Source organism: Phoenix dactylifera, chromosome 11 (assembly GCF_051530095.1).
Source record: "Phoenix dactylifera cultivar Ajwa chromosome 11, Ajwa_hap1_PhDact_Kaust_v1.1, whole genome shotgun sequence".
Lineage (NCBI taxonomy): Eukaryota > Viridiplantae > Streptophyta > Magnoliopsida > Arecales > Arecaceae > Phoenix > Phoenix dactylifera.
This window is the reverse complement of record NC_143200.1, coordinates 23,498,526-23,554,997: the sequence shown is the minus strand read 5'-3', so window position 1 is coordinate 23,554,997 and position 56,472 is coordinate 23,498,526. Positions and strand designations below refer to the sequence as shown.

General features: G+C 39.3%; 5 protein-coding genes across 23 annotated transcripts; 1 reads left to right on the top strand and 4 right to left on the bottom strand.

Moving 5' to 3' along the window:
* The first annotated feature begins 4,523 nt into the window (after positions 1–4,523).
* On the top strand, positions 4,524–6,634 carry LOC103710017 (U-box domain-containing protein 39-like). The gene has a single exon (XM_008795588.6). The coding sequence runs from the start codon at positions 4,737–4,739 to the stop codon at positions 6,474–6,476; it is 1,740 nt and encodes a 579-aa protein (XP_008793810.4). The 5' UTR covers positions 4,524–4,736; the 3' UTR covers positions 6,477–6,634.
* Positions 6,635–8,883: 2,249 nt separating this feature from the next.
* LOC103710016 (uncharacterized) lies at positions 8,884–22,477 on the bottom strand. Of its 6 annotated transcripts, none has more exons than XM_008795586.6 (8): positions 22,277–22,477; positions 22,040–22,166; positions 18,174–18,316; positions 14,602–14,672; positions 14,019–14,518; positions 12,988–13,068; positions 9,876–9,938; positions 8,884–9,079 (listed from the first exon to the last, which is right to left on the bottom strand). In XM_008795586.6, exons 2-8 carry the CDS (start codon positions 22,085–22,087, stop codon positions 9,020–9,022), a joined length of 966 nt encoding a protein of 321 aa, XP_008793808.1. In that variant the 5' UTR covers positions 22,088–22,166; positions 22,277–22,477; the 3' UTR covers positions 8,884–9,019. The 6 variants fall into 6 exon arrangements, with proteins under 6 accessions (XP_008793808.1, XP_088563454.1, XP_088563453.1 ...); XM_088707328.2 differs by having other exon boundaries at positions 14,187–14,518; XM_088707327.2 differs by having other exon boundaries at positions 14,641–14,672.
* Positions 22,478–22,706: 229 nt separating this feature from the next.
* LOC148700718 (ferredoxin-thioredoxin reductase catalytic chain, chloroplastic-like) lies at positions 22,707–26,805 on the bottom strand. Its single transcript, XM_088707329.2, has 3 exons — positions 26,165–26,805; positions 23,759–23,808; positions 22,707–23,644 (listed from the first exon to the last, which is right to left on the bottom strand). Exons 1-3 carry the CDS (start codon positions 26,309–26,311, stop codon positions 23,581–23,583), a joined length of 261 nt encoding a protein of 86 aa, XP_088563455.1. The 5' UTR covers positions 26,312–26,805; the 3' UTR covers positions 22,707–23,580.
* Positions 26,806–39,326: 12,521 nt separating this feature from the next.
* CFM2 (CRM family member 2) lies at positions 39,327–47,303 on the bottom strand. Of its 14 annotated transcripts, none has more exons than XR_015971374.2 (14): positions 46,296–47,303; positions 45,215–45,737; positions 44,995–45,125; positions 44,379–44,681; positions 44,115–44,271; positions 43,355–43,647; positions 43,208–43,267; positions 42,964–43,116; positions 41,703–41,831; positions 41,454–41,526; positions 41,110–41,347; positions 40,548–40,678; positions 40,255–40,449; positions 39,327–39,919 (listed from the first exon to the last, which is right to left on the bottom strand). XR_015971374.2 is itself a non-coding variant. In XM_008795580.6 (14 exons), the coding sequence occupies exons 1-13, from the start codon at positions 46,989–46,991 to the stop codon at positions 40,255–40,257; spliced, it is 3,159 nt and encodes a 1,052-aa protein (XP_008793802.3). In that variant the 5' UTR covers positions 46,992–47,294; the 3' UTR covers positions 39,327–39,919. The 14 variants fall into 14 exon arrangements, 7 of the variants coding, with proteins under 7 accessions (XP_008793802.3, XP_008793804.3, XP_008793803.3 ...); XR_005512506.3 differs by having other exon boundaries at positions 41,454–41,632; positions 46,296–47,294; XR_015971372.2 differs by having other exon boundaries at positions 41,483–41,526; positions 46,296–47,294.
* Positions 47,304–50,034: 2,731 nt separating this feature from the next.
* Positions 50,035–51,846, bottom strand: LOC103710063 (protein JINGUBANG). Its single transcript, XM_008795652.4, has one exon. It carries the CDS (start codon positions 51,809–51,811, stop codon positions 50,558–50,560), a length of 1,254 nt encoding a protein of 417 aa, XP_008793874.3. The 5' UTR covers positions 51,812–51,846; the 3' UTR covers positions 50,035–50,557.
* Positions 51,847–56,472: the final 4,626 nt, after the last annotated feature.

Sequence of the window (56,472 nt, the reverse complement as noted above, 5' to 3'; positions counted from 1 at the left end):
TATCAGACTATCCATGCAACCAATCCTCATAACCATGCTTCACTGGTGTGAACTCTGGTGTCATCTCCATCAAGCCACCACCTTCCTCAACAAGCACAAGAAATAGGGATACAAACAAGACTAATGCCAAGCTTAATTTGAGCTCTTCATGAATGACTCCTTTGAATTAATTTTCCTAATTATATCTTAATCTTAGTACTGAAATACAGTTTCTTTATGCAAGTCAGTTGGTCTTTAAAGTATAACTAAATTTTTATTCATAAATGATAATTAAAATAAATAATGTCAAATAGACTTGGCCATCAGAATAGACATTCCTATTCTGATAGCCGTTTCGACATTTCTAGCCCATCCACAGGGATAATGGCAAGCAAAGGGGAAGGGACAAGCAATGAGAACATAATATACCTTTGCATGGACATCACCACCTGGCGTACTAACTAAAGATTATTTCTCCATGCAATCTAAATGATCTCTCTCTCCTAATACAAATCCTTCTCTGACGATGGGAATTCAGCAGATCCTTTTCTACTGATCTTATTACAAGCACAAAAGCGTGTGCCTCATATATTCTCCACTTGACTTTAATTATTCCACTACATCTCTACGGGAAAAGATTTAATTATCCTACCGTAATAAACACATGCAGAAGGTCACACTTTTGAAGATTTATCAGCAGGCGTCATTATTATGGTACAAGAAAAGGAGGAGGATACAAGGAAAGCAAGCATCACAAAAGTCCAGAGCTAAAGCGAAAAGAAATTCAATCAGAGACAAAAGAAAAGGGGAACATCCTGGATAGGAATGTGGAGGCTTTTTACACCAGAAAACATCTCTTTTGCTAGTGGCTGGCTGGCTTCCCAACCCCTTTGGGACCCAACAGCAAAGGAGAAAGCACTTGGAATTGACAGCCTAAGATGGGGGCCCTTGACCCTTTCACACAGCTCAACAAAAGACACCACTCTCCCGCACCTTTAGAGACCATCCACAACACCTCATTTCTCTCTCTCTCTCTCTCTCTCTCTCTCTCTCTCTCTCTCTCTTTCAATTATATAGACATTGGAAAGTCATTAACAAAGGGAGCAAAAGAATCTGACATCTGAACATGAACCTGTGCTCTCCAATAATTAGTCTTTGGTAACTAAAGGGAGAGCTTATATGATACGCTTGAAGTTCAAAGAAATAATATTAGTATGTCGTTAGGCAGAGCTTGAGTTGAACAAGATTTAGTCAACTAGCCTCGACACACAATCTCTATAAAGTTCACACATTTTAACTACAAAAGATGAATTGACCTAATGTTTCGAAATCCGGCTTATAGTTAAGTAAAGGGTCTACTTGATAGCAGTCCACTCATCTGACAAGGTGTTGCAATTTGCAAACACTGACATCCTTCAGCACACATAGCAGTGGTTTAAGTCTAAGCTGTGATAAGTATCGAGTTTCGGCTGCCTTGCCAAGCTGTGATTTGCTTAAGACCATTAGAGGAAAGAAACTAACCCGTTTCTCATGTTTAGAGGAGGCCAAGAGGGCAAGAAAGATATGCCGGCCTGACATAATATCAGTGGATCCGGTCGACGATGATTAGTTATAGGAAGAATTACTTCTTCTGAATAATGGAGAATGTGGAGCAATGAGTGATTGTAGAAAGTTAGTAGGTAACAAAGAAAAGGGAGTTCCTTCATAAATTATTCATCTGCAGCCCTTCATAGGACAGTAAGAGCAAAGGATTGGGTTAGCGAAGCTATTCAAATGAAGTCATAAATAATTTGGTGTCAAGGGGCATTGGGTACCAAATACTTGAGATGATGCTGGTAGTGCGACTCTTTCCATAGTTGGAATTAGAATGCCATCATGGAATTTGATTATTTTGGAGTTTTTAATTCAGCAGATGAAGCTAGACTATGGATAACCTAAGGAGAAGTGACAAACATATGCAGGCCTTTCTTGTTTCCATTGGTCAAATAATTCTTGATGTACCCATGGTAGACAAATACCATGGTTGAACATATGAACTAATGGCATATCTACCCTACAACTGGAAATGACATTTTCTGAAGATACCTAGTTATTGGATAATTGAAAAAGCGAAATCGTAGCATGAATCCCTAACGATGATTAATCGGGTCGGTGCTTTTTGATCAAGATCCAAGTGTAGGTACCAAGGCAAATGGGTGGGGCAGTGAAGACAATGGTGAAAAGATCTATCTGTTCCTGCAAAGTATAATGATGGATCAAGTTTTATTTCATGTGTTTGAAAGTTAAGCATTTAGAATTAATAATTATCACCAAGTAGGAAGCTTCTATTGCCAAGCTGCAAAAATTAAAATCAGACCCACCCATTGGTTTCACCAACGCCACTAAAACAAAAAAAAAAGGAAAAGCTGTGGACTGCATGCATTGTTAAATTAATAGAAGACATGTTGAATGGTTTATTCTATTGTCAACAATGATGCATGTGGTTGCTTCAGATTTCAAAATTACTCATAGATGGATATTATGAATCACAAAGATCATATCATTATGTAAAGGTGAAATGATCGTGTTTGTTTTAGTGCATTAAAAGTTAAGAAGCATTAATTTTCATGATAAATATTCACTGTTTCTTAAAAAATAAAAAGTGGATGTAAATCATTCTCAATCCCTTCTATTCATTAGCTCACATGAGAACATGGAGGCACCAATAATCTCAATTCCTTCTATCTATTTATTTTTCAGCCTTCTAAACTCGTCATCTAGCCCTTCGGCCTCTGTTTCGAACAAGTTGTTTTGATTCATTATAAACAATTTAAGACACTATGAAATACATACTTTACATAAATAAATAATATGGAATGTCATTGAAGAAGTCAAGCTTAAAATAATCTTATCAACCATCCTTACTATGATCCACAAAATTGGATGTGACATAATTCTCCATCATTTGGTACCTATTTAGCATCTCTTATTTCATGCATGAATGCAGGTTGCCTATTCTTTTCATCCTTTTTTTCTCTCTCACCCCACCACCCAAAAAGAAAAAAAAACCATCATTAATAGTACGTTAATACCATCATTTTATTTCTCAAACACATTACTGTAAAGCTAACTTGTGTCATCTACTAGTAGAGATACCAACAATTTAAATTACTTAGGACTAATGGATTCTTTGAGTGCTCAAAATAGTCTCTGGATCTTCATGTCTGCACATTAATCAACAACCATCATCATTATTTTTGTGGTGTTTCTAGCTAGTCAAACAATTCTTGGTAGTCCCATGATAAACAACTTCCATGGTTGAAGAAATGAAATTATATAGCACATCACACTATTTAAGAGCACCCCCTCCCCAAAAAGAAATGTTAAGCTGAGGGCATTTCTATCCTTCCACATTTCTAGTTAGACTTAACTAGGGTTTGATTAATGAAAATTAATGAAAACTAGGAGAAAAACCAATTCATACAAATGGTGAACTTTACAAGGATTTTCATATAAATATGATAACAAATGGATTAATATACAGATATGAAAATTTTCAGGAACTGATCTATAAAAAACTCATGAGTTTATGAAGTGTGTGCAATGTAGTTTTAAATAAAACAAAACTTGCTGAATTGCTATGGTTATGCAATTTTCAGCAGTGACATGGTTGCTTTAGGTGTCGCCATGATTATAAAATAGATCACTCTTTCCAAGTATGTGTAGAAGATATTTGGAATCATATCATGTCATATTGTAAAAGCAAAAGTATCACACTAGGATTAAAATTATTTTTTTTTAAAAAAAAGCCTTGCACAACTACTAGCTACCAAGAATTAAAAGTAAGATGTGAATCATTTTTAGTGCTTCTGCTGATCATTTTTTAGTTTTACAACCTCCACCTTAACTCTTTGGCATTTATTTGAGAAGTTACCTTGAGTTCCGAAGTAACAACATACAATAATAACAAGGGTTATAGATAAGTAAGAAATGCTGGCTTCCACCATGAGCACACCTGCAACCAATCTCTAATCGTTTTTTCACATTTCACAGTATAAAGTGGAAACTTGATTTCCACTATGAGAACATTTGCAAGTATAAATGATTGAACTATAAATCTTAAAATCTACATAGTATTGTAGGCGAGGGCCAAAATCACACACACTTCCTAAATTGGTGGTTCATCTCAAGTCAAGCAATTTGTTCTTATTTCGAAGTCGTTGTCTCGTAGTTGGGTCACCAAAAAAAATCAAGAATGTCTCAATCTTTGTGCAAGTATTTTAAAAAAAGATTGCATCTTTGGTATGAAAAAATAATTCAACTTTCCGTGTGAAACCACGATTGGGGTCATGCGATTACTGCTTGGAGGTTTATGGAAATGGATGACCACAAAAGTCCACATGCTTTCAGATCATTCTATCGCATGCCCGAACCCAATGATCTAAATCAACACCAATCATGATTATATAGAACCGCTCGATTAAATAAGGAATCAATTTTTCTCAAAATATAATAAATAAAGGGAACTAATTGCTGAGGTGCATGACCTGGCCACGTCAGCTTTGATCGTGATCTCGTTTGTTGTCGTCTCCTAATCATCCTTGGAGGTGGAAAAGGTTTGAAGAAATCTTGTCCCTGAGGAACTCCCCTTCAGTTCTATCACACATCTCCTCTTATCTCTCCCCATGGTCCAAGCTCACCTGGCTTCTTTTTGAGGTAAAGAAGAAAGCGGGGAACGGAGAATAAATGCGCGTCGTTTGAAGAGTGTGAGAGAAAGCATGGGAAGCGGGAAGCCTCGGTGGAAACTCTCGTTCCACCGGTCGCCGTTGACGTCGCCGTCGTCGTCCATAACGACGGAGGCGCCCATGGAGTTCGTCTGCCCCATCTCGCGTTCGATCATGGCGGACCCCGTCATCGTCCCCTCTGGCCAGACCTTCGAGCGGAGCTGCATCCAGGTTTGCCGGGACCTCACCTTCACCCCTCCCTCCCTCGCCGCCGCCGTCGACCTCTCCCCCGATGTCCCTTTCCTCCTCATCCCCAACGTCGCCCTCCGCGCTGCCATCATTCGCTGGTGCGACCGCGCCGGGCTCTCCCCGCCCGTCCCCGTCTCCCTTGATGCCGCTCGTGCCCTCGTCCGCCGCCTTATGTCGGAGGCGCCGCCTCCGCCGGCGGTGGGGGCTGTCTCGAATGGTGAGAAAGCTCCGATCTTGGAAGGAGGATCGAAGGAGACTCCGATCTTGGAGGGAGGAACGAAGGAGATGATGACTCCGGATACTCCTCCTCAGTCTGTGCGCTCCTCCAAGACGAATTCTGCTTCGTTCTCCCCGCATTCTTCTTTGTCTTCGTCTTCTTGTAATTCCTCTTCGTCGTATTCCTCTTCTGAGATCATGGTGGTGCGTTCGGAGGAAGCCCTGAAACCGGAGAATCCCCAAGCTCCCAGCTTGCCGGCGTCTAATGTTGCCAAACCTACTGCTGGTGCTGAAGTTGATTGTTTGGAAGAGGAGATTTTGATCAAGCTGATGGACTCCGAGGATTTCGAACAGGAGGCGGCGCTGGCCGCGCTTCGCCGGGCCAGCAGGGAGAGCAGGGAGCGGCGGATCGCGCTGTGTACTCCGAGGCTCCTGACGGCGCTCCGGCAGATGCTGCTCTCCCGGCGCCCCGGCGTCCAGGTCAACGCTGCGGCGGCGCTGGTGAATTTGACCCTGGAGGCTACCAACAAGGTCCGTATCGTCCGGTCCGGGGTGGTGCCGCCGCTGGTGGACGCCCTCAAAGGCGGCCATCCGGAGGCGCGGGACCACGCGGCGGGGGCCATCTTTAGCCTGGCCTTGGAAGACGCGAACCGGGCGGCAATCGGGGTGCTCGGTGCCATCCCCCCGCTGCTCCACCTCTTCTCCCGCTCCTCCGAGAGCCACCGAGCCCGCCGGGACGCCGGGATGGCGCTCTACCACCTCTCTCTAGCTGGGATGAACCGATCCAAGATCGCCAGGACCCCGGGCGCCGTGCGCGCGCTGCTAGCTGTGGCGGCGGAGGACCAGGGGGTTCCGGCGGGGGTTCACGGGCCGCCTCTGGGAAAGCTGGCGCTAATGGTGGTGTGCAACCTGGCGGGGAGCGCGGAAGGGCGGGCGGCGCTGATGGACGCCGGAGCGGTGGCCTGGGTGGTGGGGCTGATGAGGGGGGAGGCAGCGGCAGCGGCGGCGGCGGCGGCGGCGGCGGAGTACTGCGTGGCGGCACTGTACGGGATGAGCCGGGGGAGCCTGAGGTTCCGGGGGCTAGCGCGGGCGGCGGGGGCGGAGAAGGTGCTGATGAGGGTGGCGGAGGCCGGGAGCCCCGGCGAGGTCAGGAGGGAGATGGCGAGGCGGACGCTGAGGGCGATGAGGGGAGAGGAGGGAGAGGAGGAGGAGGGCGTGGTGGTGGTGGCGGACGAGGACGGCAGCGTCGTGTCGGACGGGCTGGTGTCGTTTCGAAGGCGGTACAAGGATTTTGGGAACGGATCGGGCGCCAACTCGGCCGAGTTCTGATGGTATCTTATTTTTGTTCTTATTGAGTGGGGACGTGGGTTGCTTTTACCATCGTGGCTTGGAAGTCAGAGTTGTATATTTTTATTTTGTTTCCTCTGATTGTTTTTATGTTGTGTAGATGGTTCTGTGTGCTTGTTACTTGACATTGGGTTTTTTCAGTACGGTTCTCAGTGTATAGTTTATAATTTTACAAGGAAGTCAAAGTCAAGTTCAGCAATTCTTTTAAGTTGGATTATAACGATGTCAGATGACCAGGTTGGCGCTTTCTTTGGTCAAAACCAAACTTGAACAGAGTGCATTTAACCCAAAAACCTATTAGCAGTTCGGCTTAGGGGCGAGCAATATATATCTAATACTCAATAATAATGGACAAATTTTCTCCAAAAGAAAAGAAAAAACTGATGAAAACTTTAAATGCATATATATATTTCATTTAGATGCAATCAAGCATATTTCCAAGGATGACTCCCACGTGTGTAGTTTTCCATCAACTAACAAAAGCGAGTTCTTGGATCAAATTGGCATTTGCACGTCCGACGGTGCGGTTGTTGGAGTTTTAACTTAGAAAAAAAAATAATTTTAAAAAATAAATATACTAGTTTTATCTCTTAATTTACAGATGGTTTAAAATTTTCAAAAATTTTATCTTTTTTTGCGACTTTTTGAAAAGAATATTATTCTGGTTGCCATATAGATGCGATGTTTCAGAAACATGCTTGTTAGAGAGTGATCAGGTTGAGCCGAGTTGAATAGTTTTTTCTTATTATTTTGATTCCGGAACACTACGCATTCATAGCTAATGAAAGGTAAAATCTATGTTTCCAGCATCAATATCTTTTTATGTGTCATTGACCCGCCTTTCTTTATCAACAACTCCCACAAGTTCATCTTGTGGTCCTACACTTGTAAGCCACACATCTTAACCAACATGCGGCTAGATCATAATTCCTTTGAGAGCCTTTGGCTTCGATTTGGTCATTTACCATTGCACTACAATCTTCTGTGACCATTGGAATATTTCATACACTAAACAAGTTATATCATTGTAGGTTGTTGTACCTAAGGGATGAAATCGCTGCAAATCTGCACATAGAGGCCGAATCAAGTTCTTAGTGCAGTATAATAATAGTAATAATACTGATACTAATAATAATAATAATAATATTAATAATACTAATAATATTAGTAGTAATAGTCGTAGTAGTAATAATAATAATAATAATAATAGTGATGGTAGATAGATGATAGATAAAAAGAGAGGATAGAGGGGGAAGAGATGGGGAAAGCCGGTACAGAAGCATTTCTCGATCCGGGACCGCAATGCGAGCACGGGGACGGCAATCAGCTCGACTCCCTGCCCCATTGCTGGGAAAATGTAACTTCTTTCTTTTCTTTTATTATTATACGATCACGTCTTCCCTTTGGATCGTCTCGAGTTCAGCATCTAAACCTGACAGCAATCACGGTTGTGCATACATTCACAACATTGCATGGGCCCCTGTCCCATGTACAATATGGACCTCCATGCATCACGACCGCATCGTCATTCCTTACATACAGTGATGGCAGATCTAGACCGTCAAGCTCAGGAGGTTCTAGACTCGACCGGGTCCTTTCCTATGATTCTCGAACCATTCCGACAGATTCTAGGAAATAGGAATCTATCACAACCCTCAACCATCCCGACAGCAATTTTTCCCAATATCTCTTGCATTACAATCGATCGAGAGATTCCGAAAGAGGAGTGGAGGAATGGTCGGAATTGCTACATTGCTTGGTTATAAGGTAACATCAGCAAAGAATGAGGGAGCTATGGCATAACAATGTTGTTTTTCTTGACCTATATTTACTTTCCTAGAGGTATTTTTTCATGGAATATGGAACATGCGAGGCACACAGCAAGCAAGAGTAGAACAGCAGAATGGCGACGGCGGCGGGTGCCAAGTCTGCTCCATGTCCGGTAGAGACGAAGGCAGACAGAGAACTCAGCCATACTGGAGTGGCACGACGTCCGAAGGCTGTGCGATGCCTGCAACAAGGACAAACCAAGGTCCGCCCGGTGAGGCGCCGCAAAGAGGTGCTGACATTCTCCAACAATAGCACATTCAAGATACGCAACCAGAAGGTCTGTCCGAAGCGCTTATTCCCTTCCAACAATGGCCGCAGACCAGTCGCCGCGACGGGCTCAGAAATCTCAGTTCTATTGCCAGCAAGGAATGGCCCAAGATTGCAGAGACAAAAAATGCTGCAGCCTGACTCCATCCATCCATCCATGGAAGGCTGTTGACATATTTTCTAGTTTCTTTCCCTAACGGCAGAAGTCACTCATGATTTGTTCTATAACGATGAGAATGTGATGAGTATCCTGTAACATGGCTCTTAATTCCATTGAAATAAAAATGCTAGCTAAATAAATGTCAACCTTGGATTCAAAAGGGTAAGATTGAGAATAAGCATTGTTTTTCAAGATATACAAGATCCAGCAGTTCAATGTGCTTACAAGTTAAAATTTTGCAATATATAAAATTCCAAAATCCATCACTTTATCGATGCCGTTGTTTTGAATGAGCTAAAACAGCAAGGAGGATCTTCTTCCTAGGTCCCTGTAGGTGGAATTGCACCTCGTAAGAATCAAATTGCAGAAGATGAGGTATATCTCCAACTGGCTTAGAAAAAGTATACAAGCCCATTACAAGATTGATACCCAAAACAGGGCATTCAACTAGTCCTTTTTTTTACTTTATCATCGAAAATAAAGCACTCTCTTTAATTAAAAAAAAATGAAGAAAACAAAATTATGGATTGGCAGCTTTGACAGGACATGCACTCAAGATGATGCAAGTAAATGGATACACTCCAATGCGTTGATGCAAACAGAACATGTAGAAAGCATGGAGTTTCTTCTTAGCAGCATTTTCATATGATTGTTACTGAAAGTCACATTTTTAACATTTGAGCAGGCAGCAGTACAATGGTCTGGACATATACAATTCTGACATATGAAATTGAATAGCTTTTTCTTGTTATTTTGATTCACAAACAATCTGTTTTTTCAGCATCAATACATTTTTATATGTGTCATTGACCAGTCTTTCTCTATCAACAACTCCCACAAGTTCATCTTGTGGTCCTACACTCGTACGCCGCACATCTTAACCAATATGCGACTAAATCATAATTTTTTTAAGAGCCTTTGGCTTCAATTTGGACAGAGCTACCATTGCACTACCAGCTTCTGTGACCACTGGAATATTTCATACACTAAACAACAAGCCTTATCACAGTGGGTTTGGATTTCCATGTATTTACTTTCAAGATTAAAATCTAAAAGATGAAACCGTAATTAATACCATATCAAAGATAAAATTTATAGCAACAAATTAGAGGAAACAGAATTACCATTGGTATTCCCAGTTCTTTGAGGTCACTATCTCCCATCTGCCTCAGTGCAGTCATGTCCACCTGTAAATCGATAACCACATCTTAGGTAATTATTACAACAAACTTCTGTAAATGTTATTTCCCAGCTCTACTTGTAATCTGTGGTTATAGAGAAACTTCTTAAAGCCTAAGAATGGGTTGAACTAAATTTTCGTAATCCAAATATTAGTGTGAATACTATGCAAGAAGAGGCTTCAATCAAGACTGACGGTTACTGAATGCCCTAACACTGTTACCTCCACTTAATTTTTGAATTAAAATAAACCCTTAGAGAATACACAAAGTCTTAATGCAGGGTGGATTGAGTGGAAATGTGCATATTAATTGTTACGGCTGCATGCTTGTGAGATAATTGAAAATTTTAAGATGGTGATATTAAGAGTGCACATATGATATAATCGAAGGCATGTTAGCCTTTGCTTTAACATGATGCCAAGTCAGGCATAATTTGACCCAAGGAATCAGAAAGTAATATAATTCCTTATAGTTTTTCAGTTTAACAAGGAACAATCTGAATCAAGGGATATAAAGCATGAAGAAACAATTGTCAGGTCTCAATCATGCACCAAAAAGTTCAAAAACAATCCCTGGCACCACTTGGATTTAAATGTAGACATAAAAAGGAATTAAGTAGCAATGGTGCAGAAAGGAGAACAAGAGCATGAGCTTGGCTAAGAAGCAAAACTCATAGAACTGACTGGAAGTAGAAAGAACCATTAATTATTATAACCAAGCCATGTTTCAGTTACCAGTCGAATAAAATATGCTTCATGTAACACATTGCTTTTTGTCATTACAGAAGCTTCAAATTAGTTGTGGCCCCATCCTACCTTGGCATGATAGATCTAATTCAGCTACTGACTTATTCTAGGATTTTAGCACACACATTATCCATTTATGAATGGTTCTACTGGATCAACAACAGATTGTATAGAAAAAGTAAGTTCTGAACCTTGACAAGTCCTTTTAGATGAAAACAAACTAAATCTCAAAATGAAGGTAGCTGACTAATCCAAGGTCAAATAGAATAAAGGTCATGTTTGGCTCCACTATGGTTCTCCTATGGGCTACCCTGCTGTTGATAAGCCTACAAAGATTTGAACCTGAGCAGCAGTCTGAGCCCAGATCTTCTCAGAACCCAGCAAAAGATCAGGTCCATTTAGGGTTTATGACAGGCCAAGAAACTACAAGATACTTTGAGTTAGAAGAAAGGATTCATAACAATGTCCAGCAGAAAAGGTTTACCTCATATCTCAGTTCAGTTGTTCATGCAGATAACCATTAACCAGGAAACTATCTCTGGTCTTTTTGGCTGGCAACATTGACATATCTGATTACAGTAAATCCTCTCTAAGTTTATGGCTAATAATAATTGTGGAGCTGCATGAAAAAAGGACATTACCCAAGGATTCAAAAGGAAAGGGAAAGAAACCATTCAAATTTTAGTACAATTTTGCTTCATTACGGTGGGCCCTACTGATTCTGCATGCGCCCCATGTAAAACCATGCAACCTTAACCAACATGCCCACATACCATCAACATGAAGTCAGCTTTTTCAGAAAAATGGTCCACCAAAGTTCCAAAATGTTCCAGGACCAACTTTCAACTTGATGTCATCACTTGCTGTACCGCCAAATTCCTAGTTAAGGAAACACTAGATTGGAAAAGCCAGTTGGTGGGAAGGGTTAACTGTCATCAATTTGTTTAAGCTAATGCCATTTGGTAGCAAACTTCCAAAATACCATAGATCGGAAGGATTTAAAAAGAGAGAAGGTAAGGCTTAATCTAGGCAAATTATATATATTTTTTTGAGTCATAGTTTCTAAGGCAAGAACCTAAATAAAACACAATTCATCATTGGGACCCACCCCCAATATTTACATCAAATAAATCAATTTCAGATCAGCATAGGATTCCCAGTTTTGTACTAAGGTTTTATCCATCCATTCAAGATACAGCCTTTGCAGATTCTATATCCAAGTTTAGTAAACTCTGGTAATAATTATATGAGACCAAGGAACAACAATCAAACTCTATTATGCAGCCTACAAGCTTAAGACAAACCAAACCAAATTTTAGGAGTTTATCAATAATATCCACCTTTTTAGGCCTCTACCATCCATATTAGAAGTGCATATTCTATCACCTAGATGATCCATTAAGAAAAGACCGTGGATCTCTCTCCTGCTTCATTGCTTGCTCCTTACTCTGGAATGTCTATCAGAACTGGCACTTCCGCATGTACTTCCTCTGTCATCCTGGCTATGAATCAGAGACTGGGTCTGGTACCAGCACTACCATATGGCTTTGTGCTTGTTCGCTTTGGTTTGGTTGTGGACCTCTCTTTCCCTCTGGATTTCAATCTTGGTAGTTGCGTCTGCCACTTCACCTCTTGTCCACAGTCAGATCAACTACTGATTATGCATGATGGACACCGATATGATGATCCAAACCAAATAACATGAATAGCCACGTTATTTGTATGAGTTTGTGCCAAAAATTGGGACATAGATGGGAGCATCATGATTGTTCATGAATCAGATTGTGTCAACCATAATATTCTTAGTTTGCCTTATAGTTATATAAAGAGACCTATAGAAAATAAGGAAGAAATATATAAAAAAGAAGTAAACTATCTATGAAACATTGATGCACTGATGTTTTTTATTATTTTTCAATTCTAGTGACTTCCACTACATTTGCTGCCACTAGTTTAAATATTATAAACTAAGTCATTTGCACTGTAATAAATAAAGTAGAAGAATGCCTGAGACTTTGTACGAACTATCTGATTTCAAGCATAGCCGCACAAATCAAATCAAGACACTAACACCATGCAAGAAGAAATGCAATAGCAGAACAAACTATGATGAGACTCAGATCATAAGATGTGCTAATGGTCTGGGGGGCAAGTTGAATTTAACTAAAACAACCAGTTAAATTACTTGGAGATATACTACAAGTTCATGGTTGTTGGTCAGCTTAAAGATGCTGTTAACTACGAATTTTTTCAGAAACTTTATGGGGTGATGAACATTGACAAAAGGTTCAAAGGAAAAAAAGAATTACCTCCTCCACCTGAAAGAGGATAGCATATTTCCCCAGACCCAATGAATGCAACAAGCTTGAAACAGTAAGTGGTTCCTCAGACTGCAAAAAGCAAAAAGTAGTAATATTACAAACAAATTTAGGACATGTAGCTTATAAACAACTAAATACATTGCACATAATTCTTATAGGAGAAAAGTAAGCATATCAACTATTTAAAGACATCCATTTCCTTAAAAACTATTTGAAGTACACGAACAGTCCATTAGCATGTTTTCTATACATGTTTGCACCGATGGGAAAAAAACCATGAGTTAGTAGGCATACATAGAAAAGTGCTCAGAAATTATAAATTATCCAATTGAAGGTTCATAATTTCATATGTAATGAATGAAGTTGGAAGAAAAGCAGACTACTTTCTTCTTCAACTTTTGCAAGTCAAGGTTCTAGAAAATCAGAGACTCTGTCTAAAATATTGTAAAGTATTTGTGTTTTTTTAAGAAATACTGTGCGAGTGCTATCTTCCAGGTTCAAACCTGGGACCACTTCCCAACTTATGCACTGAGAGCAGTGCCAATTGGTGGCCCGAAGTCCAATTGGTGGAAAACACACCAATGCTCTCTCTCTATATATATATAGAGAGAGAGACACACACACACACACACACACTTACTTTATGTAAGATATTCTAGAATACAGATTACTAAAAATCTGCTAGTTTTTATAGAAAAAGTTATCCCATCTGTATCAATTTCTCATTTATTTTCTTGAGAGAAGTAAAATTAATTGGAGCAATCCAGAACAAGTTTCATCTCAGCCGATATTTTAATAATATCAGACTCTTACAAATACTAATATGATACATCCAAAATTTCAGCGACTCAACCTTTATCATCTCAGCTGAGTCGCCAGATACATCAGTCAATATGATATCAAAATATCAGCTGAGTCTTCTAATCTCATTTTACAATTGTAAAATAATATTTAAGTCTGTTTATTAGCAATTCTAGTTCAGAAGAAAGAAAAAAATTATAAGAAATTAAAAGACATACTACAGAAGGGCTTTTCGGTACGATGGCCCCCGGTGGAGGAGCTCGAGCAACAGGTTTTGCAGTATCTGCAGGAACTGTAGCTTTGCTCATACAAGGCATGGGTCGTGAAGCATCAGTTACATTTTTTGTCATTAAACTTGAAGGTCTTGAAGCATCAATAGATCTTACTGGTGGAACATAACGCAGCTCATCATAATTCCTTGGAGGGGACATACCCCTTGAAGCACCTGCAAGTCTATCTGGAGATCTATGTCTTAGCCCTTTCAAAGAATAAGAATTTCTCACAGAATCCAGCCGGAGCAAATCATCTGCACTTCTTGTAGGAGGAATTCGCTTTGCTGGGCCAGAGGCCCTTGAATCTGGTACATGTTGATATAAATCATATCTCAATGAATTATGGGTGCTCCGAGAAAGCTTTTCACGAAGGTCAACATCTCTGCCATGAGATAAACTTTTATTCAAAAGTTTCAATCGCAGATCATCTTGGCCAACCCGACGATCTTTATATGATTAAGGTAACAACATAAGAAAAAGAAAACAAGTCAGACAAAAATCTGTTAGACATAACGATTGAAATGGATACTGAATTTAATCGGCTTGCCATCATTCAGATCACCATTACCCAAGCTCAGAATATGATTATTTGTTCGTTGGCTGCAACAAATAAGACTTCCCATTATCAGGAAAATAAAATTTGATATACAATTAGACATGATTAGTATTGCTTAACCACTAAAACATCTAATGAAAGAAAAAAGAGCAAATTATGTATCAGGAAACTGATAGATGAATAGCATACAAGTTTCTGGAAAATCATTGCCAAAAGCTCTAGTTCATGATTCAATTAATGAATATCCAAATGCATGAGGTGCAACCCATATCACTACAGCCAAATGTCAGGATGCATGATACACAGCAAACAACTATTTGATCAATACACAAGTATGGATGAGCCAGATCGTTGGTCATTCATTCTGTAACCTCCTATAAAAGCAAAGTGTTTGCCAATTTTCAGTACCATAAACCAAAAAAAAAACGACAATGCAAACGGATAAAAAGTTCAAGATTGGAATTTCTAGTAATTAAAAAAAAATAAACAAGAAAAGAAGTAAAGAATAAATTTGCAACTAAAGGAGCCAACTGTCAGGAGAGGAACCAAACAGAGTCTAGAGCACAGAGAAATTCTGTTCATGGATGTAAGCATAAAGATTAGAGCACCATACGTATATAGATAAATAGAAACAAATGCAGGCATAGATGTGTGTATATATATATATATATTTATGAAGAATTAGATCCACAAAATATAGATGTGTACATACAGATGCAACTGTGCATTGTCCAATATGATAGTAGAGCTGTCCTTTTCTCCCCATTTACTTAACAAAGCCAAGGCTTGGAATGCATGCACAAGCACATGCATGCATGCGCAAATATGAATATACAAGCATTATAAATATATGTATTTATATAGATGTGTGCTTATGTATGAGTTGGACTAAACATTGAATGTTCAAATCAAGAATTTAAATACTAGTACCAAGACCTGTACCACTTTTGTCCTGGAATGGTATGGTACTAGTATAGTCGGAGCAGACCGGTTTCCCACACCCGCACCTGTAACATTTTCTGTCGAAGGATATGGTTGTGGTGGTACCACACCCACCAACGTATTTAAATCCTTGGTTCAAATTTTGATAAAAGATTAACGATTCAAAAATCAATAATGGACCATTTAAATTGAAGATCCACATTGTTGATCACAATCTACAATTCTAAAAATGTGAGAACCAAAATTCATATGTTCTAAAGGCATATGAACAACGTATCAAGCATGCATGTATATAAATAGACAAACACATGTATATAACATATAAGAAAATTTCTTGTAATTTCTTCTTACAATGACACTGAAATATTAGAAAGGGAGTGAGAAATATCTGAACAAACACAAAGGAAATAAAAAATGAACGGTAAATAACTAAATCCCAATTATCCAACAAATGATTACAATAAAGTTTACCTAATTTTGTGCCCTATCAACTGACCTCCCTAAAAAAACACAATGCATGAGATATTTCCATTCTTGGCTAGAGATTGTCCAAAAGTGTTTTGATAATCCCATTTATTGGACAACACCAAAGTCTTTCACCCAAAATAGTTTCGAACTATTCTTCAGAAACATGAAGAAGATGAATACATATGAACCAAGAAATTATCCTTTCCTACCATATAAATAATGTATAGTAACAGCCAACAAACCTAAAGGTTTGTCTGGTTGGGGTATGTCAAATTACAGAATAATTTGACAATTTCTAAAAATCATTTATCTGAAAAAATAATTGTAGAGGAAAATAATTTTTACCACATTTGGTTGGTAGAAAAATTACTTTAGAAAATGGTATCGGAAAAAGATTACTATGTTTGGTTGAAAGTAATCTTGTATGGGAATATGGCCAAATTACCAACAATGCCTTTGAATAAAAAATTTAGGTTATAACATTCTTTTCTCAGTTTATTTGTTGGCCATTTATGGCCCACTTATATATACACCGTCAATATTAGTTATTTTAGATATTGAAATATATTTACAAAAGTTAATTAATATTTTAAGTTAATTATACATATATTAGAAAATATATTTCTTATTATAAATAAATTTTAGTATGTCATGATATATAAATAAATATACTAATTATTAATAAATCCTAAATTAATGATTAATAATTATTTTTAAGTATTTATTAGTAATTACTATTTATTTAATAAAAAATATGAATATATTAAATTTGTTATCATTTAAGAATATTATTAATCAATATACTGATATAATATATATTAATATAATTACTATTAATCATTAATATAATATTAGTATAATATAAGCGAGGGTATTTTTGTTAAGAAATGATATTTTTTAGATTACCTCCACTCGGTATCCAACATGGGAAAACAAATACCACCTCCCTGGCAGTATTTGTTTTATCTTCTCTCTCAAAAAAATAGACATGGGACTCACCAATTATTTTACCATATCTCTTATCCACTTTTCGTACCAAACATAGTAATCTGACATGGAATTTACTTTCCCATGCCAAATTACCGCACCCAAAAGGGACCCAAGAGTCAAACAAAGGCAGCTTTGGGTACGTCTTCAGGATCACCACATCAATAACATAAAGAAGAATATATTCCTCATGTTTTATATTCCTCTCTCACTTTTTTTTGATACCCTAGTTTAAATATTCTCTTCTTGGTCCTATCTCCTTCATTTTGTAAGGCATACATAACTAACAACTGAAGACATAATTGGGTAGGCAGCTTAGGCATGAGTTTACTCTTCCCAACCTAATTATAAATGGCTTGGGTATTTGTTAAGGATTTTTTAACTCGACCTCAGTTCGACCTGACCTGGACCAACCCACTGTCACCACTAATCACAATAACCAAAGACAAAAAAGGCCATCATGTTTGTCCTCATCACCACTAGTAGATCCAGACACATGCATAACAAGCCTCAAGTCTATTTAACATCTTCCTACACTTCCAGCCTCGTCAACCACCAATCTGCATATGGAAGGTTGTCCTTCAATTGTGAATTGTAATCCAATTAACCTCACCAATGATTCAAATGGAGATTAAAAGGGCATGATCGAAGTCCTTCCATATAAAAAAAATTAGTCACTATGGTTTTGTCTTTGGGTGGATTCGCCTTTAATATGTCTACTACACGTTTGGACACATATCATATCTGATTTCACAGCTCTTGCTCAAACTAGAACTAAAAATATAAAATATTCCTGATAAATAATACGTCCTCATATTTTTGCACTTAATATTCTACAAGGTGCAATCAAATCTTACAATGAGGCACTAAAAAATATGAAGAACTTAACAACTTAGTAACAAGTTCGCAATTAGCAGCTAAACATTTGACAGTTATAAATTACTAAACATGATTGAATGTTGATATTCCTACAATTTTTTTTTTAAAAATGATGATACAAGTAAAAATATCAAGTATTTTCTCCAAAAACCAAATACATTTGTTTCTAAATTAACGAAACTGCATATTCAATGATCTAGTTGAATAGCTGATTGGTGCCAGAATTGAATTTTGAAGCAGCTTGAATAACTGAAAGGAAAAGGGCATACCGTTTATTCTTGTATTGACTGCCATACAAGTCTGAATTGTCCATGTTGCTTCCCAACCTCTCCCTTACTGGCCGCTTACCAGCTGAAGATGGCATGTCATCGGGATGACTAACGTCAGATGTAGGCCTTTCTCTCTTGACAACCTGCAACAAGAAGGCAACTTAAAATACAGTTTTACACAGAACACTCTCAGCTAGTTTAAATGATCATATACAACTTCCTTTTTATACAACATGATAGTAACGAATTCATGTTAAGTAGGTACAAGAACATGGAGCAACATATGGCATAGCTGACTAAATACATGTCTATGCACTATGCAGTTCTATGATAGGCACTCAATTTATTTTATTAAGAAATAACAATTACATAAATTTAAAATTATTATAGCCATAAAACTAACAAAACTCATGGTATCTATATGGGTGTATGTTTTGCAAGCTGTCAATCACATTGTTAAGGATCTTTGAGAAGAATTCAATATATCAAAAAGGAAACAATTATCACAAAGCACTGCCAACATGTAAAGCAATTTCTGTGCATCTTGGTGGTCAGGAAATGTTAACAGCCTCTAACCTCATATCATACAGGCTTCCAAGATAGCCTTCCACACGAATATAAACATTAAGGCAAGCTTAGTATGATATATCATCACCACATGAATTTCAACTTGGATTAGGCTAGCCAAAGAGCTCCTATCAAAGTTGACCTTGCCTAATGGAAACATCTGGAGTTTGCTGTCTGCATTTCCATTTTAGAGGTCCACCCTCATATTTGATTTTCAGTCAGCCCCTTCCCATCACCTATCACTTCTCACCACTAGTTTTACTTAGACAAGAGACAGGAGAATCTAGCATCCACGGATCCCGAAGAATGAGGTGCAGCAATGCCAAAAACCTCATATTATGGAGACACAGCAATAGCACTATTCATAGACGTATACACATAAGCACATGTACATAAATGCAATGCCATTTCCAATGACGGGCGTTAATTTCCTCGCAGGATTGTCTTGGTCATCAAGTTACTATATAATTGTGAAAGTACCACTGGCACCTTGTTCATGAAAGTATCTTGAGTTCTTGACTGCATATGGGACTCATCCAACCCCAAAACCTTGCTTTTCCCCATCTGATCAAGACGACTCTTAAACCTCTCTCACATCCCTAATCCCTACATAAATATTAACCTCAGTCAGACTAGCATCTCCCACTGGTTTCATGATAGACATGCCTGTCAAAACCCTAGGTCACTGTCATAACCCTAATCCCTACATGAAGAAGTCACCAGATGATTTCTCACCCCTCTGCCTCCAAGAAGAAGGGACAGAGACTTGGGGGAACAGTTGATCAACTACCACAACTCAAGGAGGAAGTCTTGGAGGTAGAGAAGAGATAGGCCATGCCCCAATTCTTCTCTCTTTCTCTATTTGTTCTTTCTTTCCTGCGTTCGCGTGTTTGCCCTTTCCCTTGTCAGCAAAAGTGAGATAGAGGAAACACAAGCCTTGAACTGAGAGAACCATGATCATGAATTCAGGGAACCACAAAAAGAACTGTATCCATAAAATGTCCGTGTGTCATGCATGTTGCATCATGCCGTGGCTGCATATGGACTGGCAAAAACCTAAATTTTATCATGTACAGATAATATTGCTCTCTCTCTCTCTGTCACACACACACACATACAGATGGTTCCTATATAAACTGAACCAATAGTCCTATCTAAAGGATTTGAAACTTTTTTTTTCAGTTTGCATTTTATATGATGAACCATTTAAATTGCAAAACCACGCTATCAATCATAATTGATGAAATTCAAAATGCCAAGAAACCAAATACCAAATTATGATTTTTTTTATCAAGCACTAAATGGTTACAGAATATGGAAAAAAATCGATCATAAGATGCAGTTATTTCTTACAACACATGGTTTAGAAGTGTCTAACCATCAACGCCACTCAAAAAATAAAAGAAAATAAAATAACCCACCGCTGACACAAAAGGCGCAGGAAAATTAGAACACTTAAATTTCACTACCTCTATGCTGAAAATATCTACTAAAATCCAACTCATTTTTTTCAAATTCAAGAGACCTTCAAACATTTACCTTTACTTCTGACCTACTTATCCATAACCTCTCCTCGACATTGGTAATAACTAGAACTTCTACAAAGCCTACCATGTAACATCCACTAATGACAAAAACATCTGCTCAAGCAGCCACCTGCTTAACAGTTTTCATTCTGACACTTGACAATATGACTTTGAGTAGTTTTTCTTTTTCAATTTAACCAATTCATGCACCAGGCCAGACCTTTGATTAAGCATGAGTGGTTTGTGACAATGATCCTGGACACTCTAAGTAGCATGTTACATGTTCTACTTAAGAATGCCAACAGAAAAGGTCCATGGAGGAGTTGATGATTCAAGAGAACCATAACTGCCATCAAGGCATAAAGTTCCACTAAACAAGTACCTGCTCAACAGCTCCCATTCTGACCCTTTGACTGTCTGATTTTGTAGATTTCAACATAAGTTCAACTTAGACCAGTAGACACTTTCCAACTTTTCCAGCAAACAAAGAGAAGCTTATAACAAGTTGATAACTAAAGAGATCCTTGAATCACCTCTGAGGGTTGTCTATGCAGGTGCAATCCGACCACCAACATTAGACTTTCCTTAATACACCATTTTTCAGCACAAAGCTTCAGCTGAGCTTGGGAAGACAAATATTGTCTTTGAGCAATGAAGAGAAGTGACCTGAACTTACAAGGATGCCCGAATATTAACAGGTTATGTCCTCAAACAGCTCATGTGGAGACACTTGTATGGACTCCAAGTAGAAATTTATGTTCCTGAGCAACCCATGGAAGCCATGGTATACATTTTTCATGTTATCAGCTATGGTATATCCATTAGAGCTTCTGGATCAAGGTAATTACTATGACTTCCTTACCTAGAGATTTTGTGATGGGCCAGTGGTGAAACCAATTAAGTCACAATAGAACCTTTGAGCAATCACAAGGATAAATTTGCACATTGGCATACTTAATTTGACAATTTTAACTATAGAAGATACAAAGTTCTACTTAAGGCTGAATGCAAGGCTTAAATGTCCACATTGTGAAAAATTAATTATACACAATGAGCATTATATCTTATCATAAATGTAGGAAAGCCATCAAGAAAGTGCATTGAGATGCTTCATTAAATTCCTTCAGCTACTGATAAGGCGTGGAATAAGCATATTGCAAAGTGAACTCATATTTTCTCCTAGTATACACAAAGTGGGAGAAATACTGTTTGGTATCAGCCACGAAATTCTTCTTTGGGGCATTTCAAAAGCCATGATATCTTGCTTCAGTTGAAGCATACATTTGACGCTAGACACCAGCCTTCTATCAGCAATAGAGACAATGACTTCACAACCTGTAAAATGAAGATGCTTGTCTACAATGGAACAGCCAATATCATGGAGCCTTGCTTAGAGTCTACAAAAACTATGACTTTGAGAACGCCTCCCCGCCCCGCCCTTCTCCTTGAGAGAGAGAATTCAATCCCCTCAGCCTTCTAGTTTAATCAGAAAATTTCTTTATGATCTTCAGAACATGGATTCTACTTGCAAGTCATTCCTATTGATACTCAACCTCGAAACAACTGGATCACATCAACCAAATATACCTTCCAGAATCTCAGGTTACAAAACATTCGCTGGAGATTAAATATTTTCTTGTGTTCAAATACCAAGTAATACTAGTCAACTACAAATGACGTAAGACATAAAAAATTATTCAGAATGCCTCCACGAACAGTTGGATTTCAAACCAACTCAAACTACATGGAGAAAGAGAAAGAGAGGTTGATCACCTGACCGCTTCGGCCCAGAGTGATGGTGACCTGGGGCCGTGCCGACATTTTCTTTTCTTTGTTTGCCTCTCTCCCTTCCTCCTGCCCTCAGTAGAATCAAACGGCTTCAAGAAGGGGCACCGAAACCCTAGAAATCGAAAAGAAAGAACAGATCAAGGGTTTCCCCTGAGTTCTGGCGTAAAACCCTAGCGAGAGGATGCGAAGATGAAGGGAAGGAGTTAGGAAGAGGGGATTCACCTCATCACGCGGTAGGGCGGAGAAAAGGCGAGCGCGTAAAGGATCGGCTCCCAGGTAGAGGAGGGAAAGCAAGGTGGTGGCTCTTCTCCGAACGAGGAGGTTCGACGGACCCGTTCAAAAAGAGAGTTTTTTTTCCCGAAATCAGCTTTGCTTACGTCTGTTCTCTTATTTCGCTCCTGGGTGCCTGGATCCGGGACCGGCTTGGCAGCAACAAGGCGAGCGGTATGTTTCCTCAAATGTGATACAAATTTCCGATCAGTCGTTTTGGACCGTTCAAACGGTGGAACATTTTTTGATCGGTGGATATGTTACATGCCTGACATAAAAAAGGTCATCCACTAAGGCAGCAAATCCCGAACAACATGTAAATCGACACCATTTGGCAAAGCTTTTTGAAAACCCAAAAAATATTTTCTCACCTTCTAAAAATACTTTTAAATAATATAATAATATTTATTAAAAATATAAAAATTATTATGACTGTACTTAAAAGCTCAAAAAAAAAATATTCGAAAGAAACTCTATTTTGGAGCTTCTCCCAAAATTATTTTTTAACAAATGTTGAAAAATTATTTTGACTTTAATAAAATTCTAATAGTAAACAAAATGCACATGAACAAATCTCATAATCATATTTGCTATATCATATCGTATCATATTATTATTCTATAAATATAATATAATATTACATTATATTATAATTATATTACAATAATATTGTACTATATATAATAATAATATTTTAATATGTAATAATATATTATTATATTATAGTATAGTATTATATGTCATTATTATACATCAAAGTAGCATGTGAAGATGATACATGTGCAGCCATCTTGTAACAGACAATTGATTCATTAGCGTCTTGCAAAGATAATGATTAAGCAACTAGAGCTGTTTTAAGTTGGATTAAATTAAACTGATGGAGAAAGATATGGCACGTTTCGATCCTTAATTCTGCTATATAATATCCACAGGCCACAACTACTTTGTGACTATGCCTTTCTTGTGCTTTTAAGGACTCCTTTACAATTTGGGCTCATTTACAGTCGCAAACTCCTTGATTCAAGATTTCACTCAAAGCATCAATTGAAGTAGGAAAAACTAAGGATCGTTGTTGTGGTTCAAATTTGGCCTGGAGGAGTCAAGAAAGCTACCAGAGAGTGGAAGAAAAGGACGAGATCCGTCACCCGCATGCCGGCGTACCAAAATTCTCTGGTACGATCAAATTCTCTGGTACGTCAGGCAACCACCTGGGGTGGCTGGATCATGAACTGATGAACACATAGCCGGTAAATTTCTTAAGGTACACATGGGCAGTTCCAAAATCCCTGTCCTACTTCAGCAGCTTTGTCATCATAATGCCTGATATATAAGTCACAAGGAAAGGAATTTCAGAGATATAATTAACTGATTAACTCGAATGACAAGAAGTAAAATAAAATAAGTAAAACAAAAGCTTCAGATATAAATAATTACCTACAAGGACAGAGTGGTGCTCCAAGTGAATTTTTATGATCAGCAAGCCCCTGTTTGAGACAGTATTTCTTAGACCAACAAAATGCTTTCTCAAAACAATTATAATCATTGTATAGCAAAACTTTCACATCTAGGAACAACACTGCAAACTGGCATTCTGGGGAGGGAAAAAAACAGTCTGGGGAGGGAAAGGGAGGGGGGAGGGAACTAGTCTTCCTTGATCCATTGCCATCCAGACACATTCGCATCCTGCAGTTCAATGCACCATGCAAAAGTTATGACAGGAGATTATGCAGTTGACAGAACGCCGCCACATAAAGAATTCCAAAGTATTCTATGCCGCAAATTTCAACCCCCATCCTCCAAGAAAAAAGGAAAGAAGAAAAGAGACGAAGAGAGAAAGGAAAAAATATGACCTTCAGTCAAATACTTGCCAAACAATAAGAGGTTGAAGGAGGAAGGGTTAGGGTTGATGGCTCTGCTAGGGGCCATACCAGGAGAGCCATGTGTTGGGAAGCGGGGTGTACTTTTTCTTTTTTTTCGTTTTTTTTTTTTTTTGCATTTTTGCTTCCTTCTTTTGTCTGAGGTGTGTGTGTGTGTGGCTTTAGGGATGGGATGTGGGGGTGATCTGATGACTGTAACATGAGTATCTGAAGTTGCCTATCAAGAAGAAATTTACAAAAATATTCCAAGAATAATAGTAATACCTAAGTTCCTATACATAGCTTACTTTGAAAATATATAGTAAAATTTACTGCCTCTACTAAAAGGTGTTACAATCCCTCTTTGGCAAATATTATTATTAAACTTGACAAACAGTCATGAAATTGGTATGTAATATTGGAGGCAACTACATACACTTCAGAGAGGGGGAGAAGAGGTAGGTTGAGGTGGATTTGAGGCTAAAGGGCCTGGAATGAGGAAGGGAGGAGGGGCTGGGAGGTGATCAAGGATAGAAGGTAAACAAAAGCAGGAAAAGGGAATGGGGTGAAGAAAAGTTGGGGGAAATTATGGATTTCAGGGAAAGGAAGCCAGGAAAACTGGGCAGGGTTCGTGGTAGGCCCTAGCTGCATGTAAGAAAATGAAAAAGATTTTTTTGGGCAACAGCTAAACAAAACTATTTGTGAAAGATAGCCTATAAATTACTATAAACCATCAATAAATAATAACACTCACTGGCAGTTAAATACTATACACTAGCAGTTCAACACATTCACCGCTAAATACACATTGACAGGATGCACATATGGTTAATAACATCTTGATGAAGGATGGATTTAGATATCAAGCAGACAAAGCTTGCCACTGTCTACAAGAAATTAACAAGCTTCTGGAAGGCATAACTTCCACATATATAGGACTTAGAAAGGCCTCTTTAAAAACTACAATTGATATTTCATGGTTCTCAGCCAAATTCTAATGTTTCATGGTTCAAAAGTAGCCGAAAGTTATAGCTGTAATTGAATGATAATTTCTTCAGGTTTTTGGAGTTTTAGCCAAATTAGAAGTCCTTTATTTAGAAGTCGGGTCTGACTGAAAGATATCTAGAGTTAGATTTACTAAGAGTCAATTCATATAGCCTGAAAAGAGCTGTAAATGTAACTTTCGTAATTTGATTATTATGGATTATTGATTCCTCATGGTGGATTCTATACTTCTCTAAAATCTCTTCTATTACTTCTCCTCTTTTCATCTATCTCAGTGTTTTCATACTCCTCAAGATCTTAAAGGCCTTCTATGTCTCTTTGTGTTGTGTTACATTTTCCCTTAATCACTGGCAATGGTGCATCAGGAAGACTCACCTTAAAGCCCCCCTATCTTGTAGTGTGACTTTCTGAAAAATATGGCAGAAACAAATAAGATTTTATATAGCTTGCCCTTTTTTGAGGGCTTGAGTTTCCTACAAATAGCAAGTGTATCTTCATTATAATCAGAATCAGAACAATCCAAATGAATTTCAAATCATGGAAAGTTCAATTGGATGAACGCCACCAGGAGACAAAAGTGATTGAAGATGGACTTTCTTGCTAGAAGTTGTTTTATAGCAGATCCTTGTATTGGCTACATTATATATCATGTGCCAAATACATGTTCTTTCTTATGCAGAAAACACAAATTACACAAGTTTAAGAATATTCCCTAGTTCAACTAGAATTAACAAGGGATTTTCAATATCTAAAAAACAAATGGGTTTCTCCACAACAAACTAGATGTTAGTTAACATATTATAGTAAACAAACTATACTAAGGCTCTACAACATCCCTGATCTATATTTATAGATCAGACATTTATACAAGCCTTAACTATGTGACCGGCTCATATATATGGGAAAAAAAGGATTTAGTACTACATTCATGTGAGGCTTAGACGTTACTCAAACGTACCAATCCAGAGTTTAAATATACCTTGATGACAACAGAGGTGACTCCTTTATCAACACAGAAATATGTTACAGATTGCCGAGCAAACTTCTCTGAGAACTTCCTCATTATTTCAACAAAATTCTGAGAAGGCTCAATTGCATATATCACAATGTCAGAACTCTGTAGCATCTTTTTATACACCAACTAATCAGCATAAAAAAGACTCATTGGAAAGGTTGATACAAATTTCATTAGCATTATTTTCCAGTTTTGTCTCATGTATTGCACATGAAAACAATATCAAAAATATCATGTTCTTCATTTGTCTATCTATGTGTTCTATCATCGTTATACCAAATCTACATATAAGTTATAAACGTTGGTAATAAGTCAAGCCGAACTCCTTTGATATGCAAATATATTATAAATAAGCTGAACCTGAATTCTTACTTGGCAAAAAAAAAAAACTATCTTTCATTCTAGTATTGCACATCTATCATACATTAAAGAATATATCTAATCAACTCAATAAAAGACATGAACTGCAGATGAAAACCCCTTAGGGTACATTTATAAACATCAATAAGTTTGGTTTAAGAAGTACTAAAATAGGAAACAAATGCAGGGAAGCACGTTATCAAAAACTTCAATTATAAGTTTTAATAATAAACCACATGTTTTTACTAGGCACAAGAATTCAGTAATTAGCACTCCAAGTTATTTGTATTATAGAATTGGATTCTTTTTCCTTATGGGATTTGTAGCTGCATTAACCTACTGCCTGTTTGGACCATAACACCATGCAACATATCCTTCTGATACAGTTGCGAAGTGAAGGGGGGCTGAGAGAAGGCACATCCCCCATCCCCCACCTCCCCTGCATGCCCACTAGATCCACATTTTTGCCTTCCCTACCAAGCCACACTCATGCTTGCACTTCCCTTCAACTCGTGATCACCCACCAAGCTCCCTGCCACCCACCTAGAAATGCCTTAGAACAAATACACCACTTACAGTCCGGGTGAATGGCATCAAGCAAAAGCTGTAATAATATAATCACAATCCTCAAATCAGATTGGAAAATGGAAAACGCCCCCAAAAAATATACAGAATACATGACTGAGTGGTCTCTCTCTCTCTCTCTCTCTCTCTCTCTCTCTCTCTCTCTCTCTCTCTATATATATATATATATATATATATATATATATATATATATATATATATATATATATATATATATATATATATATATATATATAATGGATTAAATATATCCTATCATAGCACCACCATGATCACAAATTCAACAAAAGCCACACACTTGCTGCCACATGAATCCATCGCCATCTTTATCCACAATAGACTGCAATTAGCACCATAACCTACGAAAGGATTGCTAATCTGTCAAACGATATTCCCTTATTTGTATATCTCACAATCACATCGACGACGCACCCAAATCATAAACTCTAACACAAATTTATCTTCGCAATCTTGTATGCATGAATATCGATCTCTCTTCATATTCTCCTTTCGACGATTCCAAAATATTCATCTACTGGAGCGAAAACCCTTCAAGAACGCACACAAATCCTTAAAAATTTTCAAAATATCCATCTTCATATTCCAACCAGACCCTTCTCCTTGGATGCACAAATTAGCGAATCCAAGTGAAATGCAACCCCGTTAAACCCCACAGACGCCGTTGAACTCTCGCCGATTCAGAAGTCTTTCTAGTTCAACTCTCGCCGATTTCAAGGTTCTTGGGGCGGCGGGGGAGGACATCAGGCGGTGAATTTAAACTAGAAGACGAGATAAAGAAACGATACCTTTATCTCGGACTGTTAGGCGGTGAGAATGTGAGGGCGACGAGGCGGGCTTAAAGATTGGAAGGGGTACGCCGTGGAAGGCGGTTTGGGCGCTCATCGATCTCCCCTTCTCTCTTTTTGAAAGAAGAAGCAAAATTCTTTCGTTGTAAATAAAATAAATAACTCGTTTATGTTGAGCTTGGGTGCGCGCCACTCGTTCGCAGAGGGAATTAACCCGCTAATTTTTTTATTAGATAAATAATTTGATCCGACCAACATAATTTATTTATTAAATATATGAATATCTAACGGATTAAATATATTTAAACAAGTTAAACATATTATAGGTCAGATTATACAGATCAGAAATAGATTAAGGAGGTTTCAAACATATTAAACATGTTAAATAGGTCGGATTATAATCTGACTCAATTATTCAACGGATCAAAATGGGTTAAATAGGTTAAAAGTTTAAACATGAAGCCGACTCAATTAATTGACTTGACCTATTTATGATCCAAATCTGTCATATCCAAACCTGTTTAAAACGGATGGTTCACAGATCGAGTTGACGGATCAGATCATAAATTATCATCTTTACTCTTATCTCTAGAACCCAGTAGCAAGAATCTTTCTTTTTTTAATATTCTTTTTTCAGTCCTAGTCTTGAATTTTTTTTTTTTTTGGGAACAGGAATTTTGGTTTTAGTCCATTGATAAATTGAGTCAGTCAGCTTGATTCGATAATAGAAATATGGATAAAATTAGTACTATATATGTATTTACATATATAAATTGGATAATTAGTAGGAAGCGAGATGGGTTGGTTTAAAGAAAATCTCAAATCAGATTCAACCTACAATTTTCTTCCAAGTCTCGCTTTGGACCATAACTGACCTATTTATTAACATCTCATGGCCGGATCTGAGCTAGGATCAGGTCAGACTTGAATTATGTACACAATTTGCAATTTAGAATGATATCTTTTAGTTACAAGGCATGTTGAGCAAAATTAGATTGATTATTTCATGAGACAAATCTTTCAACTATTTTATATAATTTTTGTTTACAAAATTTAAGAATAAATCTTTACATATTTGTATCAATTCTATTTAATTAGATCTTATATTAAAAAGACTGGCAATGTAAGTCCACTAAAATGAGTTTTTCTTATTTGTTTCTGGTGATTTTGTAAAATAAGTTTGATCATTAAGCATCATGTAGGTGTTTGTGAGTCTAAGAATTTTGAACAAGGAGGTGGCACCACAAATTCACATCCCAGGAGTGGAAGCTATGGATTGTTGCAGCACTTTGAGGAGGTATTGACAAATCGTGTCATAAACATACATTAAGCCAATTAAGCTCCAGATTATGGGTATAAACCTTCATTTTTTTTTCCTTTCTGAATAAGGTTTAAAATAATGGTCATTATAATATAATAATCACTATAACAGCTTGGAATGGTGCTTGCTATTTTATATGCAATAACAACAAGAATTTAATTTACAATAATTGGCTGGCCGCTATTCTATTGTAAAGGTATCATACAACAAAGAATATAACCATCATTTGACATTTTTATTGCTCATCTAAATAAGATAATGACTTTTAGAGGTCGATTTTTTGCACCAACTAGAAATTTTTTCAACAAATATTGATGTGCACAAATGAATCGGATTAAACTAGTAGGTCCAATCCTTTGTCTAAAAACTGAAAAAAAAAACATTGTAAATTATTTCTTTCTAAATAGTTCAGGCAAATAACATTCATTATATCTATCACTAGATTAATAATAATTTTGAAGGAGAGTGCTTATAAAGGAATTGTAATATTATTAATTAATATACTTTGTGCACAACATAGGGAGGAGAAGGTGGGGAATGAAGTGACTTAGTTAGTAAAGTTATTTGAAACTTGCTATCCGTAATATGGATTTGAATCCCGTATCATAAATTTAAAAAGGAATCGAAAACTTAAAATCAATCAAAAATTAGCTGCAAATGAAAGATAACGGGGGCAAGACTGGATCTAGTCCTGACACCGGGTGCCGGCACCGGATAGTAAGGGGATTAGTTAGGGATCTGAATCTAAAAAATAGAAAGCAAATGGTCCTGCATTAAATTTCCTGTCGAGAGAACATCCATCTGATGCAACCGATAACCTACGGAAAATTTACAAGACTGTCCATGTCTTGGACAAGCTAGTTACAGTTAGATCCTTCAATTATATTTTCCGCACAGGAGACTCCTTAAGAAGACCGGGACGAGTTCTGCCGGCCCCGATCATCCTTCCACCCTCGTCCCTTCTCCTCCTCCTCACGCCAACCACTCTTGCCAAAACTCCGACTCCCTCAAGCCCGAGGAGAGCAACGAGGCCAGGATGGATCCAGCGAGCAAGCTACGAGGCCTACGCCATGGCGGGGAAACGTAGGAGGAGTCCCTTGAGAGAGGCTTCAGGCGGCTCGAGAACAGACATTCAGGCGGCCTAGGAGTGGTGGCGATCCCTTCCCGTGATACCGTTTTCCACTCCATCTCTCTCTCTCTCTCTCTCTCTCTCTCTCTCTCTCTCTCTGTGTGTGTGTGTGTGTGTGTCTGTCTGTCTGTGTCCCCCCACTTGTATTCCTTTCCTCCTTAATTTAGTGGCTCAGAAGTTTGGGTTTTTTTTTTTTCCCCGTTGTTTGATCGAGTATATAATTTCCTTGGACCGTCTTGAGTGTATATCCTGCTCCTCCTCCTCCCTAACGGATCCGGTTTCATAGAAGGTTAGGAAATTTTGTTGGTTAATTTAATCAAGTTACTTATATTTTGCACCAATACTTCATCTCGAAGGCTCTAGTCCTACTGTTATTTTTATTATTATTCTTTTTGGACTTGAATGATGAACTATAAGGCCTTTTGACGATCAGTCATTTACTAGGAAAAAGCTATTACTAGCTACCACTCGGACGCTCTCCAAAAGTCCAGACTAGCTTGTCATCAAGGCGATTTTCATAACATGACAATACTCGTTTTGAAAGATGAGAGAGGATCGGCATGCACTTATAACCAGTTAGATCCACATGCTTTGAAAAATAATATCGAACCTTATCTTAGATGAGATGTCTATACTACATATTTGCATCATTGATTTCCAAATGTTAACATTGAAAAAAGATGCTACAATATATATTGAAGTCTTTTCCCATGCATCAAAATGGGCAGTCAAATAATTTTCATGACATTTGAGATGATGAAAAGTTTTTGTTGTTAAGTATGCCTTAGTTTTTATTCTAATAAACATAAAACAAAATATTGATAGTAATCATACCTAAGATGGTTAAAGAACCGAAAATAGGATAATTGTTTAAAGCCTATTAAATGTTAATGGCAACGGATCCTCTACAACTTCCCAAGTTGAAGAAAATTCCAATAACTTGGGTGTGTGAGAGAATGAGAGGCTAAGAAAAGATGGATGGATTTCTTTCCTCTTTAATCAACCACCCCAAGTGAATTGGATGAAACCCAAAATTTGCAGGGCCAATAAAAATCCACAACACAACGCAATTGTAGGAATTTCCTGTGGATTAGATTGTGGAGAATTCACAGTGAGCGTTCATAATTAAGTATACGACAAAAAAACAAAGAAAAGTAGTACTGGTTGTTTGAAACCCAATATGCGCATGTAGAGTTCTAATATATGCATGTTAAAATCTGGCAGCAATTAATTCGTTAATAGTTCAGGAAGCACGCATGAGCATGGCGAGACAGGCATTTTTGTGATGAGGAATGTATTCTTGATTCGGAAGAGTTTTCTTCTCACACGGCCATGGTAATTAGGAAACAAAGATCAATAGAGTAAGAGGAGAAGAGTAGATAGAACAGGATCCACCATTAATTCTGATATATATTTTTATCTATATCTGTTGTTTATGTGAAGAAAGTGAAAATAACTCCACAATGACACTGACATGCATCCATTGAATGTTCTAATGTTACATAATAAATCATACATATATAGTGATAATAGAAGAAAATGAAATATGTACCTTGTCTTCATGCAAATCATTATTAATTACAGAAATTCTCAGTAAAAAAAGAACAATAGGCTGCAGATTAGCAATTGTCAATTATCAATAATACACTTAGGCAATGGACTGGTAGAAGGTGTGAAATAGTTTACGCATGCTACATCATTATGTTCATGTTATAAGAGCTGATAGAATTTTGTTGATGTGGCATTATTTTGTCTATGCAAAAGGAAATTAAACCCACTTGGATGAGCATGCATGCTGTTGGTAGTACTTGCATGGCATAAAATAGGTCATTACAAGTTGCATTACAAGTTGCAAGAAAGAACAAAGTGTACTGATAAACACCCTTAGGGAGATATATACTGGTTTTGGGGGGTGAGAGGGTGGGTTGGAACTAATGATTTGTCTAACTACAAGTTATTGTACATTTGTGTACCTGATCAATGGTAAAGGCATCCTAAAACACAACTAGTTATCCAATTAATTGTTCAGGCACCACTCATAATGCAAACTGGATATATTGGGAAAATTTCACAAAGGGGGGTAAAACCTTGAGATTTCTTTTTTGCTGAACAGAAGTCACACTAAATAAGACAAAATGCAAATTAAAGCCGTTAGAAACCATATAAGCATCATGATATCATACATATTATGTATTATCTCCAGTTGGCTGGTTGGGTTAACCTCAAGAAGAAAAAAGTAAGAAGGTTCCAATATAAGTTAATGCACATCTCAGAACACTTAAAACAAGGCACATCCTATTTCTCCAACATACAAGTATAAAAATATTCTGTTGTACCAGGAAGCTCTGACAAGAAGCATAGATACATGAATAAGAGTGCACATAACAGTACTTGCATACTTATAGATATGCCTTAAAAGATCAAGCAAACAAAATTAGTGCTCATCATTGTTCAAATGCATGTACACCATATGCTTGCATAATAAAACAAGCTTCTTTTCTGTTCGTGTACTTTAAATCAAGTGCTTTGTAAAGGAATATAGTTTATCAAAGATTGACCTTATGGCTTCAGAGTTATTAACTGATTGAATGATGATAATTCTAAATAGTATCTACCTTCTCATATAAAGATCAATTAAAACTATATCCAAGGGTTCTTCGAAAGGACCACCAGAAAAGAAGCTATTTCGTAATCTCCCTCATGATATTTTGTATTTGAATCAGAAAGTAGAGGAGGAGAAAAAGAAAAAGAAGAGAGCTGCTCAGTAATCCATGACCCATTCATTGTTAAGTGGTAGGTTCATCATACAAACTTTTCGCCACTCAAAACCCAAGAAATCTGAACATATATGTCAAAATAGGAAATCTTTTTACCGATTTCTTATTCATGTTTCTGATGTTTCCAGGAGAAAACAATTCCTTAATTATTAAACATGTAATTGTGTGTCAACATTTTTAGGGCAAATGAAAGAATCGAAGATGTTAGATCTCCTCCCAAATGGTGCAACAACAAAAGATCTCTCTCTCTCCCTCTCTCTCACACACGCCCATACACACACAAACAAAAGAAGGCATGAAAATCATGCAAGCCAAAGAACTCAAAAAGGGAAACAAAGCGATCCCATATATTACTTTGATCACCAAATTACATAATATCCAACATTAAACTGGCAAAGAGCATCGGCACCATCACTCTTGTGTCAAGACATAAAAAACACGGAGAAAAGGCTTAAAAAAGGAAAGGGAAACAAAGGGACACAAACCATATATATTGAAAGGAAAACACTCCTATAGCTGTTTGTTTATCCATTTATGTAGCGAAGTATCGGACCAAGACGCTTGATTCCCCAAAGGAAGCCAAGAAGAGGAGGAAGTGATGCTTTCCTTGACTTGCAGGAAGGAGACTGTTGCTGCGTGAGTGACGGCTACTCACGAGCTCCCCACAAGCCATCATCATCTTCTTCTCCCTCTTCCCCTTTTTCCTACTTGACCTTTTCCCCTCCCTCCCACTTCTTCCAGTGAGTTGATGTGAGGGAAATGATGTGACCCAAGGGTACATAAGAGATGGGTAATAATGATGGTAGGAGGGGCATGATTGATGTTGCTTGTTGCGCCTTGGGAGGAAGAAGAGCGTGTGGGGGAAAGAGAGACCCCATGGCGGTGTTGGTAGTACCGTCGCTCCTACTCATCACGCGGAGAATTATGATGAACCCATGCCTTCTCCTCCCCGTCTCTCCTTCCTCCTATCCTTTTTCTTTTTCTTTTTTACTTGCTGCTGAAGCCTATGAAAGATGCGGCGATATTATTCTCCTCTAGGCTTTGGCCAATCCCTAAGCCTCGGTATCCTTCTGTCTCGGGATCAGTTAAAACAAAAGGGCAGGCAAAGTTACCATCTTGTGCGTAGACTAAAGCAAGTAGGTTGGTGGTCTGAAAAGACACGGTAAGGTGTGTTTGCTATTATGGTGGCTAAGCAAAACAGGCTGAGAAAAGGGGAGGAAAAGAGAAAGTAAGCTGCTATCATGCAGAGCTGAGGGGTGGACTTGGTTTAGGCTGTCACAGTTCTTAAAGCCTTCCATATTATACTATAGAGGGATCCAAGAACTGTGATCATGTTGGATCTCCGTCTTAAGAACTGTGACGGAAGATGATAGTATAACCATCCACTAGTTTTAGAGGGTCTGAGAAGCTTGAATGCGAAACTAGCTTCTTTTTTTTTCAAAACAGTGCATGGTTCCACGAAACGGCTGTCGATTGGATTAGCTTTGCTTGGCTGCTGTTTTGGTGCAGTTTTGTGGGGAAATATAGATGATGGGTTGGTGGCCTGGCACTCTCGGACCTCAGCCACTTTGGCTTAGACTTTAAAAAGTTGGACACACGCCTGACCTGTCTGTACTAATCGAGTTCTATTTGCTTTGGGGCCACAGGTGTTGGAAGACTGGTTGTTGGAGTGGAAATCTCCTAAAATCTTAATTGCAAAATTCTTGTGGCAAGATTTCCAACAAATTTACGTTGATTGTGTAGCTTATGCCACTTCCAAGTCATAATTCAAATAAAAAGAGAATGCTGTCCACATCTTTTGCAGGCCTATCAAAATTTATGATGAGCCAAAAGTATAGAAAATTCTTGCTGCATGGCTTGTAGTTTGCATTTATGGCAATTATTATATTATCATAAGAAATTGCTTGGAATGCACAAATACCATCATCCTCTAATCAACAAAGATAAGCCAGTGTCATTGGCCAGGATATGTCTCTCCACTGTAGGATACAAAGCATACAAAGCATCATAGCTAGCCATGTTTTTTTTCTCATGCGCATCCTATGTAGCCTAGAAGAGGCTGGAAATATAACTAGTTAACTTGACAAATACTCCTACATATATATATGCCCACTATGTACATGGACAACTCCGGAAATTGTTACCGACCCTTGTTGTAAGAGGGGAAAAAAAATGTAATCTCTGTACTCGTGAATTATGATGGGGCTAATTTGTGACAAGGTTCATTTGCATAGGAATTTCATTTTCAGTGCCAAGGTACCAAATTGCCGAAACTGTGACCCGCAGTTGGAAGCTAGCCATGTCATTATTCGAGTTGCAATACTATCTTTAACATTAGAAAAATATATGGATGAATGCTTATTGCATCGATTATTTGTTGCTCAAAATCTTGGCTCATCCAATAGAGTCATCCTCTTTGATCCTTGGATTTCCCTCCTTTTACTAACATCTTTATTATGGCTTTATTGGGAAATGTTTATAATCTTGATCTCTAATCATTAACTCATAATTATGAACCTCATTCGCTTTCATATTAAATGGGGTTCGAGTTGTATTTTTTACAAGGAAGAACAATTTATCTTCTTTCACGACGTCAATCATTGGATCGCACTTCATAGATAACTCAAAACGTTTCGAACAATATCATTAATTATCTTTCTACATGGATCTCAAAGCAATTATTGCACGAACCAATGATGGATCCATATGAAGAAAGATAAATCCTTTTTTTAATGTGAAAGATACAACCTCTGTCCAATAATATGAACTTCTAGGTTTTGGTAAGAATCTCAGACACCACCACTGCTCATGGGCAAAAATGAAAATACAAGAACCATATATGGACGCCAAGGGTATGGCATCAAATCATTCTTGAAATCAAATGAACTACCCACCTCCATTATTCAGAGGTGACACTTCAAAATCATTCTAGATGAGGAGTTGACCACCCGACTTAGAAAAATTACACAGGCCGGCCAGCTTTTTCTTCTCCTTTACCCTCATCCATGTCCAATAACAATTCCTTTACATGAGCAAGTAAAAAGTAGCTGCGGAAAGCAGCGGAGGCGAAGGTGCGGAAAGACAAAGCCTTCCCTTTTCATATATTTTTCAACACGATCTACAGCCATCATCGTACAGAGTAGTGGGCTTCTTATCCGAGCACCGGCAGAAGTCTGCTCTTGGGAGAGGTGAACCCCACCCATGTTCGGTTGGCACTGTTGAGCCTATGTACAATTTATATGCGCAACTAAGGAAACAGTGGAGAAGAGAGAGAGAATCAAAAAAAATAAAAGCCCTATTCTACATCTTCACACAGTAATATGGAGAACAAGGAGAGCAAATTTTGATAGGATTATCATGTATTAATTCACCAAGCACGATGATGAGATGAAAGTTTCTCAGCGATTAGAATCGTCACAAAACTATAGAGCAAGTACAAACGATAGAGAAGGTTTTTAGCGTAAAAAAGAGTGAGTTTCATGCGTTTGAACTAGACCTTCCTTGCCAGTTTATCAAACTTCCAAGAATGTTTACTTCATGGCCGCCACGGTGTGGCTTTCACCCTGAGGCGTGGAGACTGGCTTGCATGGTTGGTACAGCACAGATCCCCCGAGGTATAAATAACTTTTAAGTTCTTATCCGATCGTGGAATAAGTACGTCGAGATTAAATGGATTGGTCTGGAATAAACCACTCTCAACGCATTTACCAGAGTAGAGTTATTTTAACCCCGTGAATAAATCTGGATGAAGCCTATTTTTTTTTTTTTTCCTCCGAAATTGATAGTATGAATATATTCAATAAGGTCAGAAAATAACAAGTTTCGAAGCACTTTAAGCAACTTTCATTTTTCAACACATAGAGTGCTTTTAGAGTAACTGGCCGTATACGAAGCCATCCAGTTCGCGACTTCGTTTGTTTGACACCACCGCTCATCATAGCTTGAAATCTATGTCTTTAGTTGTATTTAGCCAGATACTTTTTACTTAATTTATCCTCACCGGGCTCTTGTACAGAGGTTAAATTTAGAGGCTGCGGAATTAAGGGGAAGGGGAGCAGGTGGAGCCCAAACAAGAGGCCGACCGCTCATCATTCGCGGTGGAAAGCGAGCAGAGAAGCAAGCATGCTGTGTCCTCTTTTGGATCCTTTATTTTTATTTTTATTTTTATTTTGGCCTTTAAATTTTCCTTTGTTCCCGTGAGGACGAGCTCTCTTTGGCCGGTCCCCGTCGCGTTGGCACGAGCAGCAACCGATGAAAAATGAAAGTGAGACGAATAGAGGAGTCGGCAATCGAACACAGCCTTCTCCCAGGCTTTTATCAGCGTGCTGTGTATTGCCCCAGGCCAGCAACCACATGCGAAGCACAGTAGGAAAGAGCACGCCTTGTTCCCGTTGTTGTCTGAGGATGCTGGCCATTTGATCCTAAAAGCAATCACACTTTTCGAAAGCTTTTTTGCATTGATTTGATGGGATATAAGCTTACCATCAGATCCATCCAATGAAAGAAGAATGGTACATGCACTCAAGAATGTATCCGAAAAGGCTTTAAAATATTTCTCATTAGAGTATTGTTGAATGGAAACTTGGAACTCAAGATCTCAATTGAACAAACAAAAAATCCCCAGACATTCACATACAGTCTCCTTGGTTGAATTTTGAGGTACATGTTGTAAGATTTCTTTTGTGTGTGTGTGTGTGTGTGTGTGTGTGTTTGTGGCGTCTAGCATGCACGCTTTGGTTTGTGAAATTAATATGCATTGCTTAATACCTGATTGTGCAAGCCTATCACCAGATGGCACAAAGAGAGGCTGAAGAAATCAATCACAGAGAGATCATGCTCTCACGAAGTTTTTCTGAACTCTAACAAGGTTGAACCTATCATATACCTGAAAACGGTGATGTCGATGATAACTACAGAGTCTAATCAAGAGGAACATATAATTGCTCTCATCTCATTCCTCCCATTCAATTCTCTTGATTATGAGTGTTCCAGATGACCAATTTGAAGTAGAGGGCTCTCTCTTAAAAAAGTCTTTTTTTTAAAAAAAAAAAAAATTCTTTATAGGAGTTCTGCTCACAGATTCTCAACATTTTCTAGGCAACGAGGATTCTGTAGTTGTTCCACCCGAGGACCACCAGGACTTGTGGTGCGCAGCAGAATATGGCCAGAATTCCAACTGTTCCAACACGAGATGGAATTCATCAGAATCATTAGATGTGACAACTCTCACACACCTAAATTTCTTGGAACTATATGACTGGCAATGTCCAAACAGAACTTGTACTTACCACCCCAGAGAATAATGAAAATATTTGACGGTCACACTTGGATGGACGGTCGATTTTTTGGAAAGGGCTGTGGATGAGTTTTGACGCGGCTCGTATGTCGACACTATTTTCTAAACCGGATTTTGAGAAGAATAATGATATCCGCCACCAGCCACATATCATGATTCCATTATGTGATAATGTAAAAGTAATTCCATCATAACACTATCATCGTAGGAATGCAAATTGGACGAGCTACGTGAGGCTCGTGGAAATCTTGGGCTTGGTTTGTTTTTGTTGAATCTACAACTCAACATAGACTGGACTTCAATTTCGCCCAATTCATCTGAAATTCTTAACTCTAATAGTCCAAAATGCTTGACCTAACCCGAAGGACTCTTGGTAGAAGATCATAATAATAACGAATTTAGGCAGGTTCCGAGCTTGAGCTTCAGGCTTTAGGCTAGGCTTAGACTGAGCCAAACATCGGCCAAGGCAAGCCTAGAACTCACTCGGAACCAAATATTCAGGGCCAATCTTAGCCTGAACGGTCTCAAGCCTGATCATAGGCCCAACTAAAGCCGGCCCAACCCGATAAGCCTCCTATTTCCAGCCCTAGCTTAGCAAACTAGTCAACAAGGATATTCACATTGTCTAATGATCTCTGTTTTATTGCACAAACTCAATCACAGTATAAAATGATAGTATGAGCTAGAAATTACAAGTTAAATTTGAGTTTATGATGCTATTTACTAATGTAAAGCAGCTTGGAATGGGAAATAGATAGGTAGAAATGACAATAATTTTAAAGATTACAACTATTTCAATTCATGTAGATATTAGATGAAGCTGAAAAACAAAATCATATCCAACCATTTCAGTTATTGATCAAAAACGATTTTAAATATTAAGGCACATGCTTACATGTCTATTAATTTAGGTGCGCAACTTCAGCCCCCAATATCCGACAAGTAGGAAGGTAGAGAAAAAAAATAAATAAGATAAATGTAAATAAAATGTTGACAAATCTTAAGTAAATAAATTCGCCATCCACTGAGATTGGGAGGTTGTCTTACAAGTCCTTGTTGATGAATCCATCTTATTTCAAATGACTATCTATGGTTCCTTGCAGTTTTGGAGTTGATTCTCCCTTGTCAGAGGCTGTTAATTTGCTTTATCAATGTAGCTTTCATCTAACCACCAAATAAGATGAAGCTTTCATGCAAGTACATGATATACAGGAACCGAACCCTTGCGCAGAAGCACAAGTTCTCGCAGTTTTGTAGTTGATTCCCTCGTGGCTTGAGGCCGTTAATTTTCTTTAGTCAGCTTTCACTGGGTTGCTGCTTTGAGTCGAGTTCATAGCGCGAGCTTCTGCATTCGAAAGGCAACAGCTTCTGCTTTAGTCAAAACTTTACACATCTTTACCATGGATGGTCATTTGAAACAATCTTCTGCCACTCGGTTTTGAGACCTATGTTGAGAGAAAATGCTTAGTCACTTTGAACATTAATTTCATAGCAGATATTGTAGAAACCTTAATCAAAAGATTCCATAACAAATAATGTGGGTACCTGACCAAACTTTGGTATGACAAAAAAACAATTTATATAGACTAATATACAGATGAAGAAAGCAAAACGATATATCTGATAACAGGGAAACCCACAGAACTATATGCAGATATCTTAAAAGATCCTGCAATCGAGCATGCGATGAGTGAATCCATTCAAATGTAGGCAAATTACATCACCAATGAAGTTGTGCTGGAAAAGGAGAGTAACAATGAAGCATACTGCTAAAGACAACCTATTTCAAGTCATTGGTTTGTAAACCACATTCAAGTCTGATGGCTGCCATGAGCTGAGAAGGAACTGTGCCCTTGCTGTCCCCTTTTGATGGTTTTACTTCCTTCACCCCACCAGGAGTCTCTCTCTCTCCCCAACCCCTGTACAAAATCACCTTGTTTGGTTCCCGTGACACCAGCACTGCCCCGGTTGCTTGCTGAGTTCATAAAAGAAATTACGCATGTACAGAGAGAAATAAACAAGTTTTGATAACAAATGAGGTGTTTAGCAAAAGTTTAAAGAGGATGCGCTTACCTCTAATTCAAATATGAGCTCCTGTACTGGAGTCCCTTTGGCCCTGTGCTTTATATTTACTATGGCAAGAGGATGCTTCTTGAAGTGTGTTTTGATTGTTTTTGCAACACCGGAAATGGCATTGTTCCTCCCTGGAGAGAAGGCATTCATTAAAGATCTGCTTCAGTATGCTAGAGCCAGTATCCAAAGAATAATGAGATAGGGCTCTGAAAGGGACAGCTGGGTTTATTAACAGTATGATTCTGTGACCAATGTTCATGAAAATCTAGCAACTACCTAGCTCCACTTATATCAATACCATATCTAAATGTATGATAGATTCACTGATTTTGAGACTTGTGCAGCATGAAAAGGACATTTTTAGTGATACTCAGCAGACATATGTATACTAAAATCAAATTATTCAAGTGCGTCAGAACTATGGATGAAATGCAAATGTAATTAACAATAATTTTCCTTCTCTGGAGAACAGTTTCCTCAAGCAAACCATGGAGGGTGATTGAGTCGTGGCCTCCTTAACATCAGAAAATGGACGATCAATGATTTGAGAAATAAAAATTACCAACAGCCAGTACTGGACGATTTCTCATCTTGAGGGCTTGTTTCCGTAAAATGAGCCTTTCTCGATTTGAAAGAGGAGAAGCTTTGAAAGGAATTTCAACAGCAGATTCCTGTTCCAATATATCTCCATGGACCATTGAGTCAGGTTCCCTCCGTGTTGCTACCAATGATGAATCGAGACCTTTGCTAGGATTGTGAACAATATTATTGGTAGTAGAACATGAGGCCTGAGCTTCTTGCTGCATATCAGAGGTTCAAAAGCCACCATAAGAGAAATGGCAACTAATAAAGAGACAAAGAGAAAGAGAGAGGGGAGGGGCGGCAGGCTTGTCTTTGTGTTAGCACCAAGTGGAAGGGGTGACCATGATGTATACCGGACAAATTCCCAGGTGAAAAGCAGGCCCAACAGAAGTGCATCCTGATTCATTATTGAGTATATTTGTGTCATTTCTTGTATCAGATAAAGACCGCACAACTTCAGTCTCAGAATTCTCGTGTTCGTGCTTGGATATCATCAATTTATGCTGTTCCAATAAATCCTACCATGAGAAGAATGGAATGCCATATTTAAGGGGCCAATACAAAAGAACGTACCTCTAGAGAATTCAAAGGAAATGCAGATCCAACTACATTAGATGGTTCATTGACAATTTCTCCATTTTCCCTTGAGTTATGACCATGGTCCTTTGAATGCATGGACTCCGAATGAATTTCATGAACTTCCTTGACCATAGCAGATTGAAAGAAGGGGAATATAGTCAAAATACATGACTACTATACCAAACACCCAGTACTATGAGAAATGTAGAACAAAGGATGAGCAACATGGATAAACCAGCATATGTTCGCACGTGTTATGCGTGCAGATTTCAAGAAAAGAAAGAAGAGAGATGTGGTAATAAAAGATGTAGCTCATAAATGGTATGGGGCCCATTCCATAAATATATATGGCGATTTCATTTGTTGGATGTCGGGCTACAGCATGTCCTAACTTTGAGAGTTTTCTTTGTACATAAAGATATTTAGTGGATATGAAATAGTAGGTGAGCCACAAGTAGCTTGGACATGCATGTGTATTATGGAACAAAGAAAGTAGATATCTGCTAAAGCAGATACTGAATCTCATCCCTATTTAGGACATATTTGAATATTTATAATTAATAACCGGTGGTCAGGGCCATAGTAAATAATTTTGGTGTAAGATTCCAACCGTAAATTTATGGCCTATTGAGCATAATTATGATGGTCTGTGATAATGATATCCATGAGGCCTTTTCCCAACTGTCTACAGGCAGCAATATAACAATCTTCAATAACAATATAGATAAACAGAACACCACAGAGCATACCGTACAGCAATCCAGACGATTTAGGATTTTTCTTAGACAGACATTGTTAACATCATAAATGAGCTCCACATGCTTTTCTATAAAAAAGTCTTAATCACCATAACAAAAGGGTCCATATTGCACATAATATAACCGGACAGATACTAACTAATAGGCACAATCAAAACAGTGAAACAAGAGCTTAAGAATAACAACAATAACATCAACATGCCTGCCAATTGATGCTAATTTACAAAAGAAAAGTCAATAAGACATTTATTTTATAAGCTACCTTATCATCACTTTGTTCGGAAAACTTGGAGATTAGGTTTTGTAATCAATGATGGTAGCCTGAATGGTTGAGATCAACTAAAACTCTGGTTCTAAATATTCATCATATTCATCATACATTATCTATCCTCACCATCAACTTATAATCAATCCTCATGCCTTGGGATATTAAATATCAAGAACACCATTTAATGATAGAGGTGTTATTTGCTGTTTAGCTTCATGTGCAGGCATACCTCAGCACTCTCTTGCTGAAAAGTAAAATCTGCAGAACCATTTCTATCCTCTAATGTGGACCCACTCTGGTCATTTGTTTCAGCTGCAGAACTTATTCTTTCATGCTCGGTCAATTGCACTGAATCTTCCAATGAGCCATCCTTAACTTGAGACTAATGAGAAAAATAGAAGTTACATATATATTCCAACTAAAATCAGACTGCAGAGTGAAGAATAAAAAAATTCTACGGCTGGAAAGCTCACCATCTGATGTTTTAACCGATCTATATTTCTGGAAAGGTTCAAGACACGAAGCTTCAAAGACTACATAGATAACAAAAGAAAGAAAACTGAGATATTATTGAAGAAAAATGCAAAAAAATATAATCTCGTAAAGACAAATAGGTTCACCTTACTGCGCTGAGCCTCCAAGGAACGCTTCATTGCTTCCCTTTTACTCAACAATGTCTGAGGCCTCAAGTTTGAAGGCCTCTTGTAGTTCTTTCCTCGATATACGATAATCGCATGACCTTTGCTCACTCTCTCCACAGCTACAAGGATACCACCACTTTCAGCCTCCAAGATCCGAGCTGCACGTTCAACATTTTCGATGCAACGATCTTTGGATATTATCTTAATAAGTTCCCTATACTTCCAGTGAAGGTGCATATTTTCAACTGTTCCAGCAAAAACTCCTCTCCTGCCTGAACATTTAAAGAAAGATGCTTAGATGACTTTAAAAAGAAAAGTCATCATGTTCATTATCCAACAATGCATAACCATTCAGAAATAGCATGGATCAACTTAACATTCCCCATCTGATTAAGTCAATATCTAACTAAGATCAGTTTATAAAAAAAAAGATGACATTGACATGAGCTGGCCAAACAAAGAACACATCCCATACATTGATCAAGAAAAAAGGAGGGTAAAAGTAATGCCTAAGCTCAGCAGAAAAGCCTGGTATTATGGATATATCAAGTTCATCTCCCACTAAAAAACCAACATAAATGACTTATTAAGTTGATTCTCTCATTTAGTCTAAATTAAACTATGAGCAGCATCAAATTCCTTTAAGGAATTATTTTGGCAATAATTTCATCAATCCGCTATGACTACCAAAATCTTAGATTACCAACCGCATTCAAAAAAATTTAATTGGATAACTCACCTAGCAGTAAAAATGGTTGCATCCTTAGACCTACTTTCCGTAGCATGTACCTCTCTTCTTCTGATATTCCCTCCTTATCTGATTCTACTTTCAGAGGCTCAACTGGTTTTTCCAATTCTTTCAAAAGCTTTTCTGCCTTTTCCTTCTCTTCCATGACCTGAAATAGAATAATATAAAGGGATACACCAGCTAAGATTTCAGCCCAATAGGCTTACTGTAAACTCAGAAGTCCACTGAACTCAATCACTGATTATGCTAATTCACCTGGAATAACTTTGTCTCTACTCTTTCAAGAGCTGTCCTTGGCCTCCTTTCAGTGGAGAGGGCTCTTTTTTCTTCAGCTTTTCCATGGGGTTCATCTGCAGAAGCAGCTCTGACAAACTCTAGTTCAGGAGCATCTATAGTAGCAACCCGGCCACGTCCATCTGTATTCTGCCTTTTTATGCCAATTCCACCATTCCTCCGCTCTTCTATTGCAAGAGAGACAGCAGGAGGCAGAAAATCTTTCCCTCTATAAAAGACAATGTATTCTTTATCCTTTGATAGAAGAGTTCCTCCAGTCAATTGCTGCAGGAATTTCAAAGAGAGGTCCACGAATAAATTACGTACAGAAGCAAGGAGCATGCACCATGCACATATGCATATACATATTTATACCAATTAATTTCCCTTTTCAATTGGCATGTCCCAACTATTTATATGACATCCATTGTATGAATTTGGTTTCACCAAACAACCCTATTTGGGCCCCAAATAATCATCTCTGCCTACACATTTGTATATTTAGGAAGAAGAAATTATTCATCATATAGACAGATAAAAAGCATAGGCAGTTCAGCTATAGCTCAGTGAAGATTATTATGTGGTAAAATGTACATACCTTTAACTCCTCGGCCATTAACTCACTGTTTGTGTTCTGCACACCTCTCTTAATTGCAATCTTAGCTACCTCACATTTTTCCCATAGCTTGATCATGGAAACAGCCAAACCTTGATGGTTCCGATTTCTCCCTGAAAATTACAAATATGTTAATGTAACATAAATAAAGCTAGCAAAGCATACAGTGAATATCCAAAGAAGAGGGATGCTTGAATTTCACCTAATGCAAAATGACATGGTAAGTGCCTGCTAAGCCTCCGTAAAATAGTCATTTCCCTATCTGTTAGCTTCGGTTTTATGCCAAATGGAAGAAGGCGAAAAGGTTTACGGAATCCAGGAACAATGGCTGGTAATAAATCAGCATCGACAGGTAAAGGGTCATATCCCCACCAATTAGTAAATCGTGGGCCCAATCCATCTAACAATCGATCGGCTTCTTCTTCAAGTTGCGCTTCCCCAGGTTGCTGGAGACGCACTTTATTCGGAGATCCAACACCAATAACTAAAAAGGATTGAGCTGAAGTAGCAAAAGATCCAGAAGATGACTTGACAATGCATGCAGGCATGGAATTTACCCCTTGTTTATCCAATGCTCCATCCTCCATGCTAGACTCCGGGGATACTTCATCAACATTCTTTCTCATTTGGTCTCCATAGTGGAAGTAAGGATATTTGTAGTTGGCCCCTCTATACAAAATAATGATACTTCCAGATCTCCAAACAACTAAACCTCCGGTTTTTCTCTGGGAGCAAGAGCAATTATAGTTAGAAGATGTGCACATTGCGGTCATCAATTTGGAGCAGAATGGCAGACTTTATAAACCGGTATAGATATCCAACAACCACCTTAGAGACAGTATTACCTGAAACCACAAACTTAGCGACTATACAGATATGTTGTGCAGCATAAAAACAAACATTGGCCCCATCATACATTGGATGGATCTTAGTGCGAAGAAATTAATTGGACCGAGGAAAAAGGAAATTCAAGATTGTCTTAGTAACCCATTTACATGAAATATAGGTAAAATTTTGCCTACGTTTCCTCAGAAGTTAAGTGTTAAGACAAATTGAAAGCTTACAATGAAATTAAGTACCCGACTAAACTGATAGTTTGTGGTTCGATCAGTTGTTCCTAGGAGGTGGCAAGATAAGATCTACAATATAATCTGTGGTTCGATGCCTTCGGTTAGTTTCATGTCAGAAAATTATGTGGAGTTATCAAAAATCTTCTTTTTTAAAAATTTTCCTACATACCTATTACAAAGCCTAAGAGATGGCAATTTTATACCAAAACTTACCTCCAATATTTCATGGGTCCTCTTCATATTCATCCGGCACAAGTCCTCGCACTTGATCTTCACGAGCTCCGACCTCCGCCATCGCTCATGGATCCCGTTCACAATCCCCTCCGTGATCCCCGCCTTCCCCACCTTCAGCCTCTTCTGCAGCCGTATCCCCTCGCTCCTCAGCCTCTTCAGCACCTCTGCCGGAATCGTCAGCTCCGCGACCGTTGGCACCACTTCCTTCGAAGCCTTTTTCTCCTTCTCCTGCTCCTTCTCTCTGCTCCACAGATAATTGAACCTCGTGATGGTGCCCCCGGATCCGGGTTCGGGGACCGGGTGCTCGGGGGTGCTCCAGCTCGAATCGATGGTGTGGCCAACGCGGCGCTTGGGGATCTCGTGAGGGGTGGGGATGAAGATCTCGCCGGCGGAGCCAGGGCCTGTCGGGGGGCGGTCGGCGGACTTGGTGGGTTCATCGGCGAGGTAGCCGAGGCTCCGGAGCTTCTCGGAGATCCTCTGGATGGCGGATTTGGCTAGGGTTTCGTTGGCGGGCGCGGAAGCGGAGGAGGCCCGGAGATAAGATTTGGGGGGTTTAGGGTTTTGGAAGCGTAGGGATAGTCTGGGAGAGGCGGGTGGGAGGAACGGCGGCGATGGGGAGTCCGCCGGGGTTTTGGGGGAGAGGAAGGGGGAAGGGTGAGAGAGGAATAGATACATCTAAGAAGAAGATACAGGAGAAGAACGAAGTAAGGGGAGGGGAGCTTTCTACTTGGCATCCATGGTGAAGGATAAGGTTCCTCGACGCCCTGGTTTACAGCGTCAAAAATTTCTAAACCGCCCGGCGACGCCCACCTCCTTCGATTAGCACTGAAAATCCGACTCGGAAATTGCTGGGCTCGGACTGGTCTCTGTAATCCGACTCGGCTCCGCCCGTCCTTGAGAAGCCCGATTAAATTCGAGCCGGCACCGGGCTGAGGTTTGGCGAAAAAGCAAGCAAATAGTTTCCTGAGGCCCGTTTTCTCTCACTCGGTCGACTGCCGTCGCCTATGGACCTCTACATGTTGGGTTGGCAAAACTTGGTGTGACCCGGAAACCGACTAGCCCAAGGGTTTTTTGGTGAATCGAGTATGGGCCAATTTCTTTACCCGGAGTTGAAACGAGCTGGGTGTTGTTGCCCTCAAAATCCAGCCTGGCAGAAGTAGATAAACTGGAGAATAGCGATAGATTTGCCATGACGGTCTGCTCCGACCGCCTATTCGGATTGGGAAGTCTGGCAGGAAAAATAACAAAGGTTGCTGGACTTGATTCGGTGGAGGATTCTTCGATACTTAAGTCACTCCGAGTTTTAAAATGGAGTGGAAAAGGGAATAAGCATATAATCAACATACTTAGAGGTCTCCAGGTCCTGTATATATAGGAGTAGGGGCATAGAACCGTTGCTCGAAAAGAGCAGACACATAATTGTCGAACATGCAATAACTATTCAAATATGCAGAACAAGGTGAATTGTCCTGCAACATATCTCATAAATGTGTGTGGCTATAATTACTTTTCTTGATAGGTGTTAACTGCCTTTAATATGCTTTGAATCAAGGACACGTAACCCGCTAATTATCGGTTGGCCGGTCAGGTTATCATTGTTGGTTGGTCGGTCTGGTCGGCTGGTCTGGTCAGTAACTCTAGTCTAGTCTGTTCGGTAGCGGTTACAAATCGATAAATTTAAGTCACATCAGGTATAGTCAAATTATTGACATAGCACCTGTTTTGTTTAGTGCAAGTCGGTTGAGCAAGAGCCCATTTTGTTGAAGTGGTTTTGCTTCGAGCTATTTCTTCTTAAATTGGATCATGCATGATCTTAGTTCAACTTGACCAACCAAAGCCTCAAGTAAACTTTGCTACAAAAAGAAAAGCCTAAGTAAACTCATCCTCAGCCAAACTAAGATCAGATACCCAATTACAGGCAACTAAACAGGAACAAGGGTCATGTATATATAATTCTAGCTGGATTGACACAATTTAGTTCAGATCGAGTCATGATATTGGATAAGATCTCACGGGTGATTGGTTTTTTTTTCGTTCAATCTATCTTGGAAATGGATAATAAAGAACCATAAAATTTTGGGCAAAAAATATTAGATAGTTCAATCACTAAGTCTTGGAAATTAGGCCATATTATGGATCAAACTAGGTCAAATTGAACCATAGAGGTTGACCCATCATTCAAGTCTCTCCTAGGCCTAGGGTTGGATTTAGAGTTGCCATGAAACTAAACTGCTAGAAACCTAAGCAATTAGATGAAACTTATAAGTAAAGATCTAGTTTAATAATGGGAAGGGTTTATGAGTGCCTTAATTACCCCTCGATGAAAAAGGTACTAAAGAATAATTAGTCTCCTAATCTATCCTCAAGAAGAAAAACAAAGGAAGGTAGTTTGGAAAATGACTAAGATTTGGAAAGGCTCAGGAGAGTAAGAGTTCTTCCAGGATTTTCCAAATTTCAACCTATTTCTAGCAGCAAAAAATCCAATCTCACCGGATCCGGTTCCAACTCTACAGCCATGAGATGTATTATATCCCATATCGTAAGGTGATCATATTTATTTTATTTCTTCCATCTGTCTTGTGTCTATTCATAAGACACATCGCAATATTTTTCTCACTCTAAGAAAGTGGGAAGTGAGATTACTCGTAGATCGATGAAAAGTGATGGGAGAAATATTGAACTCCCCAATCTCAGGCCCGACTGACCTTTCTGTCCTCAAACGTAAACCGAGATGAACGGCTTCGGCCGCGGCCGTACCACCAGCCGTTGTCTGGCGTTATTACACATCACGTTGGCCCAAATAATGATAAAATTAGCTCCCCTAATAAGGAAAACAATCCGGAGGACTTGAGGGAGGCCGCATGTTTCCCTTCTCGGAGAGCCCTTGCTTTGCTGAAATTTTTTTCTTTTATATTGTTGTCTCGTTGTTTTGACTTAGACATCGGAGGGTTCTCCACCGAAAATCTTCCGATAAGTAGACTTCTTGCAGACCACCTAGTGGAGGAGTTGAGTACCCAATGCCTCAACTAGGTTGCTCTGCTTATCTACAACTGACCTTAGGGGTGTATGAGCTGCGCTCCTACCTTGGTCTTGATACAACAGCAATAAGAAGAATTAAGATACTCAAAAGCAATGCATTAGAGGGAGGTTGGGGGCTGTGCAGGGCGCACAAATAACTACTGTAGATTCGAGAGGGGCATATATTTCCATGGAGCTAGGAAGGAAATGTATGCACCCCATCAACACATGGGTTCTACCACTTCCCACAATCAAAAGATATGAATCATGGAAACAATTCTATCATGATAATGAAGCTAAGTATAAATATTAAACGACAACATATATATAACAAAAAGACTACAATGAATTATATGGAAATTGATTTAATAAAACAAAATGGGTTACATTTTGACTATTTTTAACTTGATTTTTTTTTTTTTTTGGATGATCATAAAAAATGGTAGACATATGTAAAAACATACCAATAAATATGCATTGATATATCTTCGAATGCAAGCATGCATGCATATACATATATTTGCATGCATGCAAGTAAGTGGGTTGGATTTCAGGTTTTTGAGTAATCCAAACCCGACCCCAAAAAACTTTTGATTCAATATAAAAATGCAAACCCGAACCCAATCTAATATGTTATTGGATTAATTTTTCCGTTTGAGGTCAGTTTTGGATCGGGTTAGCACGCTATCAACCTCAACAATCTTATTCCAGCCTTTGGGCCTCACTAAGGAATTCACAGTGTAGATTGAAAACTAGAGTTCACTTGGTAAGATTTTTTTTTCGAAAAAAGGTCTTTCGAAATATTGTTCCCGTTTTGGCTTCACTTTGTTGGAAAAGGGTGCACAAATTGGTAAGGGCAGGATTGAGTTACTCCAAATAAGGTTAGCATAAAAAGAATATGGTGGGTAGGTAGGCTGGCCTACTTTTCAACTCATCAAGCCTACAAACGCGGATTCTTTGCAATACACTGCAAAATACTGTGCGACACTCGATGATCCATCAAATAAGACATCTTATTAGATAGCCTTCCATCTCCTGACGGTAGCAATCGAATATCGTACAGCACTATCAGTTGCAAACAATAGAGTGTAGATCATCGTGGGTCCTAACTGATTGACCAAACCCGTTCGATTCATGACAGGATCCCCCACCCCAATTTGCAACTCAAGTTTGAACGGCAGCTTCTTGCTGCAATTAAACGACCATCCATGCTAAAACCGTTGTCACATAGTCCCCTCCAAAGGAGGGACCAAAAGCTTCCACACCTTAATATCAGAGTCCATGCCCCCACTGAAAACCAGATATGAACTGCTGCTCTCAATATGGCTCTCAACCCCCACCATTGCCAAGCTCTTGATGGGTCTTCCATGTCCTTCCAACACAGATAAACATGAGTACCGCTTATCCTCTCCTCTCCTCCATACCCTCACCGTTCCATCGGCCGAGCCGCTGCACACCAACTCCGCCGTCGCTGCCAAGCTCAAGATCGCCCTCGTGTGGCCTCTGAGTGCACCGGTCGCCGCCATGAGCCCACCACCGCCTTCCCAGACCACGACCGACCGATCGCACGCTCCTGAGTACAGAACCGACCCATCGGCGCTCAGAGCCAGCGCGTTCACCGCCGATTTGTGCCGCTCTAATGTGGCTACGAGGGAATGCTTCTTCTCCTCGGCGTGCCGTCTCCACACCTTAATTGTGGTGTCGGCCGAGCCGGTGTAGATGTAGCCTTCCCACGACACGGTTATCGCATTGATCGCATCGTGGTGGGCACCGGCGACCGACTCCATGCACTTGAAATCCGACGTGCGCCAGACTTTAAGCGTGCGGTCCCACGAGACGGAGTAGAGGAGGGTGCCGTCGCGCGAGACCGCCAGGGCGGAGATGGCGTCGACGTGGTGCACCCAGGTGCATTTCTTGTGGCGCCGGACTTGAACGTAGTTCTTGGGCAAGAGGAGGCTTAGGAAGCGGTCCTTGGGTGTCGGCAGGACTGCACGGAGCTTGTAACGGGGGTTCTCTTGGTGGTTAACTTGCCATACACGGATCTTATGGTCTTGGTGGGAGCTAAATAGAATTTCACCTGAAATCGCTAAGCATTTTACGGGGTTTTTGGTGGCGGCGACGATGAAACTTGGAGGAGTCCTCCTTTGGTGTGACGGTGGGTCTGAGGGGATGGAAGTCCACAGTCTGATGTCTTGGTCGGAGGAGCCGCTGTAGAGGGATTTCTCGTGGATGGCGAGAGCTGAGATGTAGGAGGAATGGCCTTTTAAGGTGGTGATGCATTGATGGAGGGATGGGGGTGCGAGTTGGTCGCGGAAATTAAGGGAGGGGAGGGAAGGGAGGCTTGGTTGGGAGGAGAAGAATACAGGATTAGAGAGGACCTGGCTGGATTCATCCTGTGCTGGTCTTTGCTGTTCTGAGGGGGACTCATTGCTTTTCTTTGCGTTCCAAGCCATGGAACAAGGAGGTGCTATGCCCATGAGAGAGAGAGAGAGAGGAGGGGAGGAGGAGGAAAGGCATCTCTTGTTATATGGGGCAGAGAAAAAAGCAGTACTGCAAAGGGAGGGGGAGTGGGTTAGGTCAGACTTGGGCTGGGAGTTTGTCGTCCCACCCGGCTGAAAGGAGAACAGTATGTCCATGACTGAATGCCACCGGAAAGCAATGCACCAAGTAGTTTGTTTTCTTCTACGAAGGTTCCATGTCGGTAGAAGACTGCAGTCAGTCCTGTGCTGGCTAATTGCACCGGACGATAAGGTGACATTTGACGTCAGAACAATCTCTACAAATCACGTTTGTCTCTTAAATTTCAAGACAAAATTAGTCGATGGTTATCTGAAATTCTTCACTGCATGCCAGGAACCAAAGTTGACACACGTATAGCTAGCTGGCTTGCAGATATACTTCAAATCACAACTATGCCACTTGATTACTATTTAACAACAATGTACTGTTGATGGATGGAAATAATTAGGTACATGGCACTGAGATGGTAGATCAATACTGTGAGTAGGTTGTCAGAGAGACAATTTCCAACTCCTCGATATCGAGTCTATATATCAGAGACACGAGGTATGGATACCTGTTTGTATATATTTAGAGCCTAGATTCATGGCTTCATACGTGTCAACATACAAATAGTTTATATGTTCGTTCCGGAGGCTCATGGCCCACCCTGCACCGGTTTCATGAGTTTCTACGTGTTAATTGCACTTGTTCGAGGTGTAAATTTGTCATCCAATACGTTCAAATTATATTTGGCATATCTTGCGTATGTGTTTGACAGTGCTGAAATAAATGTGAAAGATAACAGGTTCAAGTGTGACTCCAACTACGGCAGTATCATGATGTTAAACCGAGTTGGATACTTGGATGTACAGTTCTTGCTTGTAAAAGCTGTTCTAATTATTTAACACAGCGACGTGCCATCTGTAAAAGCTTCCTGTAAACTGTCAAATTTGATACCAGCTGCTTGAGGTTGGCCAACAACTCATACCAAAGTAATTAACCTCCAACCACAAAACATTAACAATGGATAATTCAGGTACCAGTCTTTTCCCAAAGATGGCTTCAAGCAACCATTCCATTCTAGTATCCAACGGCTACAGCCACTGCAAAGATGGCTCCAACTATTACCGTCCCTACCAACAACTTTACTTTCGTCAGTAGCATCCATTTTTTGGTGTCCACCGCCTGGCTTTTTCTTTCACTCGTCCAGTCCTTTCATTTCCACTTTCCAGCGAGTAGATTCTTCGACCATCGAGAGATTATTGTTTGAACCGGATCCACCAGCTCGGCGGAAACCAATCCAACCATAAAAGGACACGGATGAAAAAGAAATAGGGAAAGAAAAAATTACTTGTTGGACCAAGTCCACCAGCTCAACAGTGGACTAGTCCAACCAAAAAGCAGCAGATGGCTCCCTCTCATCTCTTATCCTCCTCCTCCTCCTCCTCCTCCTCCTCCCATGCAGTCTCCTCCAATCCGCTGCTACCACCGTCTCTACTGAATTCCTCTACCCAAAATTCCACGCCTCCACTCTCCATCTCGTGAGCATCGCCGGCGTCTTCCTCGCCGCCCATGGCACCGTCTTCTCCGCTGCCTCAACAATAGCCAACAGCCAACGGCAGCCTCCACTCTCCCTCCTCCGCCACCCTCATCGCTTCTGCTCCCTCCTCCTCTATCCTCTCCCTCTCCTTCCCCATCTCCTCCCTCGCCTATTCCACCACTGAATTGGTGGACCTGGTCCAATAAATAATTTCACCCATCGAAAGGTGGCGGACGTCTGGTCACACCTCCGAGTAGCTAAATATTTCCTACGAAGGCGATTGGGTGTTGGCCATCGGACATTCGGACCCTTGATGGCGTCGAGTTGATGCAACACGAGAGGACCAAGCATGCATGGTGAATGTGAAACATGGATATGATTCTCTTTCGGGGGCCCATGTCTGCTGATGAATGGTCCCGACCAAGCTTTTGTAGGTCTCTGGATCGATGACAAAGACAAGAAATATCTGCCTCTGCAGGTACTTGCAGTATTATACAACTCAAGTCTTGCCTGTGTGACCATGCATATTGGTAGCAAGTCTTAGGAAATCTAGTAGCATTAAGCTGAATTTTCTGTTGAATCATGAATTACACAGTCTATTAATTTAAGTAAAGCCCATATCAACTCAATCCCTTCTCAACCTAAATTCTATAAGAGAACAAAAAGGACCTCCTCAATCCCTTCTCAACCTAAATTCTATAAGAGAACAAAAAGGACCTCCATAGATTTTTTTTTTTTTTTTATGCTACAGTTCAATAGGCCAATAGATGGGATTTAGGACAAAAGTAGGATGGACCTTTAGAAAAAAAAAAGTTGGATAGTAGACTAACAAGCTTAATTTCTATAAAAAAATCAGCCTAATCCCACCAAATAGGCTCTTAGTGTGTAAGCCATCCAGTGCGCTAATTTTTACATTGACTAATAGGTAGCAACCCGCAAGGCTTGAAATTAATAACAACTTTCAAAAAAGATTCATTATGTTATATATGCGTTAATAAAATAAAAGCTGTTTATCTAATCAATATTTTGTTATAATTTTGTCATTTAATACTTACTCTGTTCAATAAAATATCATTTTAAATTCTAAATCTTTATACAACTTTAAAAAACCTGTTTTTATTCGGTGTCCAGTGATCTGGGCATACGTATATCTTAATTTCAAGCAATCTAAGTCCGCCCAAATCAACCCAAATTGTGGTTACTGTAACCATTATAATTGTCAATAACAGCTGCGTGGGGGTTGGTGGCAACATAATGCACGAGTTAATCCTTTCAGGTTTTTGAAATAGTTGGGCGGAAATCCAGGTACTCACCTACTGCCGTGTATATATTCTGGAACTCATCAGGATTCGGATGGTTTCAAATGTGACTTCCCTTCTGAAATTAGTTCTGACCCCATGTACTGAAGACCTGGGTGTTCCCTGGGTGCAGTGGGCAAACATACCATCATTTATGGAAGAAGCCGAAGGCCACTCGTCCCAGAGGAAAATGAGTGGTATTTGGCGCTACCGAGGGACTGACCATTGTAGTACTCCACTAGGAGAACATGAACACGTCTTTCAAATAGTCTGTCCTGCCACCAGGAGAGCATAAGTATCAAAGAATAGAACGAAGGGGCGTAGTGTGGGGTGCAGTGGATATACTACCAGATCAAAGCACAAACGCATCTTGTTAACTGCTTGGGTTGTGAGTACTTCGTTACTGTTTGCAAAGCAAACGCTGTGAAGCATCATTGTAGCCTGTAGGTCATCCGAACTGGGTTTTCAAACATAACCCTCATGATCTCATATAATGAAGAAAACTGGAATCAGCACAAAGAAGAAATATTAATGAGTGCTCCATGACGAGGTATCGAGATTTTGAGATGCGTTGCATGTCATACTATGCTTTTGTCGGATAAGAAAATCAAACAGAAAACTTTGGCTGTGGAAGCAGCTAATTAAGAAAGGTGAGGTTTCCAAGTCTCATATATGCTTTGTACATGGAAAGGTCTATGGCTGCTGAATCCACACCTTGTTTTATGTTGATTCAGGCCATGCCATCAGGTTGAAACTGTTAAAATATTGTACTTATCTTGTAGACATAGATGGTAAATTGGTTAGAGGAGTTGACCCTCACTGGAGGAAGTTTTAAACTTGGACCATTTATCAGGAATACGATATTAGGTAGGCTGGCCTATCAAGCCGAGAAGGGGGAACGACTCCATGAAGGCAGGATTTTATGCCTTTGGAGACAAGTTCTTACGTTGCCGAGCTGGACTTGACTAGCTCTAAGATCAGAGGCAGTAGCTGATATGTTGAGCTTGTGTTAACCCTCAGTTGAAGTTATCCCCAACACAAAGTAGAGAACTTGAAAGAAAGCAAAACATCATAAAAAGATACGCCTTGACCGCAATGTACAAAACCTACGATTTCTGAAAAAGTAGCACGATAGAGGACGCTAAAAAGGTGCCATAGTTGAAGAGAAGTTCAAACAAAAAGCCACTACAAGAAGTCACATCATTTGAAGTCCTCAGGCATTTCCCTGAGCCATGGCGGCCTAATACTTTAGGCGTCACCAACCTACCGTGGAAAAAAATGTAAAGGGTTCTTGTCCCTTATCCTTTTTTTTTTAGGAAAAATCGAATTTATTAAGCCAATCTAGTAAAAATATATCTGTGTGAATTAAAAAATAAAATATATAAAAAATCTAAAAAAAATTCTAATACAGCAATTCAGAAAATAGCTTCTATAAAATTAGCTATATATATACATCGCCATCCAATCAACTCTAGATGAAAGCTTCCAAAGTCGTTACCTACCCAAAAAATAAAGCATCCACTTTCACCTTTAGTCTCCTCATCTATGATCTACCCATTGATAGCTAAGAACCATGACAAACAACTTGGACGGATTCTTGCGAATGAGCAGCGAACTGCAAGGCTCGAGGCTCCGGGACCGTCCAACGGTCCAAGTGAAGGACTTCGTCAGCAAATTTTAGAGAATGATACCACCACATCAAATTGATTTGTTTGCAGTTAATTCTGCCTAACTTGTTCATAAATAGTACATGTATAGTGACATCTGAATTTACATTGATGCCATACGAACGTCATTG

Coding starts and splice junctions, on each gene's coding strand:
- LOC148700718 (XM_088707329.2), bottom strand. CDS start 26,311: ATGCTACAGAGTTCTGACATTGTGATATATGCAATTGAGCCTTCTCAG. Junction 23,809..26,164: donor TCACCTCTGTTGTCATCAAG/GTATATTTAAAC, acceptor TGTCTCAAACAG/GGGCTTGCTGATCATAAAAA. Junction 23,645..23,758: donor GCACCACTCTGTCCTTGTAG/GTAATTATTTAT, acceptor CTTATATATCAG/GCATTATGATGACAAAGCTG.
- LOC103710017 (XM_008795588.6), top strand. CDS start 4,737: ATGGGAAGCGGGAAGCCTCGGTGGAAACTCTCGTTCCACCGGTCGCCG.
- CFM2 (XM_008795581.6), bottom strand. CDS start 46,991: ATGTATCTATTCCTCTCTCACCCTTCCCCCTTCCTCTCCCCCAAAACC. Junction 45,126..45,214: donor ACCATGTCATTTTGCATTAG/GTGAAATTCAAG, acceptor TGTAATTTTCAG/GGAGAAATCGGAACCATCAA. Junction 43,268..43,354: donor TGGAGGCTCAGCGCAGTAAG/GTGAACCTATTT, acceptor TTATCTATGTAG/TCTTTGAAGCTTCGTGTCTT.
- LOC103710016 (XM_039128138.3), bottom strand. CDS start 22,087: ATGTCGGCACGGCCCCAGGTCACCATCACTCTGGGCCGAAGCGGTCAG. Junction 14,673..18,173: donor AGTCAATACAAGAATAAACG/GTATGCCCTTTT, acceptor TATTTGTTGCAG/CCAACGAACAAATAATCATA. Junction 9,939..12,987: donor TCCTCTTTCAGGTGGAGGAG/GTAATTCTTTTT, acceptor ATCGATTTACAG/GTGGACATGACTGCACTGAG.
- LOC103710063 (XM_008795652.4), bottom strand. CDS start 51,811: ATGGGCATAGCACCTCCTTGTTCCATGGCTTGGAACGCAAAGAAAAGC.